We start from the raw sequence: 62,724 nt of genomic DNA, 5'->3' as shown, positions 1-62,724 counted from the left end.
CGCCCCGTGCTAGGCGCCGCCTTGGCTGTAGAGACTTGGAATAGACAGCCTCTCCCCTCCTGGGTCGAGCCTCCCAAGCATCACCTTCAGGAAGCCTCGTACTTGCGTTTTGTTTTTTTCGGTTGTTTTTTTTTCATGTGTCCGTGTTTTATCCTTACAGAAGTTATCTTTTTGAAGACTTGGAACAATTCTCCTCCTGAATGCACGAAGCAATTTGGAATTGAGTGATTTTCCAAGCTCACAAGTCTAGGATTGTAGAGAAAACAAGAATCAGATTGCTAGCCCAGAGCCCTTTCCATCTCCCCCAAATGCCTGTCACACTGGGTGAGCTCAGCTCTGGCACAATGTCTGTATATACCATATCGGGCGCCCAATAAATATTTGCTGAATGATTCAGCCGAGTCTGTGGTCAGAAACCATTATTTGTATTGTCCATAACAGCCTCCTAGATCAGAAATGCGGCATCTTCGGTCGAGTTATCCACATCTTTATTCTTTGCAAAGTAAAAAGAATGTGTAATGAGGCCTACTGATCTCCTGAAGCCACCTGCTTCAAGAAGCAGCTTCCAGTTTACTAAAGTTACCGTATTCTAAAACACACCTGAGTATTGGGCTGCTTCTTGGGAGGTAAGGCAGGTGAGAGCAATCTTTGGAGTCCATGTAGGGTTTCAGAAGTTCAGGGACTCCCTAAAGTTATGGACAATATTTTGTATGTGTTAACTGTTCATTTTTTTTGAGAAGAGGATTCAAAACTTTTCCTCAAATTTTCAAAAGGGGTCTGTTAAACTAAAGAAAAGTCTTCACAGGGCTTTTGAGAGAGCATCTAGATACTCATATTTCTCTTTAAGTAATTTGATCAGCAGCCATTCATAAGGATATATTTTCATAAACTCCTTTAGTAACTCACAGCACTATTCATATCACTAAGGTATGTATGTACCATCTCTCTCTAAAGCCTAGGTCTATAGTCAGTTCAAGAAGCACCTCTCCATCCCCATCAATGGACTGGGGCTTGTCATGCAGCCCTGTTCACTAGGCAGTCTCCCTCATCTTGTTTTCAGATCCCTAGGCCAGTAACTAGGCCAGTAACTCCCACTGTCTTTACAGGCATGCACCATACACAGATATATCAGTCAGTGCCTGACCATGTATGTGATAGCGGTCCCCTAAGATTATAACAGAGCTGAGAGATTATTACCTAGCAACATGGTAGCTTTTGTGATGTTGCACAATGCCTTACTCAGTGTTTGTGGTAATGCTGGTGTAAGCAAACCTACTGAACTGCCAGTCATAAAACATACTAGAGGCCCAGTACACAAAATTTGTGCTCTCGCGGAGGAGGGGTCCCTTAGTTTGGTCTGTGCCCTCTCGTAATCTGAGAGCCCTCTGGAGATATCTGAGTTGGATATCCTTAGTGCTGCTGCAGAGGCAAGTGAGGCTCCCATCACTGCTGCTGTGCTCGCCAGCCATGAGCCCTGCTTCTGGGCTAGCAGCGCTCCCCCTGTAGGAGTATACTGACCACCAGGGAGCAGCTCCTGCATTGAACCTCTGCCCCCTGGTGGTCAGTGCGTGTCATAGCGACAGGTCATTCCACTGTTCAGTTGGTTTGCATATTAGCATTTTGTTATACATTAGGTCCTCAGGTTACGTCGGAGATCCATTCCTATGGTGTAACGTAACATTGGCATAACTTGACGTAACATAAGCACCTCTGTCACTCACATGGAGCACATACAGAACAGTAATGAAGTGAAACAGTAAAAAAAAAAAAATTTAAAGAAAGATAATAATTCCTGACCTTTACTTGTGGTAAACAAATAATAAAAAATATAAAGTACATATGTACATACGTTGAAATGAGGGGACTTTATATATGTATATATAAATAAATGGGAGATGGCGACCTTACCACAAAACGACATGCGTTGAGTTCAACATAACCCAAGGATTGTCTGTATAGGATAACACAGCCCAGCAAGTATGGCTCAGTGGTTGAGCATTGATCTATGAACCAGAGGTCAAAGTTTGATTCCTGGTCAGGACATACGCCCAGATTGCAAGCTCAGTCCCCAGTAGGAAGCATGCAAGAGGCAGCTGATCAATGATTCTCTCTCATCATTTCAACAAATAAAAATTTAACTTAAAAAATAGATGCTTGCCAGCACTGTTTTGGCTCAGTGGAAAGAGCTTCAGCCTGCGGACTGAAAGGTCCCAGGTTCGATTCCAGTCAAGGGCATGTACCTTAGTTGCAGGCACATCCCTGGTGGGGGGGTGTGCAGGAGGCAGCTGATCGATGTTTCTCATTGATGTTTCCAGCTCTCTATCCCTCTCCCTTCCTCTCTGTAAACAATCAATAAAAAATATATTTTAAAAAAATAGATGCTTGATAGTATTGCAGAATTCTTGAATTTCTTAAAACTTATTTTGTGGACTAACATACTATGATATGTCCTGGAGAATGCTCCATGTGTGCTTGAGAAGGATGTGTGTTCTGATGCTGTTGGATGAAATGTTCTGCAAATGTCTGTTAAGTCCATCTGGTCTAACCTGTTATTTAAGTCCAATGTTTCTTTTTTAAAAATATATATTTTATTGATTTTTTACAGAGAGGAAGGGAGAGGGATAGAAAGTTAGAAATCGGTCAGCTGCCTCCTGCACACTCCCCACTGGGTATGTGCCTGCAAATAAGGTACATGCCTTTGACAGAATCGAATCTGGGACCCTTGAGTCCAGAAGCCGACACTCTATCCACTGAGCCAAACCAGCTAGGGCTCCAATGTTTCTTTTTTGAGTTTCTGCCTGGGTGATCTATCCATTGCTGAAAGTGGGATATTGAAGCCCCCTATTGTGTGTTGCTGTCTATGTCTCCCTGTACATCTATTAATATTTGCCTCATATAGTTAGGTTCTCCTATATTGAGTGCATAAATATTTACAAATATTATATTCTCAATGAATCGATCCCTTTATCATTATAGAATGACTTTCTCTATCTCTTGTTACAGTCCTTGGCTTAAAGTCTAATTTGTGTGATATAAGTATAGACACACCTACTTTCTTTGGGTTTCCATTTGCATGGCATATCTTTTTCCATCCCTTCACATTTAGTCAATGTGGGCTCTTAAAGCTGAAGTGAGTCTCTTGTAGGTAGCATATGTTTTGGTGTGTTTTTTTTTAATATATATTTTATTGATTTTTCACAGAGAGGGAGAGAGATAGAGAGCTAGAAACGTCCATGAGAGAGAAACATCGACCAGCTGCCTCCTGCACACCCCTACTGGGGATGTGCCCGCAACCCAGGTACATGCCCTTGACCGGAATCGAACCTGGGACCTTTCAGTCTGCAGACCGATGCTCTACCACTGAGCCAGACCGGTCTTGACTAGCATATGTTTTTTTAATTCATTCAGCCACTCTATATATTTAGATTGGAGAGAGAAAAAAAAAATGTTAAGGTCCATATGGTAAAAAAAAATACTCAAGTACTCTTTATATTCCTGTGTTATGTTTTAGCTTGGGCCTAGACTAGGTAAATAATGCATGTGGTAATAAGAATTCATTGCCATTAACTTAATTAAATTAAACAAATGAGTTTAATTAAATAAATTAGTTTTTAGCTTTCAGCCATGAACCAAACAAATACTGAGGACCAGAAAGGAATGCAAGACTACAAAGCAATGAGGACAGTGACTACATCTGTCATGTTCATTATTATATGTGCCATGCCCTTAAAAGAGAAAGTGCTCAGTACATTTTTATTAAATGAATAAATAAATAAATGAATGAATGAACAAGACACAGTTCCTACTCCAAAATAGCACTTTATTTATTTATTTATTTATTTATTTTAGAAAGGGGAGAGACATTGATTTGTTGTTCCACTTATTCATGCATTCACTGATTGCTTCTTGTATGTGCCCTGACCAGGTATGGAATCCACAAACTTAGTGTATCAGGATGACACTCGAACTAAACTGAGCTAACTGGCCGGGGCCCCAATAGCTCATATTAAAGTAAGAAAGACCTATATACAAGTTAAATATGTTGTAACCATAAATCTGTATGCAAGATCCCAAAGTGACCTAGAGGAAAGACAATGTAAACCCCATGGGGATTAGGGCTGGAGAGAGTGTCCAGCAGGGCTCCAAGGAGGAGCCTTCTAGATCACGGTTTGTAATGACAGCCAGAGAAGAGTGGTGGGGCAGGGAGAATAAGTGACATTAGGAATAGGGAGGCCAGTTAGGAGGGCTTGGTTGCACTGCAGGGAGTATTTTGTTCTCAGATTCTATATCCTGATATAGAATCCAGGTTCCCAACCTGGAGTCCAGGGGCATGTGCTTGGACATTAGCTTAGTCAAAATTATGTTTTTATTTTCACTAATTTTAAACTGATTTGTCACCTATGACTTTGTCACTAACAGAAATCACAGATATTTTTATATTGTATTACAGTTATCACAATTTCAATATTTTTAAAAAATATATTCCATCGATTTTTTACAGAGAGGAAGGGAGAGGGATAGCGAGTTAGAAACATCGATCAGCTGTCTCCTGCCCACCCCCCACTGGAGATGTGTCTACAACCAAGGTACATGCTCTTGACTGGAATTGAACCTGGGACACTTCAGTCTACAGGCCAATGCTCTAGCCACAGAGCCAAACTGGTCAGGGCATAATTTCAATATTTTAGACCTGCCACTAGATCATGTCATGTAATGCATTGAAAATGAAGCACACCTGGCTGGTGTGGCTCAGTGATTGAGCATCAATCCATAAACCAAGAGGTTGCTGGTTTGATTCCCAGTCACGACACATGCCCGGTTACAGGCTTGATCCCCAGTAGGGGGCATGCAGGAGACAGCCAATTGATGTTACTCTCCCATCAATGTTTCCACCTCTCTCTCCCTTCTTCTCTCTCTAAAAAAATCAATAAAAACATTTTTTTAAATGAAGCACATTTATTGCCATGTTACAAAGTTGTTTTTCTAATAAGCTGATCACTGTATGTGAAGCTAAATGTCTTTGGAATCTTATGTACTTTATTTATACATTGAAAGAGATTCTGAGAAGGAGTCAATAGGCTTCAACAAACTGTCAAAGGAATTCATAGCAAAAACAAACAAGCAAGCAAACACAAAACAGGTGTTGAAAATGAAATCCTGGTTTCACCACATAAGCATGTGACTTCAGACAAATTTTAAAAAAATCTTTCTTTGCCTCAGTTTTCTCATGTGGAAAATGGGTGTGATAGTGATAGTAACTATTGTATTTTATAACTTTTTTATAAAGATCAAAAAATTCAAATAAAGAGCTTAGAATAATGACAGGTATACAATAAACATTCAATAAATGATAATTTTGCCGAGGCCGGTTTGGCTCAGTGGTAGAGCATTGGTCTGTGGACTAAAAGGTCCCAGGTTCGATTCCGGGCAAGGGCATGTACCTTGGTTGCGGGCACATCCCTGGTAGGGGGTGTGCAAGAGGCAGCTGGTCGATGTTTCTCTCTCATCGACGTTTCTAGCTAACTATCTCTCTCCCTTCCTCTCTGTAAAAAATCAATAAAATATATTAAAATAAATAAATAAATAAATAAATAAAAATAAATGATAATTTTATAACCTGTTTAGGTCTCAGTTTCTGAAGAAAATCCAACAAACGGATCTCTTAAATTCAGCATCTCTTGAGACTCTCGCCTAGATGAGATTTTCCAAAATGCTATTTAAGGCAACAGCCAGAGACCCCATTTTCTCTCCTTTTCCTTCTGAAAATCAATAAAGTGACAACACAAGGTTCTCATTTTCTTCAGAGACATAAAAAGGCAACTTCCTGAGCATTAAGGCTGATGTATAAAGGCTGATTTAGAATTGATGGACCTCCCACCCCCCTTTGGAAAATATCCTATTTCAGGTTCTCTAAGGTAGAATCTGGATACTATTGACAGGCATGAACTAGCTCACTTCATGGCCATGTAGGGAAAACCAGAGCTGACTTCAACTGGCCTGGACTGCAGGTGGCCAGAGACTCGGAGATGTAGGAAGCAGGAAGGAAGGCGGCGGAATTGGAGGCCAGCCAGGAGCGAGCTGGGAATAGCCAGGCTGTGCTGCTCCTTGGTTACCACGGGCTTTGTCCAGCCAGATGTCCTCAGCATCTCCTTGGTTTTCTGCCTGAGGAATTTGACTATTCATTCTGAAGTTGTCTTAAATGCTGTCCACATTCACAATAGCCCTCAGAAGCCAAACACAATGTTCACCCTGGCAAGAGATATCTTATATAGATGGGGACACAGCCTGGATGTAAGAGGATTTAGGTTCAAGTCCCAACTTGCTTACTCTCCACTTGGATAAACTGAAGCAATTTCTTTAGATGGTCTAATCTTCAGTTTCCTCATCTGCCAAAAATTGAGAATATGTACTCCATGAGCATTCATTTTGAGCCTATCATGTGACAGGCTTGTTAGGACTATGGAGGGATACAATCCTTAGCAGCCGTTTTGCCCTCTTGCTGCCATGTTAACCTTTTCTCAACACCCCAGGCTCAAATTTGTGTGTTGAGGATACAGAAGTAAACCAGGCAGGTAAAGTAGGTAAGGTTATGCTGCCATGGAGCTTTATTCAAGTGGAGACAGGAGAGAAACAAACAGACATTAGATACTGATAAATGCTTGAAAAACCATAAAACAAGTAGCTGTGCAAGAGAGTGACTGAGTTGGGAGCATCTTTAGATGACAAGGAAAGCTCCTCTGAGAATTTGAGCTGAAACAGAAGACAAGAAAAGCAAGAAGGAACCAGCCTAGAGAAGATCGGGGTGTGGAGCATTCCTGTTAGAGGGAAGGGGAATTTCAAAGGCCCTAAGGTTGAGGAGAGGGTTTGGCATGTCCATGAACTATAAAGAAGATCCAGAATGGAGTGAGGTGGAGAGGGATCTAGGAAGAGGTGGGCGGGACTGAGGAAGTGGAGGAGGATGTGGGAGATTTGAGGAGAGCAGAGGATGTGTGAAATCATTGTTTTGGAACATGGGGAGAGGAGATACTGAGGAAGTGCAGTAGGTTGCTTGGCAGCATTGAGAGACTCCTTCTGAAATGAGTGGTCATGAATTTAAACTAGAACTAGCTGGCATAGTGGGTGTTGTTCTGAGGGTTAGATGAAATGAATGGCAGCTTTTGATAGATGGTAGACAAAGTTAAGTCACTATCGTAAGAAGTACAAAAAAACCTCATTTATTTTTGCCACCATTTGCCGTTCTTAGAAGAAGTAAATAATACACCATAACTTCTGATCTTTGTTTTAAGACTAAGGTTTTCTTCTAAACTTAATTTTTCTTTTGCATCTGGATATTTTAGACATGAATGTTTTTGCATGTGTGATACAAAATGCTGTGATATTAGCTCCTGTGATCTTCTTTATTTTATTTATTTTTTAATTTATTTCAGAGAAGAAGGAAGAGGGAGAGAGAGAGAGAAACATCAATGAGAGAGAATCATTGATCAGCTGCCTCCTGCACGCCCCCTACTGGGGATCAAGCCTGCAACCTGGGCATGTGCCTTTGACCAGAATCGAACCTGGGACCCTTCAGTCCGAAGGCCGAAGCTCTACCCACTGAGACAAACCAGCTAGGGGCCTCTTGTGGTCTTAATAAGCTGGAAGTGCATTTCTTTGGTTAGTCCCTTGTAGAACCACTTCCTTTTATTCCAAATACAGGAACACAGCTCATCTTGCTATACACACAAAATTTGCTTCACTTTATCTTTTTGAGTGTTGAGACAAAAGAAACATTTCCCTATTTTGAAATGTTAATTACCAACATTTGTTACCTGGGAACAACTCTGCAGCTTACCGTATTTTTCGGACCATAAGACGCTCCGGACCATAAGACGCACCAGTTTTTAGAGAAGGGAAATGAAGAAAAAAAGATTCTGAAACAAATAGTGTCCTAAAATATTTTATGTGCATTAAAACCCAACATCACAGTCATAAACACATGTAATCAACCCTGTAAAGTAAACAGCAGCATTTAGAACCATTTTAGAGCCGGGCAAGCACACAGAGACCACACAGAGCCGGGCAAGTAAAAAAACTTTTTTTTAAAAGTATATGTGTAGGCTATATTTGGACCATAAGACGCAGGGACTTTTTCCCCCGACTTCTGGGGGGAAAAAAGTGCGTCTTATGGTCCGAAAAATACGGTACTTTATCACATCTTATTGCAACTTTAAATATAATCTCCCTACAAGGCTAGAATGGAGATAATCACTCCTGAGATTTCCTGTGATTTCGTCTGACCAATGAGATTCCTTCTTATGGTTCCATTCCTTTTATTTTATTTTTACTTATTGACTTGAGAGAGAAAGAAATACTGATTTGTTGTTCCATTTATTTATGCATTCATTGGTTGATTCTTGTATGTGCCCTGACCTGGAATCAAATCCACAATCTTGGCATATGGGGACAATATCCAACTGAGCTACCCTGCCGAGGTCCGATGAGATCTTTTTTCACAAATCCCTTTTTTCAGACTTCTTAAAATTTAAAAGTCCTAATATGGGAAAAACACTAATAACTGATATGGGATATAACAGAAACGCTGAATGAACTAAATTTGAACAGGACAGGATCTGGAGTTGGTGAGGACCTCAGGAGCAGTGGCTGGGAGACAGGTAGATGCTAAGAGGTGAGGAGAATGACAACAGATTTTATGGGAGGCTAAAGAGAAATCCAGCAGGAGTAGTAAGTGAGCTCACCTGCAGGGAGGCAGAGAACAATGGAAGATTCTATGCATGCAGTCTGACAGCAGGCTGTGCGGACTCCGGCTTTTATACAGTCAGAGAAGATGAAAATAATGAGGTAGGCCCCCAATCTCAGTCTTTACAAGTCCCAACTCCATGTTCTGGAACGTTTTCCCAGATGGTGGTGCCTCCCAGAGACACCATCCACTCCAGTGTCCTTGATTCCTCAAAGAAACCTCCTCTTATCTACCTCCCGCCCCCATTCCACATATGGTATGTTTACAAGTTGGAGAAAAAGAGGTTCTGAGGTTGTAGCAAATGTGGCTGGTTTCCGACACATCCGCTCGGCACTCAGAGTTCCTGTATATGCTGACAGCTCCTTCCGGCAAGCATCTGGGACTCTCTGCCTGCGAGTTTTCCCTGATCACTGGAGCCGGCTGGTCTCACAAGCAGGGCAGACAAAAAAAAAAAAAAAAAAAAAAAAAGCCAGGGTCTTCATGCCTGAAGGAACGACCGTCGAACAATGATTGACTGGAGTTAGTGTAGAAATACGTATTTCAGTTACTTATTGCTGTGTAACAAACCAACCCCAAACCAGTGGCTTAAGACAACACTGACTTGTTATTTCTTGTGATTCTGTGGGTAGGCTGGGTGGTTCCTCTTCCGTGCTCACTCCTGTATTCACTGCAGAGTTAGCTGGACTGAGAGCTCCACGCTGGCATGACTTACATTTCTCGCAGCTGACCTTGACTGCTGGCTTGGGACTTTGGTATTCTTCCACATTGGCCTTCTTTCATTTCCTGGGCTAGACCAGCTTCCTTCCCAGCGAAGATATTAGCACATCAAGAGGCCAAAGGCAGAAGCAGCAAGGAGTCTCAAGGCCTAGACTTTGAAGTTGGCACAATATCACCTTTTCCATTCTTATTGGTCAAAGCAAGTCATGAGATCATCCCGATTCAAGGGGCAATGGCTATAGACCATGGTGCTCCTCTGAACAAGATAGATAGGTAGACAATATAATTTGCTTAAATTATATACTCAAAACAAGATCAAGCATGAATGTGACAGACACACAGTGAGCCCCCTTCCTCCAAGAGTCACACTCTTATATAACTCTCTCTCCTTGAAAACCTTGATTCTTGCCAGTAGATTATGGCAAAGGTGATGGGATAGTTACTTCCTTAATTAGGTTATCTCATTTAAAAAAAAAAAGTCCATCTTGCCTAGTCAGTGTGGCTCAGCAATTGAGCATCAACCCAGAAACCAAGAAGTTGCCTGTTTGATTCCTGGCTAGGGCACATGCCCTGGTTGATCTCAACTGGGAAGTATGTAAAAGGCAGTTGATCGATGTGTTACTCTCTCATCGATGTTTCTATCTTTCTATCCTTCTCCCTTCCTCTCTCTCTAAAAATCAATAAAAACAGCCCTAGCTGGTTTCACTCAGTGGATAGAATGTTGGCCTGAAGACTGAAGGGTCCCAGGTTCAATTCCAGCCAAGGACACATCCTTGGGTTGTGGGCTCAATCCCCAGTAAAGGGTGCACAGGAGACAGCTGATCAATAATTCCCTCTCATTGTTGAGGTTTCTATCTCTCTCTCCCTCTCTGAAATCAATAAAAATATATTTAAAAAATAAATAAATAAGTAAAAATCAATAAAGACAGGGCATGGGTCCCTTCCCTGCAGCAGGAAGCTTTTCTGTAATACAACTGCTTTCACTAAAAAAATAAATAAAAACATATTTAAACAACAGCAACAAAACAAATAAGACCTATTTGTTTAGGTCTTATTTTAGTCAATTGAACTGAAAGATTCCCCTGATGGCCCTGAAGACTTGAAGAAGCAAAGTGCTTAAAGTAAATTTCCTATGAGAGAGAAGATCATGTCCTTTTGTCCTACAACTGCAAGGAACTGAATTTGACCAATAACCGTATCAACCTGGAAGAGTACCCCAAACTCTAGAAAGGAGCTCCACCCAGAAAGGAGTTCCAGAAAGAAACATAGCCCACCTGACACCTTGATTACAACCTTGTAAAACCTCAAGTGGAAGATCCAGCTAAGATATGCCTGAATTCTGACCCATGGAAACTGTAAGATAATAAAACAGATTTTGTTTTGAATTGCTAAGTTTGTGGTAATTTATTATGCAGCAAATACACAACTAATACAAGTGAGTGGAAATCTGAGGTCAGCCACTGTGATGAAAAATCACGGTCCCTCACCCGGTGTCCAGACCCGAGCCAGCTCTCACATCTAGGACCCATGAGTTGAAGAAGATGCTGACTACTGAGGAATGACCCTAAAATGCTGCAATAAGTATATACAATAATGACTCCCTTAATCCTTCCACAAAAGGATTTATGGCCATTTACTGGAATAACTGAATACTGAGAGAAAGGGACTACCCATATTTTTTTTTTAGACCTCTGAGTTGACAGTGATACCAAGGGACTCAAAACACCAGCATGGCTCCCTATTGGAGGATCCATTGGATTGGACCACTTGGTTCTCACGTGAGGGCTCAGTAACCTCGAGGTGAAGGTCTGATGCTCCTCAAAGATGGAGGTGAGCAACCAAGACCAGATAGGTTGGCTGAGGAGGAGGAGGATCCAGACTGAGTGGGAAAAGAGGGAGATGCTAGCTAGGGGAAGAGTAGTCAGTAACAGGACTGAGGCTGGTTCTACTATTAACGTTTTAGTTATTGCCACAGGCTAACACCGCCTTGATGAGTCAGTGCCAAAATGGACTTCATTTGGGATACAAGTAGATCAGAGTGAAACAAAGGGCATTGGCACCCTGCACCTATTCCCTTGGCACAGACCTCGCTGTCCTCACTCTGATGGCTTTTCTCTGCCAATACCTGCAACCCTGTGCCTGCTGGCTTTCTCTGGCCCAAGGTGCATATTTAGCCCACTCTTGGGGCCAACTCTGATTGCCAGAGTGTTAATGGACTCAGCTCTCCAGCAGTGCCTGAAAGAGGTTAGTGTATACACACCCCGCCTCTCTGCTTCTCTGGGGTCAACTCGGAAACGTGCTCCACACTGTCTCCCAGAGGTCCCCGGTGGGACTGAGCCCTGTGGGCATTAACCCCTCTGCCTGGCCTCCTCTTTTTGGTGTTTCCTTTCTTATTCCCTGAAATGTTTAGGAAGAGCTTTATTCTGGAAGTTAAAACATTTGACTTCAAGCACCTGTAACTAAGAGATCTGGGGGAAATGAAAAGCTTATTACCTGCTAGCATAGAATTGGATGAGATAAGGCAAATAAAACTGTTTTTGTTGTCCTGGCTGGTGTGGCTCAGTTGGTTGGAGCGTCATCCCGTGCACCAAAGGGTCCTGGGTTCAATTCCTGGGCAGGATGGCGGGCTTGATCACTAGTAGGAGGTGTGCAGAAGGCAGTTGATCCATGTTTCTCTCTCTTCCTGTCTTTTCACATCTCTTTAAAATCTATAGAAACATATATTTTTTTTAAAAAATTCCTCAGCCCTGTTTGAGTATTTCCATTTTCCATGGAGACTCCTTTGGAGAGAAGCGTGGTTATGGTACACCACAGGCCCAGGAGTCGAGGGTAGGGAGCCTCCCGTCCCGCTAGGCTTCACTGAGGTTCCCTGAGGAGCTTTTCCTCACTGAGGACCTGTGTCCTAGCTACAGCGTGTGCGGACTCCCTGGGGTCCTGCTGGCCCGCCGAGGCTCCGCTCCTGTGAAAATAAAGGCCGGCCCTGCGGAGGCTGACCCTTCTGCTCCGCTGTGAGGCCGGGAGCTGGAGCTTCAGCAGAGCCCTTGGCAAGTATTCTCATCGTCCAGGCTGGCTTTCAGCAGCATTCCCTGGAAACAAACCTGTGCATAACCATCAGGAATGTCAGCTCCTTTGTTGTTGTTGTTGTTAATCCTCACTCGGGGATATTGTTCCATTGATTTTTTATTTATTTATTTTTTTATAGAGAGTGGAAAGAAGGGGGAGAGACACACAGAGAGAAGCATGTATGTGAGAGAGACACAGCGATTGGTTGCCTCCTACAAGTGCCCTGAGTGTGTGTGTATGGGGGTGGGTGGCTGAGTGCTGAGCAGATTTTTGTGAATGACCTGCTGCTCTCGCATACTGCTGCATGATAAAGGCTCATACACGATTCGACCCAGTCTTGTTTAATTGGCTCAGGTAGTGACAGGCAGCCTGGACCCCTTGATAGATCCTCCCTTCCCCCAACGATGGACGAAGAATGAAGTTAACTCCACCTGCAGTCCGAACATTCCTGAGCACCTAACCAGGTACCTTATATGGACTGCACACTGAACCACCAATCAGCACCTGCCAAACACACTAAGCCCCCCATTTCTAAGTCCCTAACTATGTGCCTTATGTGAAACCACCAATCAGCGTATGCCGAGTACCTAAGCCCCTCCCCTTCCCTTTCCTCCCCTCAAAAGGCGCCTTCCCCCCTGCACAGGTGCTCTCCCTCCCTTTGGAAGGCAGCCGGCGGCGGGGGTCTTCTCCTCTAATAAAGCCTGTGTCCTGGTCTCCGGCCCCTGTCTCATCTTCCGCCCCTTGGTTGTCCAGTTCCAGCATCACACTGAGAACTTCAAATAGCAGCAATCAAACAAATCAAACGCCTTCAGGTGATGGCAAGTGCTATGCGTTTAGAACACATGTGTCAAACACAAGGCCCGCGGGCCAAATCCGTCCCGCGAGGCCTTGCAATGTGGCCCGCACTGCGCTGTCATCACTGCACTCCGCTGCGTTTCCATCACAATGACAGTTTATGACTGTTCAGTAAACCATTCGGCCCGCGATTTAGGCTGGATTTTAGAGTTTGGCCCCTTCTCTGACTGAGTTCGACACCCCTAGTTTAGAAGATAGAAAAAGGGTGATGGACTAGAAATTACCTGGGTGAGCCCAGGGGAAGCCTCTCTGAGAAGGTGACATTGGATTTGAGACCTGAATGATAAAAAGGAACCAGTCATCTGCAAGCCTGGGGGAAGGACATTCCAAAAAAAGGACTTAGCAAGTGCAAAGGGCCTGAGCAGGGAACGAGCATAGCATATTAAGGAACGAAATTAAAAGGGCCAGTGTAGCTGGAGTGTCCTGCAAGGGAAAGAGTGACACATGATGGTCAAGAATCAGATCATGTAGGACCCTGTAGGCCATTAAAAAAAAGGTCCAGTTTCTAAAGTCCACCGCAAAGCCAGGGAAGGGTTTTAAGCGGGGAACCCATGTAATCTTATCTGACCACATTTTAAATGTAATTTCTTTGCTATGAAATATCTCTTTGGCTATGGTGTGGAGAATGTACCACTAGGTACAGGAGGGGAGGCGAAAGAAAAGGTCGAAATTGAGAGACCAGTTAGGTTCTTGCAGCTTCGTGGGCCAGAGTTGGTGGGGGAGGGGAGGTAGCCGTGAAAATGGTGACAACAGTAAGCTATGCAGCGGTGAGGACTTGTTGGTGGGGTCATACTGAGCACAATGCCTTGTTCCTTGTAGGCCTTCAGCAAATAGTCATTAAAGAAATGAACGAATAAAGCTCCCCTTCACTTCACCGATGAAATGAAGAATACTGTAATATTCCAAAGGCGAATTTCATTTTGTAGTTGGTAACAGTGGTTTTGTGAGTTGAATTCTAGCTCTCTTTTTAAAATATTTTACTTGCTATCCTCCCCCTTTTTCATCAGCTAGAATGCTTCCCCGTTTCCAAAGCAAACGGAGCGGGGGGTGAGCTGTTTCCCTGGGAGGTAAGGAGTAGGCTGGTCTCTGGGGCTCTGGTTGCTGGGAGAGGCTGGGAGGGATGAGGGATTTTTCCCTCCTGCACTGAGGGCAGAAAAAATCGATGTATTCCTTTCCGTCATTTTCACCAAACCGCTTCCTTATCCTTTCCACCGCATCCCGTCCTACTAGGACAAAATGCAGTCAAAATATGGACTCAATTTGACAAGAGGAAAGGGCCAAAACACTAAGTTTTCAGCACTGTGACAGCCCTGATCTCTGCAAGAACAAAGATGAGTCGAGCCGCTTTTGCAGATCAAAAGGAGCTGCCATGCTGCACCGCTGACCCGCCTGCTAACGGAAGAGATTGTCTGAAGCACACGCCACTCCTCAAATGCTAGCTAAGCCTCTAGAATTCTCTGGTTCTCCATCGTTTTAACCGTAAGTTTCAAAAGTTGCACGCACAATCATAAAAGCAGAAAACCCGCTTTTCTTTGCAGAGGTGACGCTGAAATTCTTGCACCAGCCAAAAGGATTCCAAGGTCAGCTTCCACTTCCTTTGGCTCCCAGGACCCAGGAGGGCCAGGGCCCTGCGGGAGCACGGAGCTTCCTGCTGAGCTCCTCCCAGTCCCCCGCCAAGCGGGGCTGCTGGCGCATTGTCCTTTCTGAGCGCACTGTGTTTTCCAGACGGCACCCCATAGCTCTCTCACCTCTTTATCGCTTTTCTGCAGACCCATTTCCTCTCTCTCTCTCTCTCTCTCTCTCTCTCTCTCTCTCTCTCTCTCTCTCTCTCCCTCCCTCTCTCTCTCTCTCATATGTATTTTAACCAACCAAATACAAAGCCAGCCCAACTGCAGAACTGAAGTCGGTTGTTTGTATGTTTAAGTATTATTTTCTGTTCTCCAGTCTTATGTTCTTCATTTAAAATGTAGAGAAGTAAAATATATTATCATACTACTCAAAAATAAAAGTGTGTGTGTGTGTGTGTGTGTGTGTGTGTGTGTGTGTGTGTGTGTGTTTTATCACAATTTCCCATCTTGTGGGCTCTGGCCCCTGGAAGAGAGAGAGAGAGAGAGAGAGAGAGAGAGAGAGGGAGAGGTGGCTGTTAGGTCTGATGAAATAATTGAATTGACACCCCTCCTCTGGGAGAGAGAGAGAGAGAGAGAGAGAGAGAGAGAGAGAGAGAGAGAGAGAGAGAGAGAGAGAGAGGTGGCTATTAGGTCTGATGAAATAATTGAATTGACACCCCTCCCCTGGTAACTGACCTCTAGATCACTTCCCCGCAGACATTCCCTTTTGCTTAGCACTGGCAAGGACCACATTCCGCTTGCTAACACCATTATCTTTTCCCCCAGGACCCGCCCAGAGAATTCTCCACCCAGAAAAAACCCACCTGGAGTCTTTAAAATCTCTAACTCCCCCTCCCTGGGTGCGGGCCAGAATTCATTATTCTCTACCCCCTTTGTCCTCCTGCGTTCCTCCTCCGGCGACCCTAACAGAGGGGAGCAAGGAAGGAAGGAAGGAAGGAAGGGAACATGTGCTTAAATTTCCTCCTGGGAGAACAGCTTAATAGCTTCATCAGACTTTATGCCTATTTTTAAATAAAGTTGGTCTTTAATCAGCTATATTCCAGGGTTGGCACTAGCTCAGGAAAGGGGAGGTCACAGATTAGACTTCAAATATGACCATTTAATACAATTTTTGAAAAGTGACTGTTTGAGCCCTAGCTGGGTAGCTCAGCTGGTTAGAGTGTTGTCCTGATAACAAGGTAGTAGGTTCGATCTCCAGTCAGGGTACATACAAGACTAAAAAAATTAAAGAAGATTCAACCAATGAATGCAGGGATAAGTGGAACAACACATCTCTCTCTCTCTCTCTCTCTCTCTCTCTCTCTCTCTCTCTCTCTCTCTCTCTCTCCCTCTAGCTCTCTTTTTCTCTCTCCCTTCTTCTGTCTCTAAAATCCATCAGTCAAAAAAATTAAATAAAATGTCAGTTTGTGTGAATACGTGAGATGTGGGACGCTGGAAACTGTTCATCTTCTCCTCTGTGGAGACCAAATGCCTGGCTATGTGAGGATGCACGAGTTCAAAAGCCAGACTTTTGCACAGTGAGCAGTAGGTGATGAGATGCTGGATTTTCACTTTCCACGTTCAGAAAGAAGTTCTCCTGACGATTTGATTAGTAAGCCCCTCGAGGAGGGGCGGTTCACATCCTTTCTTCCTCCTCTTGTGCTTTTCTAAATTTGCTTCAGCACACAGAGAGGAATATCAAATGGGGGAGGGTTCCTGCTCCAGATCGAATGTCTCTCCGGTCTCCCCTCCCTTTCTTTCTCCCTTCCTTAGCAATCCAGCCAGAAGCCATGAGGCACAGCCCTGCACTGCAGGGGCCTGGCAGAGGACAGTGCCATGTCAGGAGGCCAACTGAGCACCAGGGTGGCAACTCTGTGTGGGTCAAGAAATTGGCCATCGACTAGGGCGCTGGGCACAAGCTACCACATTGAAGTTAATGGAAACCAGGTTTCTCGACGGTCAGAGAAAGGAGCTGTAAATATGAAAGCAGGAACACTGGAATAAACCCTCATTCTGGGTTGGAACTGGAGGGAGCAGCATGAACTCATGGTTAGATAGGTAGAAGTAAAGTAAACATAATTATACAGTGTGTGTGAGCGAGCAAGTATGTGTATCCTATGTATATTCATTCCGAGCTCTATCCACTGAGGGAGCCTGGGAGGAGAGCCAGTCTTTAGCAATAAACACTCCATTCATCGTTAAAGGGAATCCTTGGATGAGTCTGTAACATCTTTTTGTGCCATAAAGTAAGGAAGTGCTCAGAGAATAATGGAAACGTTTCAGAAGGACACAGAAGGCAGCTTGAAGGCACAGCCACTAACCAAATCTGGCATAATTTGAACATCAAATAATAATAATAATAATAATAAATCATAACCCACTGAATAAAATAGGAATGCATGAGTCCACATTGATATAAACAAACAAACAAGGAGAAGAGAAAGAAGTTTCTCACAAGTTAACGTCAACTAATAAACGTAGAAGAAACAATAAAATTAAAAGCCATCATTTAGCAACCATATAGTAATAATTAATTCAAGCCCTAGCTGGTTTGGCTTAGGGGTGTCGAACTCAATCAGAGAAGGGGCCAAAATCTAAAATCCAGCCTAAATCGCGGGCCGAATGGTTTACTGAACAGTCATAAACTGTCATTGTGATGGAAACGCAGCGGAGTGCAGTGATGACAGTGCTGTGCGGGCCACATTGCAAGGCCTGGCGGGACGGATTTGGCCCGCGGGCCTTGTGTTTGACACATGTGGCTTAGTGGATAGAGTGTTGGCCTGCAGACCAGAGGGTCCTGTGTTCGATTCTGGTCAGGGGAAAGTACCTCGGTTGCAGGCTCCTCCCCACTGGGGTCCTGGTTGGGGTCGTGCAAGGGGCAACCAATCCATGTGTTTTTCTCAGATCACTATTCCTCTCTGTCTTTCCCTCTCTCTTCCACTCTCTCTAAAAAATCAATGGAAAAATACCCGTGGGATAAATAATAATAATAATAATAATAATAATAATAATAAATTCAAGCAGGAAACATCAATGAGTATTCAAACTAGTGGTTGAAATTTAGAGGAGGAGTGGAATGGTCACCTAGTTTCACGGTATCTCCTTGCAAATAGAGCCTGATAGGCACCACCTTAATAAATAATCAAAGCTAATGGGATCAGTCATAGCACAAAGCAATGTCATCGTGTTCCACCTGACCGGATACAGTGAGAAGACCACAGTGCTGGGCATCACCAGAGTCCAACCGTGAGGAGACCTGAATCGAGGCACAGCCCACACATTAATGGCCTTTAATATTAATGAATGTGAAGGTCACAAAAGTCAAGAGCGGACGGAGGAAGAATTCCAGATGGGAGACTACAGAGACCTGACAACTAAGTGCAACAGACGACCCTGGATTGGATCCTTTTGTGGTAAAGGTCATTCTTGGGGCAGTTGGCATTTTCGTGCATGTGGGAGTTCTTAGCATGATTATTGCAACTGTTCTGTGAGTTTAAAATTATTTCAAAAATAAAAATAGCCCAGCTGACATGGCTCAGTGATTGAGTGTCGACCTATGAACCAGGAGGTCACGGTGCAATTCCCAGTCAGGGCACTAGCCTGAATTGAGGCCTTGAACCCAGTAGGAAGCATGCAGGAGGCAGCTGATGATTCTCATCACTGATGTTTCTATCTCTCTCTCCCTTCCTCTCTGAAATCAATAAAAAAAAATTATAAAATAAAAAGAAACACACAACAAAAAAATATAAACAGTGTGTCTGACTAGTAAGCCCTTGCTCCTTCCAAGCCCGTCTCCCCGATCACCATTTGTGTGCCTTTGGAAATCCCTTTCCTTTCTGGTTCTTCTTTTCCTTATTGTAACCGGGAGCTTTGGGTGAGTAACTAATCACTTTGGTTTTTTAATCCAAACAAGTTGGCACCCTGTCCCCTCCCTCCACCCAGTTGTGAAGAAGAAACATGTGGTTGAGTTCAGGGACTCCAGGGTCTCTGTGCCCTCCGTGGCTTCCTGCCCTCTGCCTCTCCCATCCTTGAGCACAGTCATGGTGTCTACACGGCAGGTGGTCCTGCTGCTGGTGCTTGTTGAAGGGCAGGCCCACTGTGAGCGTGACTCAGAACCACAGATCGCTAAAACCGAGATGCTCAGACTTGAAAGAGCAGTTCCTTGGAATCAGTGGGGTGCTCATTTCAAATACAGGTTCCTGGCACATCCCCCTGGCATTGGCTAAACGGGGTCTGTCTGGCAGCGTTATACATGCATAAGTGGATAGACCCAGCCTGGCACGGAACCACAAATCCATCAGGAACTTAGGTCTCCCGGTGTCTCTACTCCATCAACCTTTCACATGCTGTGGTTATTGCCTCAGGGTTGCAAATATGGCTGCTGCTCCTTGAACAACCTGGCCCAATCTTGTCCACAATGTTTGCATTTGCTTTTCCTCTCCTGGAGTCCACTTCCTGACCTCCTGCAGGAATTTGCTCAGATGTCACCTTCTTAGTATGGACCTTAAAACCACAATCTCCCCCTCACCTTAGTACCTGGAACTCCCTATCTCCTCCCTTCTCCGCTTTATTTTTCTTGACTGCACTTAGCACCATTATGTGTATACTATGTATGTGCAATGTGTTTTTCTTTCTCTCCACCCTAGAAGGCAAGCACTGTGTGGATAAAGCTATCTGTTGTTCTCCTCCCTACTGCATCTCCAGCACTTAGAACAATACTTGGAGTGCCTGGGTGGCAGATGCAAATTTTTTGTTCAGTGAAAGAATATACTTCCAGAAGGCAGGAAGAAGAAAAGGGAAGAGGAGAGATGGGAAATATCTAAATCAGGAAAGCAAAAATAATTTCCCAGAAATCCCTAGCCAACTTTCATTTACATCTCCTAGGCCAAAACCATGTCACATGACCACCCTCTGCAGCAAGGGTGTCTGGAAAGAGTGTTTCTAATTGTGTGCACTGCCCTCCTTACACAAAATTACTTATAAATAAGGCAGAGAGAAGAATGGATATCAGAAAGGCAGCCTATAATGTCCACCACATGGATCTATCCTGGGCCTAAAGATCTCTGAGGGTGGTCATTTTGATGCAGGTGAATTGTTGTAAGAAAAATGAACAGAATAATAGAATGAACCATCCTGGGTGAATGGACACACTGGTCATAGACCTGTCTGGTTAACTGTTAGAGCATACCCTAATCTCCCTGTTATCCTCATCATTTTTTGTTGTTGTTTTTTTTGAGAAATACCTTTATTTGCGCCCCTGCCCACATATACATGGTTACAGCTGTAGGACTCTTGGAGGTATTATTCATATATCATGTTCCCACCCACCTGACCCAAAACACTGAATCAGAATCACATTACCATGAACTTGGCACTGGGACCGAGACGCTAAGTCTCTCTGGATGACTGGATCATGTAAACAGAGAGCTGCTGGCAGAGATCTTCTACGTCGTGAACTGGAGCAGCCAAGGAAAGAGCAGGAACCCCACACAGAAAGAGATGAGGTGAAAGAGAGAGGGTCTTTGTGGTGTCTGAGACCCTGGTAGTAGGCTATTACCAAGGCCTGTTCTGTTCTCACCCTTGGTGTCCACTGCACACTTCTGTGTTCCCATTTTGCTCAGGCCAGCTTCAGCGAATCTTTAGTCCTGGCTAAGAGTTTCTCTCTCTCTCTCTCTCTCTCTCTCTCTCTCTCTCTCTCTCTCTCTCTCTCTCTCTCTCTCTCACACACACACACACACACACACACACACACACACACACACACACACCACCCCTAGGCAATGAAAACACAAAGAAGTAACTCTGGAGACCAGGTGCCGAGTCTTGGAGGAAGAAGTGAAACATGGCAGTTTCTTTATCAACAGTCAACAAAGGCCTGGGCCAAGGGCGAGTTCTTCCGGCTGCTTCGTGGAGCTCTGGAAAACCACCCCCCTCAGCCACACGGGCGAGCCCTCTGCTAACGGGAGGAATGAGCGCTTCTAGAATAGGAGTGGAGGTGAAGGGTCTGCAGATTTGGTTTTATTTCCAACCACCCTGCCCATGGCTTCCACTGCTTGTAGAACATGCAAGGTGCCTGTCAGGTCTCTGAGGTACAGATGGCTCAGACAGGTCCTGTAGCACAGAAGAAAACAAAATATGGGTCCTGAAGTCTCCAAGTCCAGCGTTATTATGAACCAACCGTTAGCCAAGGCTCCACCTGCCCTGTTTTATTGCACTCCGTTTTATTGCGCTTCCCAGGTGTTGCGTTGTTTTTGCAAATTAAAGGCAAGACCATGACAAAAAAGATGACAACTCTCTTTATTACAGTAGTCTGGAACGGAACCCACAGTCTCTCTGAAGTACGTCTACAGTCAGTGGCCCCAAATATCATCTATAAGCCAGTGGCAATCATTCCCACCGGGGAGGATGCAATGAGCCTAAGTGTAAAGCACCCGACACAACACCTGGCAAGTCCCTCTCAAAAAGCAGAGCCGCCCCAGCCCGGAACCCTGTGACAGGCAGGGCCGGAGCCCGGGGTGAGGCAGGGAGCCTCTCCAGGAAAACTGTCATCGCCAAAACAATGCTTCACGCCGTGTTGTGCAACCGACCAACCCCGTCCTTTCTGGGAAGCCAGGGGCTCCGGGTTTGCTTTCTTTCCTCCCTGCTATAGAGAGCCAATCGCCAGAACCCAAAAGGGAGGGAAAGAGGCCCTGGGGAGAGATGACAAGGGAAAGGTAGTGTTTATTTTAACTTGATGCCCACCATGTGCCAGGCACGTCTACCTGCTTTGCCGTACGCACATCGTTGGCTGTTTTAGCTTGTCTTGGATGATACATGGAGGCACAGACGGGGCAGAGCTGTCAAAGGCTATTTATCTGGACAGCATCTAGGCAGTTCTGAAATCTGCTAATAGTTCAGAATTAACAGGGCGGGGATGCTACGAGAACATGAACAGCTGCGGCCGTGGCTCTGGCACAGACGTCAGCCTAGAGTCTGGGACCTGCCTCTCGGCCATGCTAGGCAGACGCGTCCCCTTTTATTAAGCAGCCAGTCTCCTTTTATCAACTGCAGCTGGGCTCCCTGTGCCACTAAACCCACATTAGGAAAACAAGGGAGAGAAAGATGGGAGGGAATAAAAGCGGGAGTAAAAGAAGGAAGAAACAAAGGGAAGAGAAGGCAGGCAACCAACACTGTGACGATGCTCATTCCTTTATTGTTGACTGTTAATTTGAACAGGGGCTGGGGCCTGCGGGCTGCTGGCAGCACCAGGGTGCAGGTGCATTTCTTGTCATCTACGCCAAGGAGACAGAGGGCAATGTTTTATATATATATATATTTATATATTACATATGTAATATACGGGCCACTGCATTAGCTGTTGTCCTAAATAAAGACCATAGCGACAGACACGGAAATTTGGTCCTAATCAGGGCCCTTACTTTGTCAACCAAATGTCTGATACATCAAGAGAGAGAGAGAGAGAGAGAGAGAGAGAGAGAGAGAGAGAGAGAGAGAAGCAGAGAGACTGAGATCCAACCACCCCAGTGGCCCTGTTCCCAGCATATCTTACACTGAGTGTAGATATCCCCAGTGGAGTTAAACACACACAAACACGCACATACATACACACATACACAAAACTGCAGGCAGGAGCTCCTCCTCTGACCATACCTTGGGCGCAGCCCTCAGACCAGGGGCGGTGAACTTGGGAAGATTGTGCTATAAGACTGTGAGGGTGGAGTGACCAGACAATGCAGAGTCAATGGGTCCAAGTGGCGAATGGGGTGATACATGCTGCTTCATCCACAAACGAGAAGGAGGTCACTGTGCCCAGGCCACCTGGGAGATTTCTACACACAACTCCTGTCCCAGCCTCAGCCGAATCAAGTATCTGAATTCTGAGTCTCAAATAATCTCTTGGGCTCTGATGAAAAAATGTGATATCCTTGATGGACAGGAGCAAATGGTAACTGAGTTGCCCAACCATCTAGTCCAGAAATGGCAGCAGAAATGGCAGCATATTGATAAAAAACAAAAACAAAACAAAACAATAGCTTGGTCCTCAGAGCAGAACTTGAAAAGTGTAAAAAGGGTTACGGTAATTTCCTGATGGAAAGAGAATAACCGGGCAATCAGCCCCACTACCACCTCCCACACACTAAATTTCAGGCACATCAGTCAATTTTATGCTTTTAGATAATGACTACATTCCTCCTATCCTAGGAATTGTAGACTCCCACTACTAGGGTACTTTAAAGTCCCAAACCATCGTTTTTCTCTCATGATTACCTCTTCAAACCTCCACCAACACACATACTTTAAAAAGTCAATGAAAATTAATCTCTTTTCTTTTTTTGGTAGAAATTTACTTATCACTTGAGATACCTGGAGACATCTTGGGATGTCACAAAGGAAGGTGGAGAGCACTTCCATAGGGACCAATTTCCACAATGCCGAAGACGGGGTTAGTTTTCAACAAAACAGAGCCCAACACATGTGACTCAGAAGCAGGGGGAATAATCGTGCCCCCGTCTCCATCTCCTGTGCTAAATGAAGGGGGAAGCAACAGGTGCCGACACCTTTGCTGAGCCGGGGGCGGGGATAATGACATCGCTCCCTCCACTATGAACTGGGATCCAGGCAGCTACAGGGAAGACATTAGAAGCAGGAAGGAGCAGCATCTCAAAAACAGGGAGTTGGCTTGGACCACTGGTTGACCAAAGTTACTTCTTGGAGGGGCACAGACACAAAGGACATGGGAGGAGAGGAGGGACTTCCCTTGGTGACTGTCCGCAGTGTCTCCATTCCTGTTCCATTTCCTGCAGTGTCTCCATTCTTGTTCCATTTCCTGCAGGTCCGAGGAGGCGGCAACTGGTTGGTTCACAATTCCTACCCGAGGCTTGGGAAGGAGAGCAGGAAGCAGTCTGGGAAGCCATGGATTCTTGCCAAGCTGAAGAGCATGGGCTGGGAGGGGGAGGTCTGTTAAGTCTTTGAGGAGCCCAAGAAGCTGAACAAGGTTTTCTGAGGCCCAGAAGGTGCTGGGAGCACTGTCAGGACCTCTCCTGTCCTCAGGGGACGCCCAGCATTTTACTAGTCCCAGAACGTGCTTAGGAGCTGCTCGCCACCAGCACAGGAGGAGATGGAAGTTTTGGAGACAGGTAGAAAAAGTCCTCTCTTCTCAGGCACTGGCCACCATCCCTTCGGGGGAGAACTGATGGAGAGGAGCTTGAGGTCTGGCTGGGGGAGGGGGTCTATAGTCAGCAGAAAAGGAGGCTATGCAGTGACCAGGGCAGGCTCAGGCGAGGGCCTCTCCCCACACTAACTGAGCTGAGCTCCGTGAATAAATAACATTAATTAAATAAAGGAGGCTGAGAAGAGCAGGCAGAGGCACGGTCTGCTGGAGTCTCACCCCCTCACACATACACACACACACACACACACACACACCAAGCGGCAGGTGAGATGATCCAGGGTTGGCGATCCCATCTGCCTGTCAGACGGGCAGCCTAACTGAAGGCTGTCACTCATGGTCTGGCACTGTCGCAGGGCGCAGAGCAGCGGAGGCCAGTGAGGCATGTGCGGCGGAGGGTGGAGGCCGCTGAGGACTCTGGCACCTGCAGGGGTTGGGGACAAGTGGGTGAAAGAGGAGGTTAGGAAAGAGGGCAGTGAGGACCGTCCATCCTCTCACCTGTTGCTGTAGAAACTCCTTCCCTACAACCCCAGTCATGACCCCCCTTCACGCCCTCTGGTAGCTGGGTAGCCGGTGCAGTCCCCCTGCCTCCGATCGTAAGGCCGTTCATTGCCTGCTCTGCTCATGGTGGTACTGACCAGGATCTGGATTTTCGAACTTTCGATGTGGAGGGTCTTTCCAGAAAGCTGTCCAACCGCATGAGCCTCTCCATGTGTAGTGCACGGGGATCTTGGTCTTGGTCATGAGAGAATTCTATCTCGAAGACAGTTGGAGGGGACACATCCAACTCCAGGAACATGATGTTTTCAGCCTGTGGGAGGAGCATCACACCAGACATAAGCAGCAGCCCCATGACTGTACCTTCTGGGCGCTCAGTAAATACGGGGTGCAGCAAGGGTGATGAGGTAGGTTGGAGGAAGCAGAGGCTGTGAGCAGTACCTCCCCTGGGCTCTCTCCCCTCCCCCCTCCTACTTTCCAGCTTCTTACCCTGTACCTGGGGTGGGACCCCATTGCCATGGCAACCCGAGCATACTGGCTGATAGGCCTCTTGTAGCCCACCGCAGACGTTGGCCGCTTCTTCATTTGGCTGTTGTTGCTGTAGGGGAGAGGCTGTATTAGAATGGATTTCCTTCAAGCACAAAGGGAAGACGATATTCTGAGGAAGTAAGTATCATTCAGGTAGGCAGAAGGCCCAGCAGGCTGCAGATTTCTGGAATTTTCTTCTCTTTTCTCTAACACAACCTCGCAACTGGCGAGGGACAGAAGGAAAAAAAGTAGGGTCTAGGTAGAGAGGGGTAAAGTGAGGGATGTTTGTGTGAGGGACTAGGAGACATCTGTAATAATGTCAGCAATAAAAATAAAATATTATTTTTAAGAAGTGATACCGAGTCAACTGGATTATGCACAGGCAAAAAAATGAAGTTGGACCCTTACCTTGCACCAAATATAAAAATTAACCCCAAATGGATCATAGACTTAAAAGTAAAATCTAATCTATAAAACTTTTCAAATAAAACATAGTAGTAAATCTTTATGATCTTAAGTTATGCAGTAGTTTCTTACCTTTGATATCAAAAGCTCAAGTAACTAATGAAAAAAATAGGTAAGTAGAACTTTATGAACACTACAAACTTTTTGCTTCAAAGGACAGTATAAAGAAAGTGAAAAGACAATCTACAAAATGGGGGAAATATTTTGCAAATCATATATTTGATAAGGAACTTGTATCCAGAATCTATAGATAACTTTTATAAATCAACCACAAAAAAGACACGCAACCCAGTTTAAAAATGGACAAAGAAGCTGAATAGCCATTTCTCCAAAGAAGGTATACAAATGGCCAATAAGCACATGAAGAGATGCTCAACATTATTAATTACAGCCAAATCTTGTTTCTCGAATGTCTCCCATCTCCAACAATTTGGTTCTTGACTGTTCACTCAAAAAATGTCTCGGTTGTCGACCAAAACTTCAGTTTTCAACCTGACAACCCTTTCGTGCTGAACTGAACCAGTGACCTCATGGTTCATGGGTTAACTTTCAACCACTGAGCCACACTGGCTGGGCATATTTTAAGATTTTAATATGGCAATATATAGATGCATATATATTTTTATGTATATATTCTCTTGTTGATGGTTACCTAGGTTGATTTCCCCCACCTCCCCACCACTAAGTACATTTCTTTACAGGTATCTTCAATTACATATTCAACAGATTCCCTGGGGTAAATACCCAGGAATGGAATGGTTGATGGTTGCATTGTAGGGTATGTGCATCTCAACTTTCCTAGATATTGCCAAGTTGCTTTTCGAAGTGGTTATTCCTACGAAAATTTCCATTGCCAACTCACGGTATGTCAGACTTTTTTACTTGCAGCAATTTGATGAGTGTAATGTATTACTGGATTGTCAGAAACAGAAAAAGATAGGAAAGAATACAAGAAAGTTACTTTAATTTAAAATAAAACACCCCACACAGGTTTTGGAGGAAGACAGGCGGGGTTTGAATGCTGGCTCCGAGAGCTTTGAGACCTCAGGAAGTGGCTTCCTCTCTCTGAGCCTCAGCTATGGCAGCCTGTCCTCCAGAAAAGGCTGAGATGAACCAAGACAAACACCGAGCATGGGACACCACAAGGACGCTGTACCTGGCCCTGATGATGACGTACTCTCAATGCCACTTGCTCACTTCAAGCAGGGACACAAATGAGCAATGAAAGAAGCCAAAAGGCAGACAGCTAGAAGGCAGAGGAGGGGACGAAACGGGCAAGTAATCCACAGGTAGGACGCTCTGTCCTTGAACAGAGCAAGGCAGGCAGGAGCCCATGAACAATGCCTGCCGTCTGCAGGGAGAGCAATAACATCCTTGTGGTTCATTTTGTGAAAGGTGAAAGAAGAGTGCTGGGCCCCACCTGGGCCCCCGCTGACTCCTCTTTAGAGAGGAAGGCAGAACGGATGAGACTGCAGAAGTCCCACCTCTCAGGCTCTGCTGCGGTGGAGCCCCGGAGGCTGTGCACCTGAGAGGGCAGCACCGGTGACAGCTCGGAAGGCGGCGGGGGAATGAGTGATATAATAGCTTGTCGTATATAAGAGGAGCCTACATATCCCATTTGAATTGGACACCAGCCTCCTGAGGTGCAGACAGGGCAGACACCAGGCTGTCTTTGGTGTCCAAGGTCATCTGATTAGAAAGAGACAATATGATGCTGTACTGTCTTAGGAGTACACGTGAACCGGCCTGGGGTTGAAGTGCACCTTGAAGACTGCAGGCTCTGAGAACAGGACAGAAGGACACGGCTGGGCTGGACTGGGCTGGGCGAGCAGAGCAGTGGATCAGTGTAAATTGGCAGCCTGACCCCACAAAGATGCCAGGGCTATTCTGGGTGGCATGCGGGAAGAAGGGGCTGGGGGAGGGGCGTCTGTAATTGGGACACCAAACTCCCCCTCTACTCCCTCTTCTGCCCCAGGCCTACTTTCCATGATCTACCCTCTGCAGTAGGCCAAAGAGCTAAAGCTACGATAGAATTTTGTGAACTGTAAACCATGTGCTACAGACACTGCCCGATATCCAACCCTTAGGAGATAATTTTGTATAAACACAATTAAAAATAAAGTCTATTATGAGAAATAAGAAAATAAAAGGTCATACTTGAAAAAGTTATTGCTACAGCTGGCTGAAAAAATGGTTGTGATTAAGGCAGGCACCTCACCTGAAGATGTTGTGTGTCAACCAGTAACCACATAGGAATAATGGTGGAAAAAATAGAAGATAGGCTTCCGAAAAAAGTTGATATGGGCATGTTTCAAGAGTTTCCTGACAGCCCTAGCCAGTTTGGCTCAGTGGATAGAGCATCAGCCCGCAGACTGAAAGTCTAGGTTTAACTCTGGTCAAGGGCACATGCCAGGTTGAGGGCTTGATCCCCAGTAGGGGGCGTGCAGGAGGCAGCTGATTATGGGTATTTCTATCTCTCTATCCCTCTCCCTAAAATCAATAAAAACAGGTGTGTTGTTTTTTTAAAAAAAAATTTAAATAAAATATATCCCTTCTCAGTTACGGATTATAGAAGACTAAAGCAGCATGACAAATTCGATGCACCATCTCCGGTGTGTGGATTGGGGGAGGGGAGGAAACTGCCATAAAGGACATTATTGTGGTACTGGATAAAAGTGAAGATTGCTTATATAATAGTATTGTGTTGATATGAAATTTCCTAAGTTTTGTATTGTGGTTATGTAAGACAATGTCCTCATTTTTAGGAAATACAGGTGATGGGCCAGGACATCTGCAGCTTAATCTCAAATGGTTGGTGTGGTAGGGTGGAGGAGTTATTAATAACACAAGACATGGCAAAATATTAATTGGTGAATGTTCATGAGGGTATATGGGAATTCTTTGTATCATTCTTGAAATTCTTATTTTTCAAAATAAGAAATTTAAAATCACATCCCTTCTCAGATTTCATCCCATATCTCTAGCCAACACAAAGAAATTCCTCCATCTGCAAACTTTAAACTGGAGTTTTCTAAGCACAAGATCACCCTAGAGCAGAAGCTTGACTAGCATTTCCTTCCAGCAGAGGGCGCTGGAGTAGTAGTTTTTGAGTTTGGCTTCCTTGTAGGAAGCCTCACCTGGAAGCTTTGGGAAGAAAAAAAAAATTGTCCCGGGATCCACCCAAGATCCTTTAAATCCGACTCTTTGTAGCCCAGTTTACAGGTGATTCTAGCTTCGGCCAGGGTGGAGAATGCCTGCATTAGATGCCGTACTACCTGGATTGGAAACGTAGATTTTAAGTCCAAAAATGACACCTTTGAAAAGTCTTCTACTCGTGAACTTGCCTCTTACAAACCTGTGTAGTGTCCCCTTGGGTAGGTTCAGCCTTTCAGAAAGCAGTCAGATGAAGCAGCACCTGATGCTCCAGTGAGAAGCTCAGACCTACACGGCTAGCTTCCCAACCAGCTCAGGGGAGACTCCTGCCCTGTTTGGCATTAATATTTGTGGACGCAGAGAGCAAAGAATCTCTGGGCGAGTGCATTGGTATCTGGCCTCCTAAATACCTCTATGTACATCACTGAGGCTACAGGACTGAAACAAAAGCAAGGTGTCAGCAGGATTGGTTTCTTCTAGAAGCTCCAGGGCAGCGTCTGTTCCTTGCTAATGCCAATCTCTAGAGGCTGTGGGCATCCCTCGGAAGTCTTCACCTCACAGCTACGTCATTGTGGTCTCTTGTTGCTGTTGTTACATCTCCTACTTCTGGAGTCTCATCTTCCTCTGCCTTCCTTTTTTATTTCTTTAAATATATTTTATTGATTTTTTTACAGAGAGGAAGGGAGAGAGAGCTAGAAACGTCGATGAGAGAGAAACATCGACCAGCCGCCTCTTGCACACCCCCTTCTGGGGATGTGCCCGTAACCAAGGTACACGCCCTTGCCCGGAATTGAACCTGGGACCTTTCAGTCCGCAGACTGACGCTCTACCGCTGAGCCAAACCGGCTTCGGCTGCATATCCTTTTTTAGTGAATGGTGTAGTGATTTACTTAATGTGAAATGTGTAATAAATTGTATAAATTTGTAATTTGTAGTAATTTGTTTAATGTGTCCATCGCTAAGTTTAATATATAACTTGAATAAAAATATATAATAATTTAAAAATAAACCTTCTCTACACACAGATTTTCAATTAAGGGACAGAGGCACTTCCAGCTGAGGGAGGCAGTCTGTTGGGCTTAAATATCCGGCCTTGTTCGTGGCTACCAGCAGAGGGGGCTGCACACCCAGCCAATGGACCCAAACTACCTAAGGGCTGGGATGTGTAAACAGGTGGAAATGCTGAATCATGGAGCTGACGGAAGCTATAAAGGTTGGGTCCCACCTCTATCATTTCCTGATCTGGTTGCTTCCCTGAATTCCCCACAGGCCTTGAATGCTGACTGAGTTGGATTTACTTTCTGTCTGCAGAGTCTCCCATGGTGCCCGACACACAGGAAGGTAAATACTAACTATTGCTGCTGCTCTTGGCACCAGACAATGAAAACTCATCAGACTGGCCAAATGTTAGCATTCACTGAGATTGCCGCGAGGCTGAGATTGCTCTTCCCCCCTCTTCGGGCCTTTCATACAAAGCTTTCTGCATCCCACTGAAACCGGTTTGGCTCAGTGGACAGAGCGTCGGCCTGTGGTGAAAGGTCCTGGGTTCGATTCCGGTCAAGGGCATGTACCTTGGTTGCAGGCACATCCCCAGTAGGGGGCGTGCAAGAGACAGCTGATCAATGACTCTCATCGATGTTTCTAAATCTCTACTCTGTATCTCTCTCCCTTCCTCTCTGTAAAAAAATCAATAAAATATATTAAAAAAACAAACAAACAACACCTTTCTGCATCCCAGGCTAAGGAGACACTTTTTTTGGGGGGCGGGGGGAAGGAGACACCCTTTCTTCATGGAGACCCCTACATCAGTCCTGAAAAATCCATCCTCCCTCCATATCACCCCCTTAGCTCTCCAATCTATAGAAACCTGTCTCCCCACAGGCCCTGGCCATCTCCACCCTGGCCCGAGGCCCGAGGCCCAGACGACGGGGGTGAGAGACTCACACTCCGGCTGGCACGAGCGGCTGGAACTTCCACTGCTCCTCCTCACAGTCCAGGAAAAGCCGGTTCATGATCTTGTTCTTCTCCTCAGGGGGAATGAAGTTCTCAATAATTAGGTACCTGGGAGCAGAAAGAAGGCAGAGATGGGAATTGGGGAGAGAGACCCCCTGCCCCCTACAAATATGTGAAGCTGAAGGATCAGAAGTAAGAAGCAAAGAGGCAGAAAGAAGGGACACAGGTGGAGAAACCAACACGTTGGGGGGGAAATAACAGGCCTTGAAAATAACTTCTAATGCAAAGAGTTCAGAGCCAAAGGGGTTCCTTCTGGCCAGCACCCAGCATGCACTTGGGGGGAGGGGCAGTGGTCATCAAGTGGAGGCTGAGGAGGGAAGGAGGTGGAAGAAACTCCAGAACCTAGGTCCCCCCCTCATCCCTCTGCCGCGTCATTCCTAAGACATGTGGACGCATGGGTGACGGGCGGGATGAGGCCGTCAGGAAGGAGAGGATCCTGTCGGGAGCAGCTCGGGGCCCACGGGATGGCTACGGGCCAGGAACGGGAAGAGGAGGGAGCCTACTTGAGCTTGAGCTCCCGGGTCTGCTCGTTCTGCGCCTCCTCCAGGTCCTGCCGCACACGGATGTACTCGTCATGCTGGTCCTGGATCTCCGCCTTCACCGCCTGCAGCTTGGCGTAGAGCTGGGTGGGGGCAGGTGCAGCTCAGAGGCCACCCGGGCTCAGGGTCCCGGGCTCAGCACAGGGTGAGGCCAGGGCCAGCTCTGAGTCTCTCTCCTGCGGCTCCACCACGAGTCAGGCCAGGTGACTCAAAGGCCGCTCTGTCCCTCCTGCATGCTGGCCTGCTACCTGCTCTCTCAGCTGCTGTCAGCAGCATGGAATGTTCAAACTGGAAGGGACTCTGGGACCTTTTGGTTAACACCATTTTTCCATAGTGAGGAAACTCAGGCGGAGACTTGCTCAGGCAGAATAGGGGCCAAAGACCAGGGCTTAGGCAGAGGAGGGGGGTCTAAGCCAGTTTGGAAGGTGAACTACTCACCCCTCTCCTATCTCTCCAGGGGTTCTCAGAAGTGGGGGTGTGGAGGGCAGCACGGGCCCTGCTGCCCCGCTCCTAGCCACTGAGGGTGTGTCTGGGCACTGCCACTGTGACGGGGCCCCTGCCTGGCCTACTCCGGGGCAGCCACATTGGCAGCCCTCAGAGCTCTCCATGTTCTTCCTAGAGTCCAGGCTGAGACGTGCTGCTTCCTACCCTCGCCCCTCATCTCAGGCACACACCTCCCCCTGGCACTGCCTTTGCAGGGTTCTGGTGATGAGATGTTCTCATCCCTTCACACGCCCCTGAGGGCCCAGTGCTTCCTTCTGGGAGCTCCCCCAGGCACGCCACTGCCCTGGCCCTGCTCCAGGCCCAGCTATCCAAGCTGTGACTCATTGGCGACACTGTAAAGGGGGAAGTTACCCAGCACCATAAGGACAATCACCCTGGAGACCAGAAAGGACGGTGTTCCCAGCCCATCAGGCCTAGCCTGCCCCCGGAGAAACAGCTCTCTTCCACCCTAACACCAACCCCTGCCTTCCCCGCTCCGCACCCCAGCAGCCCAGGCAATGGAACTGGGTTCAGCAGTTCAAGCAAAATGGGAAGAGGACCTAAAAGACACACCTCTTGGATGGGTGACTGTCCTAGGCAGAGGCTGTCAGGCCCTCACACACCCGGACCCTGTCCTGCTGTGGCATCTCACCTTTTTTAAAAAATATATATTTTTATTTGTTTTAGAGAAGAAGGGAGAGGGGAATAGAAACATCAATGATGAGAGAGAATCACTGACCGGCTGCCTCCTGCACATCCCCTACTGGGGATCGAGCCTGCAGCCCAGGCCTGTGCCCTGACCGGGAATCGAACCAGGGACCCCTCAGTCCACAGGCCGACATTCCATCCACTGAGCCAAACCAGCCAGGGCGCATCTCACCTTCTTGAGTTTCTTGGTTTTGACCTCCACCTCCTGTTGCAGGGATGTGTAGGTGCCCCGGAGCTCCATGGTCTCCTCGTCGCGGAGCATCATCTCCTGCTGCATCTCCCGCTCGCGGCGTTTCTAGGCCAGGGCAGGGCACAGGGGCTCAGGGCAGCAGCACATACCAGGGAAGGGCAAGCGAGCTCAGGGACTGGCTCACTCCGCCTCCTGTGGGACATGGCTGCCCTATGGCCCCGGCTGCCGGGAGGGGGAAGGGAGGGTAGCATGGCCCACATCCCTGGCTCCCACCCCAACCTCAGTGGGAGCCCCTCCTCTCTGACCCTTCTTCTCTCGGCTCCTATGGCCATGCCTTTCCCAGGCACTGCCCCTGTGGGTGGAGACCCAGCCCTAATCCCTGGCACATTCCAGAGGTGTCAACCACTTACACAGCTGTCCGCATCCGGGCTTCCCAGCCGCCCCACCATCTCCCCACGTGGAGTGACAGTTGACTGGTAAGAACAACCAGTTGTGGTTCACGATGATTCAGGGCTTAGCCATACACTTGGCCAGGGACTCGCACCTTGGGGAAGGCCCAGAAATTCGTGCCAGGTGCCGTGGAGGCTGACAGAGTGGAGAGCCACCGCTTTCTCTCACCCGTCAGCTAGCAGTGCCCCTGCCAGAGACAGGCCCTGGGCTGGTGGACCCACGGGATCCAGGGCAGCTTGTCTGAAGTTCTCAGCACTGGCCCAAGGATCCTGAGTCCAGGATGGCTGACTGCCCGACGCCCCTCAGACATGACCTCAAGGCCATGCACCCCCAGGGACCCGAGGCCCCAGTCCTACCTGCTCGGCAATCTCCTGCCTCTTCAGTTCCAACATCTTTTGCTGCTCGTTTGTGTGATCCATGATGTTCCTGCCCCCGATGAGCAGCTTGCTCTCCATGGCCTGGGGATACAGACAGGGTTAGAGACAGGTTTTTTAAAGGGGCACCGGATTCCCAGGTTGAGAGGCTCTGCTCTCCTGTCCTCGGTGGTCCTTCCAAGAAGGGACACAAGATGTGTCCCAATGGGGCCTTCAAGCGTTTTCCTGCAGCTTCTTGAGCCCCAGCACAAGGCTCCCATTGTCGGCAGGACCATTAAGTGAGGAAAGGAGAGGGGCTCCCTCAGGGAACGTAGGGCACCTGATCTGTTCGCTTTGCATCCAGATGGAAGGTGGTTCACGGGCCTGGGAGGGCAATGTAATCCTGGCACTCAGCACCCAGCTGGTGTTCGGGAGGGGGAGACAGAAGATAGTCCCTGGGAGGCCCAGCTTTTTGGATGACTATCTCCTGATGCAGGAAGAGGGCTCTCAACACAGGCAATGGAAGAGCCTAGTTGTAGGTGGACACGGAAAGCAGAAGAGAAGCCAAAGGCAGGAGACTCTGTAACACTAAGAGTCTCCAGAGGCACTTAGCTTTGGAGATAGCCAGACAGACTGGGCTCTAACCACTAACTGCAAAGCCTTGGTCAAGTCACCCGCTTCGGTTCTCACATCTAACATCAGAACTGTCTACGACGCAGCTTGAGCATCTTGGGACCTTTCCTCTGACTCCCTCCAATCTGCACATTTCCTCCTCTGGCCTCCTCAATAGGCAGGACAACCTCCTGGTGCTCTGCCATCACATCCCATCATTGGTACCCTTCCTGTCTCTCCTGAGAGCTCCCTCAGGGCAGGAATCGTGTCTCATCAGATCTCAGTGTCCGGGCTTAGCACAGTGCTAGGCACAGAGGAAGTGCTCAATCCATATCTGATGAACTGAAAGGAACCTTTGGGGTTGCCCCAGAGCGGGGTTCCAGGTCCTTTCTCTGGGCTCTCTCATCCCAGCGTCAACCGGCCAATCCACATGCACTGTGGCAGGGCCAAAGGGCAGAGCAGCCGGCTCCGGCATCTTGGCCCCTGTAGGAGGGACTGGCTGGGAGTGGAGAGGGAGAAGGAGAGAAGGCAAGAGGAAGCCACCTAGTGCTGTGGGCCACAATGACTGGTCCCTCCAACTCCCGGGGAATGGAGTCTCGAGGGACCACCACGTTCTGGGACGTACTTGGCCACTCCAGCCCTGAGTCCTTGCACTTCCCTTGGCATTTTATTTAACTCCAGTGATCTTCTGTCTTAGCTAGCTAATAAAAAGATCCTACCCTGTTTCCCCGAAAATAAGACAGTGTCTTACATTAATTTTTGCTCCCAAAGATGCGCTAGGTCTTATTTTCAGGGGATGCCTTATTTTTCCATGAAGAAGAATATGGTACACATTTATTGTTAAATGAAAATAAAGGAACTGTATTACCTGTATACGGTACGGTAGTATGGTAGTTGTCAACACAAACCAGACAAACTGTGAATCCTACAGTATCAAGAATTTACTCATTTATTCAATGACAATCATGTCATCATCTTCTGGAACATCATCATAACAATCTAATTCCTGAATTTCCTGGTGAATTTCTTGTGACTCCATTTCTTTCAGAATCAGTGGACCAAATCTCTCATGTTTAGCCTAAGGAGGCCTTATTTTCGGGGGGGGGGGGGATGCCTTATATTTCACTCAGAAGGAAACCTGTAAGTAGGTCTTATTTTTGGAGGATGTCTTATTTTTGGGGAAACACGGGTAGTTCTCAAACTCGGTTACATATTTGAATATGAAATATATGAAAGCTCGGGAGCTTTTAAAATTCCCAGTGCCAGGCCCACCGCATTATCTTGGTCCCTTCCACTCACAGCTGTGAGCACTCCTGGGACAGGTGTTCTAGAGAAGACCCAGCCACAGCAGCTGCCCTGTGCTTTCCTCCTGATTGAAAGCTGGCGACTGGTGTGGAGAGTGGGAAGCACAGGACAAGCAACCAAGTGGAAGAAACCCATTATTTTCTTTGTACTGCAGGCCGGGTTCATCATATCTGATCCCCCTTTATGCAGCGGGTCTCAAACTTCCATGTATATTAGAATCATCTTTTAAAAAACCCAGTGCCGGTCAAACTGGAATGGGGGAGAGAGGGCAGGTGGTGAGGTCCAAGCATTGGTGGTTCTGAAAGGCTTCTAAGTGATTTCATTGTGCAGTTGAATTTGAGAATCACTGCTGTTTGAAGTCTCCTGAATCAGCATTAAAATGCAGAACCTCAGGTCCTACCAGACCTAGTGAAGAAAAAATTGCATTGTAACGAGATCCCAGGTGACTTTGAGGGGCATATTATTAGCACCATCATTTTTCCAATGAAAACTCAGAGAGGTTAAGTAACCTGTCCAAGGTCACATCATGGACATTTGATATAAATGGAGAATCCAGACCCAGGTTGGCCTGGCTCCAAAGCCCATGTTCTTTCTACTGCGGACATTGCGTTGAGAGCTCCAGGAAGCAGAGCCTGCTAAAAGAAAAGCAACAGGTGTCCAGCAAGAGAAAATCATATCTGACTAATCTCCAAGGTCATTGCCGTTCACGGGGAAGCCAGTGGCCAGAATGTTAGAGGTTAAAATGCTCCTGGCAAGGTTCTTCATCCGAGGTTATTCAAAGTCACATGGCGGGTGAGGAGACGGAGAAAGGGAAATGTTTTCTCATAACCAAAAGGGGGGTTAGCAAAAGGAAACAGAAATAAATGGGCGTCCCTCGAGATGGAAAAGTGTTCCAGAGTTACACGTTGCGGGGACTGGTCTCCACTGGAAAGCGAGCACTGGTGAAATGAAATGCCCAGCTTCACAGATGCTCCCACATCCTTCCTGGTGGGAGAGCAATCGCTGGGCTGGGAGAGCCGACAAAAAATGGCAGATGAGCCAAAACCGGTTTGGGGGCATGTACATTGGTTGCGGGCACATCCCCGGTAGGGGGTGTGCAAGAGGCAGCTGGTCGATGTTTCTCTCTCATTGACGTTTCTAGCTCTCTGTCTCTCTCCCTTCCTCTCTGTAAAATATCAAAAAAATATATTTTAAAAAGACCTGACTAATAAAAGTGAGTTAAAAAAAAAATGGCAGCTGGGACCGGTTTGGCTCAATGGATAGAGCATCGGCTTAGGGACTGAAGGGTCCTGGGTTCGATTCCGGTCAAGGGCATGTACCTTGGTTGCGGGCATATCCCCAGTAGGGGGTGTGCAAGAGGCAGCTGATCGATGACTCTCTCTCATTGATGTTTCTAACTCTATCTCTCTCCATTCCTCTCTGTATAAAATCAATAAAAAATATATATTTTTAAAAAATGGCAGATGAGCGTCAATGACACTTCTACAGTTTGGGGAAAAGTACTGCCTTAAGGGCAGCTATGAGCAATCAGTGATAAGCCAGAAGGGGGGCAGGTGCGTAGAGGATCAATCTCTATTGTTCCCAGAAGGCATTGGCTCACTATGCTGCCACAGCTAAAAAAGCCAACAGCATCTGGCCAGCCACCATCATGAAGGCTTTTTAGAAAAAAACAACAGTCATTCTATCTGCATATAAAACCACGACGAAGCTGAATCTGGAGTAGTGTGCACAGTTCCCTCCCTGTGTCTCCGGGGACTCGAAGGCGAGAGATCCAGAGGAAGGTGGCTAAAACCATTCAGAGAAGGGCGATTCTAAGAGACTTCAAAAAATAGGACTCCACTCTGCAGAGACAAAGGAAGGTTAGAGGCTAGGCCCGGAAACTATACAACCAAGACAGGTGTGAAGAGCAAAGAGCCAGGTCTTCCCAATCAGTCCTGGTACACAGAGTAAGAGCTTAAATCTTGAGTTTTTAGGATAAATAAAGGGAAGTTCTACTGTTTACAGGTGATAAACTTATGAAATCTGGCATCTCAGAAGCATGAAATCAAATACTGAACAGTTTATGCCCGGCCGATGCTCAGTGGTTTAACATGGACCTGTGGCCAGGAGGTTAGGCTTCCATTCCTGGCCGGGGCACATGCTGGATATGGGCTCAGTCTCCAGTGAGGGGGGTGCAGGAGGCAACTGATCTATAATTCTCTCTCATAATGGATGTTTCTGTCGTTTTCTCCCTCTCCCTTCCTCTCTGAAACCAACAAAAATATATTTTAAAAATAAAAAATATTTAACTGTTTATTAAGGAATTCTGGGGACATATTTTTAACCTTTTATTGTCTTCCTTTCCTTTCAGAAAAAAAAAAAGCACTAACATAAAAATAACCACAGAAATAATATGAGAAAAGACCACATTTTTCTCACCATAGCTAATCAGCTTTGGTTATATCCCTGTTTTTACCAGATTTTCCATACGCACACATCATTTTTTCACATCTGTAGACATGGCATAAATACAAGCTTATGCTGCTATTTCCACTTTATCAAACATTTCAAGCATTGTCTGTTACTTTCATAATGCTGATGATTATAAATTTAATGATTGCATAATATTTAGAGTGGATAATTTATAATATATTTAATTACCACCCATTATAAGATTATTATTGGTTGTTTATGATGTTTGCAATAAACACCTTGTCCATATAATTTGCTGCCTTTTTAGGTGACTTTCTTAGAAGGATATTTCAGGGGTGGGTAAAGAGTTATAAATAATGGAGTATCTTAGAACATACTGTCAAGTTACCTTTCTAATGGTTACCACTTAAACTACTGTCAGCAATAATAATGGAAGCACTTTTACTAGAATATCATATGCATGAGGACATTATTTTTTGATTGTCTATAATAAAATATATAAAATTGAGCCTCCCTATTTACTTTATACTCCTATACCTTAAGAGGCCTGATATCCCTTTTACAAAATATACTTTTATGCTTTTATTGGGGTGATTTTTAAGTGAGGAGGTAAATCTCTGATTCAAAACAATTGCTTATTTAACCCACTTTTCTATCTATCCACACCTAGTACCAGTCTCTCCTCATTCAACATTCTGCCTGACAATGTTCAAATTGGTTCAAGAACTAGGTAACCGACCCATTTGGACATATGAGCCAGAATTGGAGCTACTAGTCAGGCCTGGGATTTGATGTATAAGCCAAGACTACCAGGCCCCCATCCTATGTCAAGATTCCCAGGACTGGGTTCTGTGTTCGTTCTTGCTCATCCACCTTGGTATGGACCTCCTCTTTAGGACTTCTCCTTCTGGCTGAGCCTGGGACTCCAAGAGAATTCCTGGTCGATGCCTGACTGCCCATTATCACCCCATTCTGTGTGCTCACTGCCCCAGTGCTTCTCTGCCAGCACAGACGTGGTCTGAATGACAACTGAATCTGCCTTATCAGTTACTCACCAAACCTTGCCCACTTGCCCAGCCCACCCACACTATCAGCCAAGCCTGCCTGACAGACTCTATATTTGTGCTAGAAGAAGGGGTTGGCCCTGGCACGAAATCTGTGGGTGGGCCTCAATCCAGGTGCAAGGTCCCTTCCTTCTCCTCAGTCTCAATTCATGCTGTCTGCTTCACCCCACGCTCTGAAATATGTCATGCATGAGCTTCAATTCTTTGCTGAGAAACAGGCTTTTTTTTCCTTCTTGCTTTTATTTTTTATTTTTCACCATTCCTCTGAGGATACCAGTGGCCACTTTCTCCTTTTCCTCAGAGATCTCTATCCTTAATGATCAACCTATGGAGAGCAGGGGGGGACAGGAATGCCTTCTGTGCCTAGGCCCACTTCAGGCTGGGGGTAGTGAGCAGAAAGGCAGGAAATAGGGGCTTCCTAGTCCCTAGGAAAGGGTCTCTGGAGTTCTAAGCTGCCCGAGTTTCTACCTTTGTGATCTCTTGGACAAAGGAGTACTGATGGGTGAAGCCTGTGGACAGAACTGGGTTTAGTCCTGCTGGTTCTAAATACACCCAGTGTAGCTAAGAGGCCAGCAGAAGCTGTGGGGGCTGGAAAGACAGGCTGGGAGCTCCAGGCACCACGGTCTGACTCTGGAGAGAGGGATACAAATCACATGTTAACTAGCTGACCTCACCTCAGGCTCAGTGGATAGAACGTTGGTCTGCAGACTGAGGGGTCTCAGGTTCGATTCCAGTCAAGGGCATGTACATTGGTTGTGGGCATATCCCCAGTAGGGAGTGTGCAAGAGGCAGCTGGTTGATGTTTCTCTCTCATGGATGTTTCTGACTCTCTATCCTTCTCCTTTCCTCTCTGTAAAAAATCAATAAAATATATATTTTTTTAAAAAAAGGAATCATCAACCCTAAACCCTCTGGCTTTATAGATGAAGAAACTAAGGCCCAGAGACAAAGTACTCTAAGCCCAGAGTTCATAATCAAGGAATCTTTAAGTGTATTTGCTCCTATATTGACTATGCACTTTCCAGATAATCTCCCGATTTGATCTGAGTCTTTAAAAAAAAAAAAAGTATTGATTTCAGAGAGGAAGAGGGAGAGAGAGATAGAAACATCAATGATGAGAGAGAATCAGTGACTGGCTGCCTCCGACATGCGCCATATTTGGGGATTGAGCCTGTAAGCCAGGTAGGTGTCCTGACCGAGAATCGAACCATAACCTCCTGGATCGATGCTCAACCACCGAGCCAAGTCCCGATTCCAGGTATTAGAGGTCAGGTGCTATGACAGTTAACTGCCACGATCACCACAGGGGCCATGTTCGCTTGCACACACAGCTCGGGATATTCAGAGGCTCACCTTTTCCCATTCCAGAAGCAGCCGGAGTAGAACACCAGAAGGCGGAGAAAGGAGGCCACGGTATCTGGCAAGTGCTGATCCGGAAAGCCAGCACGGAGACAGCCAGGCCCAGCCAGCCACTTCCGAGAAGATACCATCAAGTATAATTTACAAGAAGAGTGGAGCCAAGGACTCTCAGATGTGCCTGCAGCTGGGCTAGGTCCCTTTTACATTAATCATCAAAATAGCCTCATGAGATAATGAATATGATCCCCATTCGACATAAAAGAAAGCTCAGGCTCAGGCAGGTGAACCGACATGCATAAGGTTATGGTGCCAGTAATTGGCAAAAGTGGTAGCTGAACACCAGCCTCCTAATTCTAAACCCAGGGTCCTTTTCCATCCTCCACAACTTTCTCCCAGGTTCCCACAGGAAGGCACCTTGGAGAGAAGCAACATTTGGCATTTGCATCTCTGTCAGCTAGGCAACCATCAGCAAAGCTCAGAGCACCCTTTCTTCTTCTCCCAGGCAGGGTGTTGTGAATGCTTCTGCTTTTGTGAGGCTATGGGGAGGGGTGGGGGGGCCTCTGAGATGAATAGATTAGAGTTTTTAACCCAGAGCTTGGGGGGAGGTGGTCAGTATCATTAGCATCCCTAAGAGAAGCTCAAACCTGGAATGCTCAAGGGAAGGGTCACCTCACAAGTTCCACGGTAAAATAACATAAAGGCTGCTGGGAACCCAGCTGGCATGGCTCAGGGATTGATCGACCTGTGATGGTTCGATTCCTGGTCAGGGCACATGCCTGGGTTGGGGGCTTGATCCCTACTGTGGGGAGTGCAAGAGGCAGCCAATCAATGATTCTCGCTCATTACTGATATTTTTCTCTATATACCTCTCTGAAATTAATAATAATAATAATAATATATATTTTAAAATATGTATTTTATTGATTTTTCACAGAAAGGAAGAGAGAGGGATAGAGAGCTAGAAACATCGATGAGAAAGAAACATCAATCAGCTGCCTCTTGCACACCCCCTACTGGGGACGTGCCTGCAACCAAGGTACTTGCCCTTGATCGGAATTGAACCTGAGACCTTTCAGTCTGCAGGGTGATGCTGTATTCACTGAGCCAAACAGGTTTTGGCAATAATAATATATTTTTTAAAGACTGCTGCAAATAACAGCCTGGGTCCTTGTCACACTCTGCCACCCTGTTTGCCCCTGGACTTCTGTTTTCTCCTCTATAATATGGGGAGAATCCCCACTATCTTGCAGACTTTGGATGAAAACTGGGTAATAGTTGGTAAATGATAAAGCAATCAAACATCCGTGGTTATATGCTGTTTCAGTATCTAATTGACATTTACCCACTACTCATCACAAAGAGCAAAACAAAACAACCATCACAACAGTCTCTTAGGAAATACGGTTATCCCTATCACCCCAAGCTACTTCTCCTGTGGTGGCTTCCTGGTTGTAGATCTTGAGAAGCCAGCCAGAAGGGAAGAAGAAATGAAAGAGAAAATGGTGAAGGGAAGAAGAGTGCTATTTTCAGTGATTCTCTGTCCTGGGATTGGACACAAACCAGGAGTCTCATCAAGAAGAAAGGACAATTAAAGATCAGGAAACATCTGGGCTGGACTCTACTCCAGCCTCATACTGGACAGGCAGGGCATGGATGCCCAGAGTGCTTCAGTTCACCTTGAAGAAAAGCAGGAAGAAGAAAGTCAGCTCATCTACTTCAGTCCTGACCTTCATCTTTCTCCCCTAACTCCCTTCGTTGTGGTATTCTACAGCAGCGTTTTTCAACCGCTGTTCCGCGGCACACTAGTGTGCCTCGAGATGTTGCCTGGTGTGCCGTAGGTGCAGACAAGACAAGAATTTTATAATTTTTCACTATTTTGTTTACTTAATATTTCATAATAAAGTAATTATAAAATACTTTCTTTGTGTTTATTTGATTCCTATTCAAGAGAATTACTTTATATATAGTCAATATAGGCACAGAGTTAAATTTTTTAACATTTTCTAATGGTGGTGTGCCTCGTGATTTTTTTCATGAAACAAGTGTGCCTTTGCCCAAAAAAGGTTGAAAAACACTGTTCTACAGCATCTCTTCAGCACCAGGGATGCAAATCCAGCCAGACAACAGAATGCTACAATGTCAGAAGTGGATGAGACTTAAGGATGCATAAAGTACAGGCGCAGCGTTTTCCAAAGGGCTTATGGGTAGTCCCCGCATCATCCAGCCTTCAGCTGCCAGACGATGCTCGGTCATTCCTCCAGCCCTCACTGCCCCGCATTTAGGCAGATCTCTAATCTGAGCTCCTGGCCCACTGCTTCCAAGGTGAATCAGCAAATGGTGCAGAAAGCAAGGAAACATCTGTTGAATACTTTTTACAGTCTCTGGGAGGGGCACTGACTTATCCAAGATCACCAGATTACCAATAACTGGGTATCATTGAGTATTATTATCAACCCAGGATTTCCCTCGATTATGCATTAGCTTTAAGCCAATCTTCCAATAAGGTGTGAAACATTTGTTTTTATACATTTTCTCCCTTCAAAAATTTAGATTAGTTTTTTATTAATTAGCAAAGTAATATATGCTTGCCATAAAAAAAGATTTAAATTTTTTAAAGTATAAAGTAAAAAATAAAATTATCCCTTACTATTGAAATCCTTAGAGATAACCGCTATTAATGAGTTATTGTGATTCTAAAAACTTTAATTTATTTTATTTGTTTATAAATATATTTTTATTGATTTCAGAGAGAGGAAGGAAGAAGGAGAGATAGAAACATCAATGATGAGAGAGAATTGTGGGTTGGCTGCCTCCTGCATGCCCCCTATTGGGTATAGAGTTTGCAACCCAGGTATGTGCCCTAACCCAGGAATTGTACTGTGACCTCCTGGTTCATAGGTCGATGCTCAACCACTGAGCCACACCAGCCAGGCTAGAAACTTTAATTTAAAACCAAAGTTAATTATATTTACTGATTTACATTCTTGGCCATGACTACTCCAAAAGATTTGTTGATTGTAGGAATGAGTGGCGCTCGGCTGAGGTCAGGGACCAGGGAGATCTGGCTTAAATCCTTCTTTTCTGAGTTCATAGTACAGTGTGGAGGTTAAGATCATGGGCTTTGGACATAGGCTCATATTCTGGCCCTAACACTTCCTAGGCATGTGACTATGGGTTGTTTCTTCCTTAACGTGCCTCAGTGTCTTCATTTGTCACATAGAGATTAAAATAGTACTACTTCTTATGGTACTATTGTGAGGACTGAAGAAAACACTGCACAAAATACAGCAGAGTGCTTGGCATGAAGCACGCACTAAAGAAATGGTAGCTACCATTATTATTGTTGTTATTATTTTTCTGCTGGCACATCTCAAGAAGAAAGTCTGAATTACCTAGCGCTATAGAAGCAATTCAACTCAGGGCCTGCCTGGTATTCCTTCTGTTGAGATATCTGGGAGGAAAAAGGAAACAACTCAAAAGTAACACTTTAGTGGTCGGCAAACTGCGGTTCTCGAGCCACATGCGGCTCTTTGGCCCCTTGAGAGTGGCTCTTCCACAAAATACCACGGGCGTGTGCACATGTACAGTGTGATTGGAACTTTGCTCTCAAGTTCGCTCTCAAACTTCTCAAAAGAAATTTCAACCGTTGTACTGTTGATATTTGGCTTTGTTGACGAATGAGTTTGCCGACTACTGCTTTAGTCTGATTAGGAGTTAATGACCAGAAATGTCTCCGGATATTAAAACTTCTAGATACCAAACCACAAGGGCAGGTGCCCTACAGGCTATGAGCACAGAGACCTGTCCTGCATGGCCTCAGGGCTGAAGGACCTATAGGAAGAAGGCCATTCTCTTATCCACTCAGCAAGGCCACCTGGTTCAGCAGCTCTCAGGAGTGCTCCAGGCTGCCAGTCGCAGCAGGCTGGCAGGGGTGCCCTTCTCTAGCTGCATTCCAGGCCCTTCCTCCGAGTCCTCGGTGCACACGGAGAACACTATCACGGCCACTTCATCCAACTGAGCACTATCCGGGGCTGAAAAATGACTAAGGGCAATATGATAATACACTCATGCAGCCAACACACATCAACAGAAACCCAACACTCGACCAAAAGGCCTGCTGAGCCTCCACATAACTTGAAGCCCAGAACCTTTATGGAAATGTATTAGTTTTATATACCTCCTGCTGGTCAAATCATTAAAAAATGTCCCAGTGCCCTAACCGGTTTGGCTCAGTGGATAGAGCATTGGCCTGCGGACTCAAGGGTCCCAGGTTCGATTGGCTGTGGGCACATACCCAATAGTGAGTGTGCAGGAGGCAGCTGATGGATGTTTCTCTCTCATCAATATTTCTAACTCTCTATCCCTTTCCCTTCCTCTCGGTAAATAATATATATATATATATATATATATATATATATATATATATATATATATATATATATTAAAAAATGCTCCAGCTTATGACAATTCTGTTAACTGATCACACCGACAGGGAAAGGAAGGAGTATAAGTCACTGCTTCCATCAATGCCAAGAGGACTCCGATGCCAGACAGAGCTTGGAGCACTGGTCTTTTATTATCATGAGGCTTCTCTCAAGGATCATGGATGACTCCGATTGAGTGGGGGTACACATAATGCCTGGTCACCCAGCCTCGTAAACCTCAGTGTCTATTATGGGGCTGGTGTCCTTGGGGACCTGTGAATGGAACCAGACCAGCTTTGAAAAATTAGATGCTCCCTATATTATTGGGGAGTCTCTAGAAACTGGGTATAGCCCTATTTGGAGACTAACATCAAGATCAGGACAGTGGAATGGCACTGAGTATTTAACCCTCCTCTAGAGTATGTTTTCCCAATTGGGGTTTCTGCTCCCAGAAACCCTACCCGTTTACCCACTCACTCTCTTTTCACCCTGACTCTATGACTCTATTTCTCCTTCCCCTCTTCACTGCCCCTCTCTATTTCTTTTCTGTCCTTCTCCTCATGTTCTTCTCTTTCTGCTCTTCTTTGCCTTGTTTTTCTCTAATTAGCCATGATAGAAAGCAAAAAAAAAAAAAAAAAAAATCTCATTATTGGTTGAATTCATACATTAGAATGTATTGTAAACCCTCTAATTTTAATTTTCAAAACAATGAAACATTTATGTTTTACTCTAGAAAATGTTATCTTCATAATGAAGGACTTTTAAGAGGAAGAAACTGGCGGTCATCCAGGTCAATGGCTTTTCTTATACACGAATCCTTTTAGAGCACCTCTGACATTCAGTTTCTCCTTGAACACATCCAGAGAAACAGCACAATTCTAACGTCAAAAAGTTCTTCTTTACATTGAACTGAAAATACTCCCATAATTCCCTTATCACTGAGGATACAAAAACACTGCAATCAGCCAAAGGGCAGTGAGGCACCTTTAGGGTAAAAGGACAGGGGTAGACCAGCTGGCTGTGAGGCTAGCCTTTTGGAGTAGTTTGCTTGGGCAGGAAGACTGAAGAGATATGTTGCAGTCAGACCCTGGCGGGCTTTGAATGCAGAGTAAAATATCATGTGTTTGACATATGAGGAAGGTGGCCAAGTCAAAACACCCACTGGACAGTTGGAGATAACACTAATAAACAGTTATTACTTACTGACCACTTACATGCCAGGAGCTATGCAAAGTGCCTTACCACCGTTATCTCGTTTAATGCTCTTAATAGTAGTATGGCATAGGTCCTAGTATCACCCTATTTTATAGATGGAAAAACTGGAAAACATAAAACAAACTGAGGCCTCAGAACTAGTAAGTCACTAAACCCAGGCCTGCCTGAGTCTGATGCCTGTGCTCTGAATACAATGCTCTGCAAAATAAGGTCAGCAGAGAGACCAGGACAGGAGACTCAATTTGGGAGTCACTTACGCAGAGGGAGAGAATGTCAAGAACAGAAGGCCATAGGTTTCTTTCCAGCCTCCTTCTGAAGACGAGCCCCCAGTCTCCATTTCCGGTCTTGTGCTTGCTCCTAAACTCCACTGACATATCATCAGCTGACCACTGGATTTTATCACCAGCTCCTCTCATTTTTCACCACCTCCCCAGCAACCAGTTCCAAGCCTGATATTCCTAATTCTTTAAGCGTAAGAGTGGATCCAGTTTTATGTCAAACCAACCTGGGCTCAACTGTAAGTGCCATATGCAAACCCTGTTACTGAACCTTAATGGGCCTCAGTCTTCTCGTCTATGAAATGGAAAGGCACAAGACCTTTCTTGGAAGGTGCTTGTGGGGATTAAATGAGACAATTTGTATACAACCTATAGCATAGTGCGTGGCATCTAGTAAGTGTTAGGTAAGTGGGATTATTATTGCCATGACTTGTTTCTCAGGTTTAAAACTCTCTCTCTTACATATTCACAGATGGCTCATTCCGATGCTGAGAGGTGGGAGGAGGAAGAGGGACCCACAAAGGAGATGATAAGAAGTCAGTGCAGTTCGTGCTCCCCGCAGTGACCTCATCCTCTGACCTCCTGGCTGCAGGGTCTCTTCCACACCCACAGAGAGAACTGGGCTCCAGCCAAGACCCCCATTCTCCCGCCAAACTTTCTCACTTGGGGATCAACAAGCAGTGTTGCTGTTTCTACCTCTTCCACTCTCTTCAGCTGGAGCCTGCATTTTGTGTCATGTGTAACCTTCGCCTCCCCCAAACACCCTCCTTTCCCTCGAAGTATCTAGAATCAAAGTTTTAGAAATCGTCTAGTCCAACCCCTCAAAAATTGAAGTTTAAAATTAAAATCCATTTAAAAAAAATGTTCTTCCCTGGCCGGCGTAGCTCAGTGGTCGAGCATCGACTTTTGACCAGGAGGTCACATTTTGATTCCTAATCAGGGCACATGCTCGGGATGCAGGCTCCATCCCGTGTGGGGTGTGCAGGAGGCACCAGATCAATGATTCTCTCTCATCATTGATGTTTCTATATCTCTCTTCCCCCCTCCCCTTCCTTCCTCTCTGAAATAAATTAAAATATATATATTTTTAATTTTCTTGCACAATTAAATTTAGTAAAGTAGGCCTTCTCCCAGCCAATCTGCGTGCATCCATCATCACTGCAGTAAGTACACTGTATGTGCACAAACATTTGCATTTTCACTGTGCAGAACCAACCTCCGTGCAGGTCTGTCTGGGACTTTACTCCCCTCCTCACAGGCCTGTCAGCTACTCAGGCCCCCAGTGTATACATAAGTATGATGGTTAATGATGGACAGTAACAGGGCAATGCTCACAATCACAAATCCTCACACATCTACACACTCTAACATCCCCCGAGGTCCATGAGAAATAGGAAAGGAGAGATGAAAGGAGACTCTAAGGAGACAGGCATGATGTTTGTACACAGGGAGGGGAGAACAAAGGGAACAGGAAGCCTGGGGGTGGCAGGCAGGAAAAGCAGGAGAGGCAGAAGGTTCGATGAGTCAAAGAGAGCGAATGAGGGCACTGGGTCGCATCAGCTATTCCTTAGCTGCCTCCAGAGGGTAGTGTGAACTGGAAAAAGGGAATGGGGGGAGGCGAGAAGGGGACTCGGTGCCATCACTCAGAAAGTGGGTATCAGTTCAGCTCATTTCCAGGAGGGGCCCAAGCTCTCGTCTTCTGATCTGGTCTCGCCTTGCCTCCTCCATCTTCCTTGCCTGGCTCTGCTCCTAGGGCTTCAGGGTTATGGCAAGGCAGCTGGGATGGCCGAGGAAGGAAGGAGTTAAGCTAACAATAAAAATGTCAATCCTGGAGATGACTGGACCCCTGCTTGGCAGACAGAAGCCACCCGTGGCTGCTAGTGCCCTCCATTTATCTGGTGCTTTCAACATATTTCAAATGCCCTCACCCTAAAAATCTCATTTAGTCTCCAGCACAGCCCTGTGAAAGAGGCAGGTCTGGGATTATCTCTCACAGGTCCCTCTCCTCTTTTCCCTGGGGATCCCTCAAGAACCCTCAAATGGCTTCCTCCACAGAAACACCTCCCCCCTACGGGCTACAAGGAGATCCTCTGCCTAGGCGCCATTCCGGGCTTGCTTCCTCTGTCTGTCTTGGGCTGGGTCTGACGAGAAGTCACAGGATATGGAATCATTCCCCTCTTGGAATTTCCCAGACACCCTCCCTCCCCCTTTGCTTATATCCGACAGCCTGGCACACACTGTCCCTTTCACCCACTCCCCAGAGAGCTATGTCAGACTTCTCCTCATTAGGCGGATGGAAACCTGAGGCCTAGAGAGGCAGAGGCCTGTGCCCTGAGTCACATGGTGAGCAAACATGGAGGGCTCCGTGATGACTTGCGAAGAACACAGGACTGGGGGAATCAGAAAACCTGGGTTCCAGTCCTGGCTCCGCCCTGGTCAGCCGGAGTCACCAAACAATCACTCAACCTCTCCAGCCTTGGTTTTCATGATCTGTCAAATGGAAATAATACTCATCTCTTGGGGTTGATGGAAAAATTAGAAGAGACCAAGATGTCTAAGTATTATGTAAAAACGAATTACTATCACTATCAAGTGGCATGGGTAACATCAGGATTATGGCATCATGGGAAGAGGCTGGGCCAACTATAGTTTGGGTTCTCATTAACTCACCTGTGGGGCCTTCCCTGGGCACGTGCCAGCCTCAGTTTCCCAAGGCCGTGCCAGCTCTAAGACAGGGTTTGAGGGCTATGCCTCCTGTGCAAAAATTCTGGCATCGGCCACCCTGATCTCTTGTCCTATCATCTGTGCCCCACATGGCCTTAGATCCCAGATTCTTATTTCGGGAGCCAGTCAGTGCCCCTGCAGTGGGAGGTCCCCCTGGAGGCTTTGTCCATCCCTCCACCCATTTCCTCAGGGCTGAGGTGTGCTTCCTTACTCTCTTGGCCTGCATTGTTTCTCAGCCTTAAGGATGGAGGGAGGGAGGGATGGAAAGGGAGGCGAGGGGCATGGCAGGTGGGGGTGCTCTTGGTGGTGAAACCAGTGACTGATTGCCCCTGTAAGATTTTCCAGTGGAAAGCACAAGACTGCCTGGATTCCCTTCCTCCTAGGAAGAGCTGACTAACTGTCCTGCCTTTCACACCCTGCTTCTCCCAGGATGGCCCCAATGTGCCAGGCCCCTGAGGAAGCACTCAGCGTGACCCCTGCGGAGCTCAGAGAGGAGAATTAAATACTAACTGTGCCAGGCAAGGGCCCTGGTGCAGCAGCACACCCCCACAACATGGACAATGGCATCCAGCTCATCCGTCACCATTCCAGAGGCTCCAGCTCTCCCTTTCCAGGATGGACTTCCCTGCTCCCAGCCCACACTCCTGAGAATGAGGAATAAGAAATAGTGATGTTTTGTTGTCCCCAGGAAGTGACCAGCTATGGGTCCCTGTGACCTTCCTCCAACCCCCAGTGTTGATGGCCCCAGGGACCTAAAAATGCCAGGAACATTGAGTTATGGCATCTGCAGCACTAACATTTAGCTGGTCTGTGGCTGGCCAGGCAGGGGCCTCTGTAGCTTAGCCCAGCCCCTTACGCCTAGAGGCCCATGGGGAGGGAACGGCTCGGGAAGGACACTGAGGCCTGATATCTCCCAGGGCAATGGGGAATTGGCTCTTCCTGGGATGAGGCCTTATTCTGCCTCAGTTTGTTAATACAGGTCAAAGAACGAGCAGATTGGAAGAGCCTCAAAAACCATCCAGGCCAACCTTTCATTTTACAAGAAAAACTGAGGCTTGAGGAAAAGAGAAAGCCACTTACACAAGGTCCCTCAATGAGACAAGACTCCAGATGTCCAGTGGAGAGCCCAGTCAGTACTCTTTCCACCCGCTGCGTGATCCCCCAAATCTCCTTCTTAGTGATGCCAGGTAATGGGCCTGCTCCACACGGGCCCAATGGACCTCATTCACAGGGAGCAGAACCCATTCCTACTCCCACCTTGCCATCCAAGAACTGAAGAGCATGAGGCCCAAGGTTTCCCACTCAGCTCTGCCACTTCGTAGGATGGTCCTTTGGTCATGTCCCTTCTTAGAGCCTTAGTTCCTCGCCTGTAAAATGGGGATTTAAGAACCAGTTCCCCCAGATGGCTACTGTAGGGATCAAATGAGATCACATATGTGGGGCATTTTGTAAACTGTGAAGTGCTATCCAAATGTCAGATGTCATTAAAATGGTGTGAGGTTTGCAGGTGCAGCAGAGGGAGGAGGTCACAGGTGAGGGGGCTATGCACGAGTGAAAACCCACAACGAAATGAGGCTGAGGGCCCGCCTGGCCACCCCATGGACCTGTCTGATACTGGGGGCCGCCAGCAGAGAATGACAGGCAGCAGGTCAGACCAGCCGAAGCCCACTGGCCTGAGAGACTGGCTGCCTGCTTTGCCGTGTGTGTGTGTGTGTGTGTGTGTGTGTGTGTGTGTGTCTATCTGTCCTCCTTAGGTTCTCCAGGGAGGCTAGCCTGGAATTTGACTGGCTTTTCCAGGGGAGCATTTGGCAGGAGGGCAGTGTATGGTGCAGGGAAGGGACACCTTGCTTCAGGCCAGCTCACAGACCCACAAAGGAAAGCCTGCCAGCCCGGATCCCCCTGGGGACCTCTGGATGTCCCTGCTTCCTCGGGGACCTTACCTTGTACTTGGCTGCGAGCAGCTCCGTGGCCTGCTGCTCCCGCCGCAGTTCTTCCAGCATCTTCTCCTTCTCCTCCAGCAGCTTCTGCTTCTCCTCGCTGACCAGGCTCCGGTCATCCTGGATGGCCGCCTTCTCTTCCTCCAGCCGTTCCTTCTGCTCCTGCAGGTAATTCTCCATGTTCTTGTCCAAGGCCGAGTCCAGGATGGGCTGGGGCGGGCGATGGTTGTTGTTGTTGTCATCCTCCTCTTCGGCCACCCAGGCTTCAATCACCGGCCCCTCAGGGTAGCCGGCAGGGGCCGACACGGCCTTCTTCCTACGACTGCCCTTCCTCCGGAGCCGCTTTCCCAGCATCCCTTTCTTCTCCAGCTGGGCCTTCAGGCGGGCGATCTCCTCCTGGAACTCCCTCAGCAGCGTGTCCTTGGGGTCCTCGTTCACCCGTGGCCTGTTCTTGATGTTTTTGGCCCGGTTGGCGAAGCGCAGGGTAGAGAGGCTCTCATCGTAGCTGTGAGAAGCCGGCCCCAGCGTGGCCACCATGATGGTCTTGGCATTCCCCCCGAGAGAGTCCTGGAGCAGCCGGGTCAGCTTGGAGTCCCGGTAGGGGATATGGGTGCTCCTGTTGCCCGCCAGAGCAGCGATCACGTTGCCCAGGGCAGACAGCGAGAGGTTGATTTTGGAGGCCTCCTTCGGCCTCTCCCCACTCCCACCGCCCCCTCCACCACTGCCGCTACCTGTGGACTGTGTGGCGGCCCCTCCAGCTGAGTTGGGGCCCACCTTGTTCTGCCTCTCGCTGCCAGCCAGGTCCACCAGGTTGAGCTTGCCCACACGGATGTGGTCCTGGCCATCGGAGCCACGCTCACTGCACTCCACGGTGATGACGAAGATGGCGTGGGAGCGGGAGCTGACTTCGTTCATGTGCGTGCTGCCCACCGCCCGGGTCTGGTTCCCCAGGTTCATCACGTGCTCGATCTCCTTGACGTTCTTGGTGACAAAGGAGGAGAGGTCCTTGATGTAGACGCCTGTCTCTGGATTTTCCTTCAGCTCCAGCCTCTTGCCGGGCTCCTTGGAGAGCAGGTCTCGGATCTCCTCCTGGTAGATCTCCAGGTAGGAGGCCCGGACCAGGTACTGCTGGTTCTGGGAGCGAGAGATGTGGGTGAAGATGTGCTCAAAGGCATTAGGGATGACCCCACGCAGCTCGGGCTCCACCCAGGTCCCTTGCATGGTGTAGGTCTTGCCGGTGCCCGTCTGGCCATAGGCAAACACCGTGCCGTTGAACCCCTGAAGCACCGAGTCTACCAGGGGCCTCACGGTTTCATCGTACAAGTCTGCCTGCTTGGAGCTGGCATCATACACCGCATCAAAGGTGAAGGTCTTGGGCAGCTCCCCCAGGGCGGCACGGGGGTTCCGCAGGGTCACCTGGCCCAGTTTCACGTCCATGGTCAGGATCTGCTCATGGCCAGCAGCCTCCTCCTTCCGGCTGAGGGGGCGGCACCGGGCCACCACCTTCAGGGCCTCGCTGGCCTTGGTTTTATTGGCCATCTTGCTCCTGTCCTTCCTGTCCCGGGGACCCGTCTGTAAGCTGGGTAGTCAGTCCTGCGTCCTCCCTAGGAAGGTATCAGCGGGGCCGGCCCAGTCCCGAGGCGCCGCTCTTCAATCCTCATGCAGCTTCCTAGGGTGGGGATGCTGGGAGGTGGCCCCGCCGCCGCCGCCGCCGCCGCAGTCCGGGCCTCCTCCTCCGCTCTCTGGTCCTCGCTGCACCGGCAGGACGGGGAAAATTAGGCAGAATCTCCGGGCAGCTGCCGCGGGAGCCGTGCCGGCCGGATGGCAGTGCCCGGAGCCTGCCCCATGCTGGGGCAGAAGAGCGCCCAGCCGTAAACAGCTCCGGCAACAATGAGATAAAGGAAGAGGAAAATGGGATGGGGGTGGGCGGCGGAGCTGTCTTCTCAGCCTCCTCCTCTAGGGATCCATGGCGGGGGCTGCGGGTCCTGGGCGGCCGGGGTCTCGGCCCTGCAGAGGGCAGAGGCTCACCTGAAGTCCTCGTCCCCAGCTGGGGGGTCATTCATTGCAGCCAGCGCTGCTGCCGCGGCTGCTGCTGCTGCTGCTGCGGCTGCCTCTGCCCTTCCCCGCCGCCACCGGAGAATGAGAGAAAAACAGAAGGCGATGGGGCGGAGCAGCGGCGGCGAGACTGATGTTGCCGCCGCTGCTGCTGCTACTGCTGCTGCTGCTGCCCTGCGGCCCCAGCTAAGCCTCCGGGCTGGGGTGGGGCGCAGGGCGGGGCCGCGCGGCGGGAGGCGCCAGTCCGCGGCGGCCAGTGCGCCTGGGGCCGGGGTGCATCGCCGATCAGCACCCCGAAACCCCTCCGGAGTGACAGACTCTGATGCAGACTCGGGTCGTGCGCCCACCAGGCGGGTGGCAGCGCAGCCACCGCCCGCCGTCACCCCACGAAGCCGAGCATGCTGGGAGTTGTAGTCCCGCCTTTGTTAACCCGGATCTGGCAGGTCCGCTGCAGCCTTCTCACGTCGGGGAGGCCCCGCCCACTCTGGCATGAAACTCCCAGAGTGACTGCTGAGGTTTCAGCCTACCTGTCGGGGGAGGGGAGGTGACCGCTACCCACATGTGTTGCTCCACAGCCACCATCCTTGTCTCTCCAATGCGCCTGCCTTTCTGTCTGCAGACAGGTACGTGTCATCCTCCCCTTCAGGGTCTCCAGGTACCCTAGATGCTAATCTTTTCCTATCCCTTACCCTGGTTTTCCTCTCTCTCCTCGAGCCACCTTCCAGCTGATTTTCTCCTCACCTTCTCTCCCCACATGCACCCTCCTCCTCCACCAGCCTTCTATCCTATATAATAAAAGGCTAATATGCAAATAGACCAAACAACTGGTTGCTATGTCATGCGCTGACCACCAGGGGGTGGAACATGGCAGGCGTTGGCTGTGGTGGGATGGTGGAGCAGGTGAGAAGGGGGCCAGACCAAGGCGGGGTGCTGGTTGCTGTCATCAGGGCGAGTCTCTTGTAGTTACTGAAAATTCTTTGCTCCTGTTCGGTTCTCGTGGTCCTGCCCAGAGCTTGCACCTGCTATTGGTGCTGGCCCCAATCACTCCATGCTGTCAGTGCGTGTGAGCAGGACTGGAGTCAGCACATGGGAACAGCGGCAGGAGCAGAGCTGCCAGCACACAGGGGACCAGAGCCCAGGTGGGAGGGGTTGGGGGCACAGAGGATGGGTCAAGACCCAACCCTGTGCCCACCACAGCCTCTCAGCCCACAGTTCCTTTTAAGGTGCACAAATTTGTGCACTGAGTCCTTAATATAAAAGGCTCTCCATCTTCTGACTCTTGGTTAACTTCCCATCTTCCCCCACAGCTATTCTCCTACGGAAAGACATGCTTCCTTCAAAAACCTAGGTTTTTGCTAAAGTCTAGGCCCCATTCAAGGAGCTGGAACTTCTTGTCCTCAAGGAGTTCACATTCCAGAAACCATGTTTTATTTCCTTACCTGGCTGTGCTGTGTTGCATTTTTGTGCCTTTGCCCAGAGGACTCGGTGCCCCTTGTGTACTTGGCGTCCTGACACTTGGGCAGTTCAAGCACTTCCTCTGTGAAGTCTTCCCTGAGCAATGTCTTTCCCATAGCAGAAAGAGACAGATAATTTGCATAAAACAAAAAACTCCCATTCCAGTTCCAGTTCTGATCTTCATCCAGCTGTTGACTCTGGGCAGTCACTTACCTTGCCCCAGCTTTAGTCTCCTCATCTGTTTAAGAAAAATTGGAAAGGGGGCAAGAAATAGTATCTTCTTCTGGGATGGTTGTGAGACTCAACGAATGAATCATAAAGTACTGCACCAATAAAAAGACTTATTTTAAGAAAGCCCTTAATAATGTACATGACCTTGGATTGTCTGATAGCTCCTGCTTCCTTGAGCATCCTGGATAGCCCAGGCCTATGCTTGCTTTTCCTCTTTGGTATCTTCATATTTTTCCCCTCTAGGATACAAATCACTTATAATTCTTAATATCCAAGAAAAAGCCAATATCCTATCCATGTCCCACTCTGCAGAGTGGAGCTGAATCTGTGGACTGGGCCCCAGTTGTCCTTATCCTTCATATGAGATCCAGATAGAGGAGACGCTGTTATCTGAAACTTCCAGGCCATTTATAGAGGCACCAGAATAATCTGTCCAATTAACATTTTCAATCATGTTATTCTCTAGAGAGACTAATTGTTCTTCAACTCTACAGAACCTATCTCCTTACTTCTTCCCCATCTTCAAGTCCCTAGGACCTGAATGCCAGCTCAACTGGAAGCTTAAGGCTTAGCTGGTCCACGTCTGTAACTTCGTGGCCTTCCTCAGCCCTCTCTAGCAGCCACTTTCAATAGGAGCACTTGACATAATCCACTTAATTCTTTATCAAACTCTCATCGCCCATGGTTTCCATGATTCTGCACTTTTTGGTATTCTTCCTACAGCTTCCAGGAGTTCTGGTTGCTCAATATCAGTCTTTTTCACTGGTTGGAGTTCACTAAGGCTAAATGTTGGAGTCCAACATTAAATGTTGGAGTTCACTAAGGCTAAATCCTAAGCCCCCTTTTCTTCTAATGTCCCTCTCTGATATCACTATAGCTTATGGGTTCAGTTACTGTCTAAGTGATCCCTAAATTTGTATCTCCAGTCCACACTTCTCCTCTGAGTTCCAAGTTATATGTCCAATTCTCTAATGGACATAGCCACTTGGATAGTTCCCATACATATGAAAGTTTACTTGTTCCTCTAGGAATGGTCCTTAGCTCTGTAAACAACTCTTTCCCCATCCTCAATATATCCATTCAAACATAAATCTTATCAATTCAACTTTGCAAATATTTCTCAAATCTATCTACTTCTTCTCCAAGTCATTATCTTCTCTGGCCTGACTTCCCAAAATACCTTCAATCTGGTCTTCCTAGATGTGCTCTTGTCTCTACCCATCCATTCTCTATAAGGTAATCTTTTAATAACACATGATTAATCATATCCCCAATGCTTAAAACCTTTCAAAGCTGCTCTTAAGGTAAAACCCAAATCATTAATGCACCCCCCAAAGCCTGACATGACCTGGTACCTGCTCATATCTCCTGGCACATCTCATGCTACTTTCCACCTTGCTCTCTGGGCTGTTATAACAATGGTTTTCTTCGGCTCCTTTCCAACTTCCTGCCACAGGGCCCTTACACATTCTGAATCTACTGCATAGAACATTTATCCTCACCATCTCTGCCTGGGTAACCTGCTCTTCATCCTTCAGCTCTCAGCTTGAATGGCACTTCCTAAGGGCACCTTTATTGACTTTCCCACCTAGTTTATGTCCCTTTGTAATATGTTCTCATTGTTCCCTGTATTTCTTTCATAGAAGTTAGCATAATTATAATTAAATGGTTATTCACCCAACTCCTCTGTTGTTTTTTGAAGACATAATATATCTGCTTCACTCATAAAATATTATACATATTATACACATGGTCAATCTATAATGACTAGTCTAGTTCCTGGCATATAATATGTGCTAAGTAACAATTTTTGCAAATAAATGAAATAAATAAAAGCCCCTTATGAATATCACCTCTTCTGGGGATCTTTCTTTGACTTCCCTGAGGCTACCTTCTAACTAATCTTTACTTTTTTCATGATCCTGCTGCTCATTATTGAACTAGTCTTATTGTACTCATTATAGTCTGACTTATATTATGGTTAACTGCATATGTCTCCCTCTCCATAATGTATATCTCTTGAAGACAGGAGCTGTGTGTTTTGTCACTGTGCCTCATTTACCCATATCTAGCACAGTACCAAATACACTTTAGGTCAGTGTTTTTCAACCTTTTTTGGGCAAAGGCACACTTGTTTCATGAAAAAAATCACGAGGTACACCACCATTAGAAAATGTTAAAAAATTTAACTCTGTGCCAATATTGACTATATATAAAGTAATTCTCTTGAATAGGAATCAAATAAACACAAAGAAAGTATTTTATAATTACTTTATTATGAAATATTAAGTAAACAAAATAGTGAAAAATTATAAAATTCTTGTCTTGTCTGCACCTACGGCACACCAGGCAACATCTCGCGGCACACTAGTGTGCCGTGGAACAGCGGTTGAAAAACACTGCTTTAGGTAATCAATATTGATTGCTAACCAAGTGAATGAATGTTCCAAGACCTTCAGGGCAAGAAAATGGAAAGGCAAAATAAACAACAGTAATAAATTATTAGATCTGTAGAATACTTTACAGTTAATAAGAGTATTATCACATATATAACTCACTTGATCAATAAGAGAGGGAAACCCCAGGAGAGAGGGAAATATTAATATTCTCTTATTGTAAAGAGGACCCAAGCTTCAGACTAATTAAGCAACCAAGGAAGGCAAAGTCAATATTCAGACTCCAAATCTGCAACCTGGGTTTTTCCCTATGTCAAGGGGAGAGCTTACCACGGAGAGGGCAGAACAGGTGCTTCTCAGTCCCAGTGTGAATGACAGTTTCTTTGGAGTCCAGACCCATCCTTGGCTTGGTAGAAGGCAGAAGCTTCCTTCCTGTTTCTCCTTTGACAATGACCATTATTTTTTCCCAGGGGATTTCCACTCCAACCTCTTCTTCCAGTATGATCACACTAACAGAGTGAGATTATACCAAGAAGACAGAGTTAGCTCTTTAGTAATCCTGGGGCCTGCAAATTTCCACATACAAGTAATTCAGGATTTGAGTTTACCTTGTAAAATCAAGTTCTGCCAGCAGATGGAGACATGAGTCTGTGACAGAATCACTGGATGAGTTCCAAGTTTCTGGCCTCTCAATCATTGCGACTTTATCTAATTCAAGAGACACCCAGCGGTGTTCAAATTTATAGTACTGATAGTTCCTCTTTTCCTTCTTTCTCTGCTGTAATTTCTGGTGAATGGGATTTGACAACTCCCCACTCCCTTCCCTAAAAGAATAGAAAAATCTAAATATTAAAAAGGCACTGTTTGCCCCGCCAGTGTGGGTGTGGTTCAGTGGATTGTCAACCCATGCACCAAGAGGTCACTGGTTCGATTCCTGGTTAGGGCACATGCCCAGGTTGTGGGCTTCATCCCCAGTAGGGGGCATGCAGGAGGCAACTAATTAATATCCCTCTTGCATTAATGTTTCCATTCTCCCTTCCCCTCTCTCTAAAAATCAATTTAAAAAAAATTTTTTTAAATGCTCTGTTCTTGGTAGCTTTGTTGAGCACCTAATAGGTGGATACAGATGTTTATTTAACCTTCACATTAACCCAGATGGTAAGTGGCAGTACTAAGACTTGAGCAGTACTGAGACTTGAGCCTAATTTCTCTAACTCCAAAGCCTGTGTTCTTTCCACCACTGGACCTTGAGGTTTAGCTCTCAATCCATCCCCTCACTGAACTAACTCTACCTTCTTTCAACACTTTCCTGCCTCTGCCAGCCCCAGGGGTCTCTTCCCTTCTTTACCGCCTTTAACAATGAGCATCTGCTTTTTTGTTTTATGTGATCATATCACTATGAAAATATTCTGTCTCCCCAACTGCATTTCTTCTACTTTGCTATACTTAAGTTCCTCACTACAAAAGTATTATAACTAAAGGTCGCCCTGGCCAAAGGGTTGCTGGTTTGATTCCAGTAAGAGCACATGCCCAGAGTGTGCGGGGGTCAATCCTTGGTAAGGGGTATGCATGAGGCAGCCACTCTCACATCGCTATTTCTCTCATTCTCCCTCTCCTTTCCTCTTTCTATAAAAATCAATAAAAAATTATATTTTTAAAAAAGTGACTGAAGAACATACTTTAAAGAGATTTCACTACATTGGGTTTCTTTTTTTCTTTTTTCTTTTTTTCAATCCTCACCCAAAAATGTATTTTATTAATTTGAGAGAGAGAGAGAGAGAGAGAGAGAGAGAGAGAGAGAGAGAGAGAGAAACATTGATTGGTTGCCTCCCATAAGTGCCCTGACGGAGATTGAACCCGCACCTAAGTATGTGCCTTAACCAAGAATGGAACCCACATGGAACTCCAACCAACAGAGCCACCCGGCCAGGACTGGGTATCTTAAATTTTAAACATACACATTATCAAATCCACTTCCTCTTACTCCACATGCAGTCCATCAACAAATCCTATCTGGGTTCTGCCTACAAAAATCTACCAATCCTTACTCCAAAACCCTGTGTGCCGCCACCACTGCCACCCTAACCCATGCCACCTTCCCCTCTTGCCTGGACACCACGGTAGCATTTTAGCAAGAAACCCTGCTTCCACCAACCTCGTCTCCCTCCTCCACAGAACAGCCAGAGTCTTCCTTCTAAACTATAAATCAGATCACGCCACTTCCTGCTCTAAACTGCCAATGCCCTCTCATCACTCTCAGAATAAAATCCGAAGTCCCTCCCCAGGGCGCGCAGGCCTTCCCCGATCGTCAGGTCCCTGGTTACTTCTCCCATTTCATGTCTTCATTCTCTCCTCTCCCTTCTCTCCGATCAGGAACACTGGCCTCCTTGTCCTCCGGGCCTGCCAGGCACATTCCAATCACAGGACTGCTCTTTCCTCTGCCTGAGGCTTCTCCCACGGCTGCTCATGGTTCTCTCTCTCTCATTCAGCTGTGTTTTCAAACGTCATCTCCTCAGAGAAGCCTCCGCAAGCATCTCTTCATCACTCTCCGTACTCTTGCTAGCCTTTGTTTATTCATAGCGCTGGCCACAATATAACATCCTAGATGTTTCTATGTTTGTTTACGGATTGTTTTCCATTAAGAAAACAAACACCATGACAGAATTTCATTCTGTATCCCAATGTCTGGAAATATGATCAGTTCATCATAAACTCCAGGAAGCATTTGTTTAATGAATAAATGAGTGAATGAAGTTATTAATAGCCTTCATCATCATTATTTTGAAGGTTGCTTAGCAGTGTAAATTGTTTTCATTGTGAAATATTAGATAGAACCATAATCACCATTTTGTAGGATAAAAATGGTTCAATATTGTCAATTTCACATATTTCAGTTGCGTTACCACTTAAATAATTATTATAAAACAACATCCCCGTACCAGCCACGCAGGCCAAAAAAAGGACATTGCCAGGATCCCCGAAGTCCCCTGCATCTCCAGACTGCCCTTCTGGTGCCCTTATGCTGACTCACCACCGCCAATCAGCAATCAGACCAAGGTCCTGGCTTCTGCATCCTGGAATGCTGCAGGGGCGGTTTCCTGGTGTGATTCACCAACAGCAAGAATGTTTCAGTCTGACACACAGACTGACTTGGGGAGGGGGACTCGGTGTCCTCAGCCAGGAAGCTTCCTCGGAGCCTCCTAGTCCCCAGAGATCTCTGCCTTTCTGAACTCACAATCTCTTTCATCCTCAGGGTTATTGTGTGGCCCCAAGAACGTGCTCACTCCGTCCTCTTTCCCCGTTATCTTCCCCCGCGGTGCCGTTTCTCTAGCTGTGAGCAGCTGCAGGTCACTGGCGTGCATGAATTCCTCCGCCTTGCCCTAGCCCAGTGGCTGGATAGGGATAACACTCAAAGTGAGAGTGAGCCAGCAGATGAGGTTTGTGGGGTGCTTAAGCATTAGCACATTTTGTGGTTAGAATCCCACCTGAAGGAGGGATTCCAAAATGATCCCACGTTTGCCCCTCTGGCCTATTGGTTGGCTACTGTCACCGAGGAGTGACAGGGGCCGAGGTAAACTCCCACACCTCTGGCAAGTAGACTTTCAAAAACCAAGCCTGTTTCACTGGCAAAGGCTTAAGTATCCTCTGAAATAGCCCCACTCAAAGGCCATGCTAACTGATGGAGAAGTTAACCCCTAAGGAGATCCTGTCTGTACCCTCTGAAAGTTTAAGATCTAAACAGAACAGCAGCTGGTACGTACTGGGAGCAGAGTGGCTCCAGGAGCTGGGTGCAGGACCCAGCTGGAGTCAAGAAACCTGAGCTCAGGCCTGGCTCTGCCACAGCGCACCCCGTGACACTGGGCCTCCCGGTGACTTCAGCTCCTGAGCCTGTGCCCTTATATGCCCAGCAAGGGGCAGCCGTGCCCAGGCACTGCACAGAGATGGCGTCAGAAGAAATGACACATTATATAGAAAAGTACTTTGGAAAGCTTAAGGTGCTAGACCGAGCTGAAGGGTTATTAGGAAGAATCGTGCTGAGAGATGAATGGGGCGGCCTCAGACAATTCTCAGTGTAATTTGCTGGATAGCAGAAACAATCCCGTGTTTGTTCAGTGCTTGATCATTCACAAAGTGTTTCTCCAGGTTCTTTAACTCACCTGAACCACACAGTGACCCAGGGAGGCAGGCAGGGCGGGGATTATTTCCCTTAACCACTGATCAGTTGAAGAAAAGGAGGCTTAGAGACCATGATTTTCCCATGGCCCTGTAGTCACAGACTTAGGGCCAAAACTTCCCTACGTAGCTCTCTATGCTCATGATGGGCCCATTATGGTGTTCTCTCTGTTTCAGTTGTTGAAACAATTTCCCATAAGTAGCTGAGGCAATTTCCCATAAGACCTGTGTGAACACATCCTAACAGGCCCTAGAACCCCCATGTGACTGGCAGGGGTGCGGCAGGAAGGGGGAGAAGAGTGAAAAGGGGGTGTGGTTATCTCATGAGCAATGGGGAAGTTATTAGAGGTTTTAAGCAGAGAAATGCTATGATCAGGGCTCTATATATTTAAAAAATACTTTCCTCCTCCACTTCTTTTCTTTCTCCTTCTCTTCTGCTTCTCCCCTCTTCTTTCTCCTTTTTATTTTATTTACTTTATATAATTCCCTAGGAAGAAAAAGAAAATTTTGGGACCTTCCATCATGAGAACCCTTGAGTGCCCAGCTAGCTGGAGTCTAACTGGCTGGCTCCTTGTGTTTATTTGTTTATTTTACTTCAGTTTCCAATGAGAACAATGGTGGTTGTAGTTCTCATTTTGTTCAGATTTCCAAGGTTTTTTCTTTTCTTTTTTTTTTTTTAAGGCTCCTTGCATTAATAAGATGCCAGGGTCCTGCTCAGAGATTCCCCTCTCTGGGGGGACAGTTTTAGGGACTTCCTGCTCCAGGAGTAAGGCCAGGATTCAGGAAAGGAGTATGCTATAACAGGCATAACCCCAGACCACTTGCCTCCCAAAAGGCTGGAACCAGGTCCACGGGTCCCTCTTTGGCCTCCCCGGAAGGACCATGCTTTAGGCATTGCCTGAAGTGGCCCAGACCTGAATTCCAGCGTGTGCCCTTCTCCAGGGGGTACCTGCCATTCAGAGTGGCCAGGAAACCGATATATACCTCCTGGGGCATTCCCTCCAGGCTGTCTGACTCTCTTCCTTAGCCCACGGCCTAACTTCCTTCCATAGTCTGGGTCCCACACAGATCGCATGCCTGGCAGCTGGGTTTCACATCAGAGGCTTTGGAGAGGATGTAAACAGAAAGGGTTGCAGGTTGGTGAGCTTATGTGTGTGTCTGTGTGTGCGTGTGTGCATATATGCATGTGCGTGTGTGCCTGTATGCATACATGTGTGTCTGTGTACACACGCATGAGTATGTAACATCTTGGGAGGAAAAAGTACACACTGTCTCCGGAGAAAACCTCTGCCTAATCGATCTTGCTCAATATTATATCCCCAGTACCAGGCAAGTACTTGGCACTTAACAAATATTCTTTGAATAAATGAATGAGTGAGCCATAAATAGATTAAACAAGACTGGAACTGGAGTGTATCTGCCACTAGTACGTCTCAAAGGAATGCCAGCAGGGTGGGCCTGGTGCTGCTGGAGGAGGAGTGTAGAGGAGGTAAAGAAGGGAATATGGCCAGAACCGTTTTGGCTCAGTGAATAGAATGTCGGCTTGCGGACTGAAA

General features: G+C 46.9%; 1 protein-coding gene and 1 long non-coding RNA gene across 3 annotated transcripts; one reads left to right on the top strand and one right to left on the bottom strand.

Moving 5' to 3' along the window:
- The first annotated feature begins 15,563 nt into the window (after nt 1-15,563).
- On the top strand, nt 15,564-22,489 carry LOC123652209. The gene is made up of 2 exons (XR_006741387.1): nt 15,564-15,619; nt 22,427-22,489. It is a non-coding gene; the product is annotated as an uncharacterized LOC123652209 (long non-coding RNA).
- KIF3C (kinesin family member 3C) lies at nt 22,154-53,025 on the bottom strand. 2 transcript variants are annotated; one of them, XM_036435004.2, is made up of 8 exons: nt 50,862-53,008; nt 33,532-33,633; nt 32,708-32,830; nt 31,309-31,427; nt 30,737-30,853; nt 25,136-25,244; nt 24,787-24,959; nt 22,154-24,572 (listed from the first exon to the last, which is right to left on the bottom strand). In XM_036435004.2, exons 1-8 carry the CDS (start codon nt 52,395-52,397, stop codon nt 24,479-24,481), a joined length of 2,373 nt encoding a protein of 790 aa, XP_036290897.1. In that variant the 5' UTR covers nt 52,398-53,008; the 3' UTR covers nt 22,154-24,478. The 2 variants fall into 2 exon arrangements, with proteins under 2 accessions (XP_036290897.1, XP_036290898.1); XM_036435005.2 differs by lacking the exons at nt 22,154-24,572; nt 24,787-24,959; nt 25,136-25,244 and adding an exon at nt 26,331-26,885 and having other exon boundaries at nt 50,862-53,025.
- Between the last annotated feature and the right edge of the window lie 9,699 nt (nt 53,026-62,724).

The sequence above is a fragment of the Pipistrellus kuhlii genome, unplaced genomic scaffold, assembly GCF_014108245.1.
Source record: "Pipistrellus kuhlii isolate mPipKuh1 unplaced genomic scaffold, mPipKuh1.p scaffold_m20_p_13, whole genome shotgun sequence".
NCBI lineage: Eukaryota > Metazoa > Chordata > Mammalia > Chiroptera > Vespertilionidae > Pipistrellus > Pipistrellus kuhlii.
Note: the sequence above shows the minus strand (reverse complement) of the source record. Positions and strands in the feature narration are given on the sequence as shown.

What these genes read in the sequence shown, in the direction of transcription:
- KIF3C (XM_036435004.2), bottom strand. Translation starts at nt 52,397, where the DNA reads ATGGCCAATAAAACCAAGGCCAGCGAGGCCCTGAAGGTGGTGGCCCGG. An exon ending in GGTCCCACCCCAGGTACAGG is followed by an intron (nt 24,960 to 25,135) that starts GTAAGAAGCTGG and finishes CTCCTCCCACAG; the next exon opens with GCTGAAAACATCATGTTCCT. An exon ending in GTTCGAAAATCCAGATCCTG is followed by an intron (nt 24,573 to 24,786) that starts GTCAGTACCACC and finishes CAACCCCTGCAG; the next exon opens with GTGCCAGAGTCCTCAGCGGC.